Here is a 72,089-nt window from a genome sequence, read left to right as displayed (position 1 = left end):
CTGGTTGGAGTCATACCTGGCACATAGGAAGATGGTTGTGATTGGTGAAAGTCAGTCATCTCAGCTCCAAAACATCTGAAGTTCTTCAGGGTGGTGTCCCAGGTCCAATTGTCTTCAGCTGCTTCATCAATGATGTTACCTTCATCATAAGGTCAGAAATGGGATGTTCACCACTGATTGCGCAATGTTCAGTACTATTCATGACTCCTCAGATACTGAAACAATCCATGTCCAAATGCAGCATAACCTGGAGAATATACAGTTGACAAGTAGGAGGCTGGAAGAATACAGCAAGCCAGGCAGCATCAGGAGGTGGAGAAATCAAATTTTCGGGTGCAACCCTTCTTCAGGGAGTGGATGTAGTGGGAGCTACAGATAAAGAGGGTGGTGGCAGCAAGGATAGGTGAAGACAGGTAGAGGGTACGACCTGGTTGGTCAATGGGAGGAATGAATCTGGTAGGTGGCTGGGAGAACTGGAAGGGAGGAGTAGGGACTGGAAAGGTAGTCGGGGGAAGGGAAGCGAGGTTATTTGAAATTGGAGAACTCAATGTTTAGGTGTTTAGATTAGATTCCCTACAGTGTGGAAACAGGCCCTTCGGCCCAACAAGTCCACACCAACCCTCCAAAGAGTAACCCACCCAGACCCTCTGACTAATGCACCTAACACTATGGGTAATTTAGTATGGCCAATTCACCTGACCTGCACATCTTTGGACTGTGGGAGGAAACGAAGACATGGGGAGAATGTGCAAACTCCACACAGACAATCGACCAAGGCTGGAATCGAACCTGGGACCCTGGTGCTCTGAGGCAGCAGTGCTAACCGTTGAGCCACCGTGCTGCCCGTGTTGTTCCTCCAATTTGTGGGTTTGGTTCATTGTGGCACTGGAGGAGGCCAAGGATGGTCATGTCAGAAAGGGAGTGGGAAGGGGAATAAAAATGGGCGGTGACTGGGAGATCTGGTCGACCCCTGTGGGCCCGGCTGAGATGCTCGGCAAACTGTTCCCTAAATTTACGTTTAGTCTCCCAGCTGTAGAGAAGATCACATCGAGAGCACCTGATGCAGTAAACTAGGTTGGAAGAGAGGCAGGTGAACCTCTGTCTCACCTGGAAGGAATGTTTGGGGCCCTGGATGGAGGTGAGGTGATGTACCGGCAGGTTTTGCATCCTTTCCAGTTGCAGGGGAAGGTACTTGAGGGTTTGGGGGTGTTGTTGAGGATAGTGGCAGAAACCAAGGACTGTTGAAGGGAATGGTCCTTGCAGAAAGCAGAGAGGGGTGGGGAGGGGAAGATGTTCTTGGTGGTGGAGTCTAGTTGCAGTTGGCAGAAGTGTTTAAAAATGATGCATTGGATGCGGAGTTTTGTGGGGTGGTAAGTGAGGACTGGGGGACTCTGTCTTTATTGCGTTTGGAGGCGAGGGTGGTTTAGAGCAGTGGAACAGGGAATGGAGGTGGTGTAGTGGAGGGCTGTCCGGATGACAGAGCGGGGATAGCACATTGTTAAAAACAGGTGGTCATCTGGGATGCTTGGGAGGGGATGTCTCCTTGTCCGAGCAGATGCGGCAGAGGTGGAGGAGTTGGGAGATTGGATGGAGTTCTTGCAGGATACTGGGTGGGAGGAGGTGTAGTCCAGGTAATTGTGAGAGTCTGTGGGTTTATAGTAAACGTTTGTCTGGAGACGGTCTTTGGAGATGGAAATGGAGAGGTCAAGAAAGGGAGGAAACTGTTTGAGATGGACCAAGTGAATTTGAAGGTGAGGTGGAAGTTGTGGACGAAGTCGATTTACTGCTCCAGTTCAGCCTGGGTGCAGGATGCTGTATCAATGCAGTCATTGATGTAACGGCGGAAGAGTTGGGGCACAGTGCCTGTGCAGGTACTGAAGAGGGACTGTTCGACATAGCTGACAAAGAGGCAGATGTAGCTGGGCCCCATCTGGGTACCCAAAGCCACACACTGGATTTGGAGGAAATGGAAGGAATTAAAGGAAATGTTATTAAGGGTGAGGACCAGTCCAGAGAGATGGAGGGGAACTGGATGGGTCTGTTGGAGTGGAAGAAGCAGAGGGCCTGGAGGCCATCCTTGTGCGGTATGGGCATGTATAAGGACTGCACATCCATAGTGAAGATAAAGCACTGGGGAACTGAAAGTTGCTGAAGAGATGGAGCATGTGGTTGGTGATGCAGATGTAGGTGGGAAGTGCCTGAACCAAAGAGGAGAGGATGGAGTGGAGGTAGGACGAGATGAGTTCTGAGCAATATACAGGCTTGGGCTGAAAAGAGGCAAATGATGTTCATGCCACACAAATGCCAGACAATAGCCACCTTCAATAAGAGACAATCTAACTACCACCCCTTGACATTCAATGGCTTTAGCACCATTAATTCCTGCACTATCAACATACTGGGGATAACATTGACTAGAAACTGACTGGACTCAACATATAAATACATTGGCTACACGAGGAGATCAGAGGCTACGAATATTGCAGTGAATAACCTGCTTCCTGACTCCTCAGAGCATGTCTACCATTTAGGCACAAGTCAGGAGTGTGATAGAATACTCCCCACTTGCCTGAATGGATGCAGCTCCAATAACACTCGTGAAGCTTGACATCAACCAAGTCAAAGGGACCTGCTTGATTGACACCACATCGACAAACATCCACTCCACCTGCAGATTCTCCTCTAAGCCACTCACCATCCAGACTTAGAAATATATCAGTGCTCATTCAATATCATTGGGTTAGAATTCTGAAATTCTCGTCCCTCAAGGCATTGTGGGTATAATACATGGACTGCAACAGTTCAAGAAGACAACTCACCACCACCTTCTCAAGGATAACTAGCCAGCCAGTGATGCCCATATCCTATGAGTGAATTAAAAATGAGGGGCCTTGCAGGATGAAAGGATCAGTTTTTTGAAGCGTGGAAAAGATAATCCAGAAAAGATCTGAAAAATTCTTGAGGACCAGCTCAAAGTGGAAATCAACTTTGGGCTAAACAGACTACAACTTATGTTGTGCAAACATCAAGATTTTGTTGACGAGTTTGTCATCAGATGCTGCAGCAAAAATCATGAGCGTGATTTTCCTGAATAAGAAATTGCAGACAGTAAAGCCTCTACTCTAATCTTCTGGAAAGATCTTCTAAGCAAGAAAAACATCACATCTGCAAAGTAGATGGCATCAAAGGACATTGAGCATGCATGTACAGAAAAAGATGGTACAACGCCATATCATTGGCAACATGGAAAGTTATTCAAACATACACAAACATATAAAGTTAACAAATCAAAAAGCAACCTTTAGAAGATGACTAAGCCTTTTATAATGTCAACCTCATGCACCATGTTGATAGCAAAGATGAGTTGAAGGTTTTACAACCATCATCATTGTAGGTTGTCAAAGGCAGTTGAACACATCTTGAAAGCCAAAATTTATCGAGAAGTGAATGCCAACATACTAACATCATGCATCCTAAAAAACATATATCCCAACAGTGACGCTTCATGGTACAACCAATAAAAGACCGTCTTGCAGTATATAATAACTCCTTAGTTCCTTACAATGCCACATCACTGTAGTCCAATCTGCTTGTTCAGCCTGGATTACCAAAATCTTCTACCTGGTAGATACCAATGGTTCAGCAGTGGCAAGACTGCCTGTATGATTCAAAGCAAACCATGATGGTAATAATGAAAGAGATACTGGACTTGTCTCTTCAAGTATCGAAGAGGCATGGTGGCTCTGGTTAGCACTGCTGCCTCATAGCGCCAGGGACCCAGGTTTGATTCCAACCTCGGGCGACTGTCTGTCTGGAGTTTGTACACTCTCCCCGTGTCTGCGTGGGTTTCCTCCGGGTACTCTGGTTTTGTCCCACAGTCCAAAAATGTACAGGTCAGGTGAATTGACCATGCTAAATTGCCCATAGTGTCAGGTGCATTAGCCAGAGGGGAAATGGGTCTTGGTGGGTTACTCTTTGGAGGGTGGGTGTGGACTTGTTGGGCCAAAGGTCCTGTTTCCACACTGTAGGGGAATCTAATCATGAGAATAAAACTGGTGCACCACCAGCTACCACAACTATGCTTTGGACAGAGAATGTTTGTAAGAAATCCAGTTACAAATATTTGGATAACAGCAAAGGTTTCTAAGATATGCAACCAACCTGGCTCACAAGTAGTCATTCTTAGTCATGGTACTACATTGCAGAGGAACAGAAGCCAGCTCAGACCAATATACAACACACTACTCTTGCACACAGAGAATCAGGAAGAAACTTCCATCAACAATAATTGCTCAATGATGCTGAGTGATTGCAACCAGTAACAAGACAATCAAATTGTCAGCCAAAAATAATTGAGAATAATACACCCTTCTCCAGATGGGTGTATGATCATTGGATCAAGACAAATGTCAAAAATCCAAACCATTATATTGAAGTTTGAACTATTAATCTTTTAAGTCTGTTTTTGCATTTCTATATAATTGTTGAATTGAAAACAAATGGTACGATCCTGGCAGTGTTGCTGAAGAAAGAAACCATGGAGTGCCGGTTCACGTTCCTTGAAAGTAGAGTCGCAGGTGGATAGGATGGTGAAGGAGGCGTTTGGTATGCTTTCCTTTATTGGTTAGAGCATTAAGTACAGGAGTTGGGAGATCATGTTGTGGCAGTATAAGAATTGGTTAGGCCACTTTTGGAATACTGAGTGCAATTTTGGTCTCCCTCCTATTGGAAGGATGTTGCAAAACTTAAAAGAGTTCAGAAAAGATTTACAAGAATGTTGCCAGGTTTGGAGGGTTTGAGCTACAAGGAGAGGCTGAATAGGCTGGGGCTGTTTTCTCTGGAGCATTGGAGGCTGAGGGGTGACCTTATAGAGGTTTATAAAATCATGAGGGGCATGAATAGGGTAAATAGACAAGATCTTTTCCCTAGGGTGGGGGTGGGGGTGGGGGGGGGTCCACAACTAGAGGGCAAAGATTGAGGATGAGAGGGGAAAAATTTAAAAGGAACATAAGGGGCAACATTTTTTTTCATGTAGAGGGTGGTATATGTATGGATTGAGCCACCAGAGGAAGTGATGGAGGCTGGTACAATTACGATATTTAAAAGGCATCTGAATGGCTATATGAATAGGAAGGGTTTCGAGGGATATGGGCTAACTGCTGGCAAATGGGACTTAGGTTAATTTAGGATATCTAGTCAGCATGGACGAGTTGGACGAAAGGGTCCGTTTCTGTGCTATATATCTCTATGACTCTATGTGCCCATGCACTACAATGTGTACCTGTTTCAGATTTTGTTTTGGAAAAAAAGTGGGATTTTGTGTTATGTCTCACAACAGATATGCAATATATCTTCAAGGAAATGCTTATGATGTCATCACTATATTATGACATGTGATCTAATTGTATAAGTTCCCAGTGTCCACCTTAATTAAATACTGCCTTCTTGCTGCATGACATGCGACCAATTCATCAGAATTGCTTTACTTGCGTCCAGACATACATATACCTGTGATTGTCATGTACATATGTAAATATCAGCATCTGTAATATTAACTGAATGTTACATAATTAACATTAATTAATTGAATTAATCTGTAACATTAATCTGTAAACATTAATTGAATACTTCAGTACTGCATGACTCATATCTCATCCTCATGTTCCAGGAGTTAACATAAGCATCACTTTGTGATAGTTACAGATCATCAGTACATTACTCCTTATATCACATTAACAGCACACCTTGTAGATTTCTGAAATCTTAATCAATATTAAAAATATCAAATACTGCTAACACCATAGCAATCACCAGAGAAATCAACCAACAAAAAGCCTATAAGCAATTGCTGATCTCTTTAAAAACCTTTGGGGGACTTGGCAAGATGGCGGCGATTCAGAAGGATTGCTGTGGACGGCTCTGCCTAACAGCCAAGGCATATTGGTGTTTTTTACCATCCCTGACCAACTTATGTGGAGGAATTGTTAATTTAAAAACTTGAAGAACACATATTCGTTGACAGTTTGGAGTGGGAAGGATGGCAAAAGGAAAAGGAGAGAGAGCAAACAGCAACAAGGAGGACACACAGCCTCTCCCGAACCCCTGGGGGACCTGACGGACTCACAGGAATTGGCAACGGTGATGGCGAGACTTACTGTGAAGGTTGAGGGCTGCGATTGAGGAGACCCGTGCCCAGGCCCAATCCATTGTGTCCATGCTCCAGAAGCACGAACAGGAGCTCCAGGGTGTCGGGGAGCGGCTGGAGGAGGTGGAGGATTGAATCAAGGCCTTGGAAGCAGCGATTGAGTCCTCGTCTAGATGGATCCAGGTGCTGGAGCAGCAAGTGTGGGCCTTGCAAGATTAGGTCGACAACCTCGAAAATCAAGGTCAGAGGACAAATCTTCGGATTGCCGGGCTCCCTGAGGGTGAAGAAGGTGGGCAGCCAGTCAGATTCTTTGAAAACTGGCTCCACAGTTCCTGGGCCTTCAAATCAAGTCAGGCCCGTTGTACACCGAAAGGGCCTATCAGGTGGTGGTGCACAGGTCTGGGCCAGTACAGCACTCCCGCCTGGTCCTAGAGCACTTCCTCACATACAGGGACAAGCAAAGAGTTATTGGAGCCTCCAGATCACTGGGGACAGATCCACAGGCACTGCTGCACAAGGGGTCAAAAATCATGTTTTTCCATGATTTCTCGGCAGCTGTAATTTGAAAGAGGAAGTCCTTCGGTGAAGTTAACAAGAGGCTGAGGAACCCGGGCATCCAGTACTCCATGAGGTACCCCACAGTTCTCCGTTTCAGCCACGAGGACTCAGTTTATACGTTTGACTCAGCGGATAAAGCCAAGAACTTTGCAGACACTTTAAAATAGATAGATTGGTCTCAAGACTATGGTTAACATTCATCCTCTTTTCCTTATTTCCCTGTGTTTTCCCTTTTCCCTTTTTTCCCCATATTATTAAAAAAATAGAAATCTTGGAATATGTTGGTGATATTATATTTTTATAACTGGATTTTATTATGGGAAATGTTGTGGGTGCCCTTTGTTGTTTTTCCCTTTTTAAATTCTTTTTCTCTTTTAGTCACAAGTAGGGTTGAAACGGAGCTGGGGATGGGCGGAGTGCTTATCTTGACTTTGTCTTCTTTTGTTGACTTGAGGATCATCTCCTTGTTTATTTACTTTTATTTGCCTAAGGCTGGGGCACAGTCTGGGCCTGAAGGAGCTGTGGTGGAGGTGGTGGGTAGGGTGAATGACTTTATGAGCGGGGGGAGAGTCTCCCGTTCAAGGTTTTGCAATTGATTTTCTTTGTAGTTTTTTGGTAGCAATAGTTGTTTGTATTTATGATAGAGTAGTTTTTGTGTACACAATTCTGTGACTCTATGAGTCTCCATTTACTTACAAGCAGGGGTTTCCCTCCCAGGGGTTCAAGGGTCTCTGAAAGGGGATATGGCTAAGTGTCTTGTTAAATGGTGCACCTGGAACATCAAGGGAAGTCATTCACCTGTTAAAAGGAAAAACGTACTTTCTAGCCTTAAAAGGGAAGGATTGATATCGGCCTGTTGCAGGAAACCCATCTTGACGATGGGAAATACTTGAAGCTACAACAGGGGGATTATGATCTTCCTTTCACATTATTTGAGCAGGTGAAAGATGAACAAGGGCAGTTTATGATACTTGGGGAGGAATATGGTATTTTAAATGTCTACTGTCCCCCAGCACATTCCCTCAAATTTTTGATTAATGCCTTTTCTAAGTTGAGTGCCTTTGGAACACAGCACAATATTATAGGGGGATTTCAATTGCCTTTTGGATCTGACAGTGGACAGGATGCCTTGTGGGCTCCCAACTATTTATTCGCAGGCCAAGCAGGTGGCTGACTTATGCGAGAAGTTGGGGCTGGTGGACATTTGGAGATGTCTTCACCATACTGGCAGGGACTTCACCTTTTTTTGAAACCCACATAAATATCACACGAGGATTGATCTTTTTCTGGCTCCCTTGACCCTTTTGAATTTGATTATGGGTTGTAAAATCGGGAACATAGCTATCTCTGATCACCCAGCAGTATATTTGGAGGTTAAGGCCAAGAGTGATGGGCTAGGTTTGTGGCACTGGCACCGGGATCCTTTTCTCCTTAAGGATTACAAATTTGTAGAATATATTTTAAGGGGGTTTCAAGAGTCCTTGACTATCAACTCAGGCACGGCTGGTAGTCTGTCAATGCTATGGGAGACCACTAAGGCCTTTGCTAGGGGATTAGCTATTTCCTATTCGGCTAGCTGGAAACAACAGAAGGGGGAACAGCAACGTCTACTTGAGACGCAGCTGAAAGCTGGTGAGGTGGCACATTTTGCAAGGCCTTTGGTGACCAAGCTATAGCACATCACGGCCCTTCAGGCTGCCTTGAATTCAATACTTACACTAACTGCAAAGAAAGAACTTGCTTTTGCTAGACAAAGGCTGTTCAAGTATGGGGATAGGCCAGGAAAGTATTTAGTGTATCTGACTAGGAAAAAGCGTACTCCCCAATCCATTACTGCAGTTAGAAACAGTGCACGGGTCCTTACATACGATGCCAAAAGGATTAATGAGGCTTTTCGGAGTTTTTCCTCTGAATTATATCAGTCTGAAGGTTGCGAGAATGGGAGGGCCAAGATGAAAACCTTTTTTAAGAGCCTGGACCTCCCAGGGGTAACCTTGGAACAGGCCTCTGTCCTTAATGCCCCCTTGACAGTTCAGGAAATACAGGAAGCAGATAGACAACTTCAGAGTGGGAAAGCGCCTCGCTTTCTAAAATGATTTGGATGAGAATATAGAAGGCATGGTTAGTAAGTTTGCAGATGACACCAAAATTGGTGGCTTTGTAGACATTGAAGAAGGTTTTCTAAGATTACAAAGGAATCTTGATCAAATGGGTCAATGAACTGAAAAATAGCAGAGGGCTTCAATCTGGATAAATGTGAGGTATTGCATTTTGGTGCAAAACAAACAAGGGTAAGGCTTGTACAATTGAGGGTAGGGCCTTGGGTAGTGTTTTGGAAAAGAGGGACCTAGGAATACAGGTAGATAATTCTTTGAAGTTTGTGTCACATACAGACAGGGTGGTTAAAAAGGCATTTGGCACACTTGCCTTCATTACTCAGTCCTTTGAGTATAGGAGTTGGGAAGTCATGTTGAGGTTGTACACAACATTGGTGAGGCCACTTCTGGAATACTGTGTCCAATTCTGGTTGTCCAGTTAGAGGACGGATATTATCAAACTGGAGAAGACTCAGAAGAGATTTACCAGGATGTTGCCAGGATGAAAGGTTTGAGTTATAAAGAAAGGCTTGATAGGCTTTTTTCACTGGAGCTTAGGTGGTTGAGAGGCACTCTGATAGAAGTTTATAAAATAATGAGAGGTACAGATAGGGTAGTTGTCTTTTCCCTAGGATGGGGGATTTCAAGACTAGAGCACATATTTTTAAGGTGAGAGGAGAGAGACTTAAAAAAGACATGAGGCAAATGTCTTACACAGAAGGTAATTCGCACGTGGAATGAACTTGTGGTGGACGTGGATACAATTACAATATTTAAAACATTTGGATAGATACATGAATAGGGAAGGTTTGGAGGGATATGGGCCAGGAGCAGGCAGGTGAGACTAGTTTAATTTGGGTTACGTTCGGCATGGACTGGTTGGACCGAAGGACCTGTTTCTGTGCTGCATAACTCTATGACTATGAGATTGCTTCGAGAGGTGAGGGGATTGCCTTGAGATTAAGCAGTTTTGTGCCAATATTCTCAAGAGTCTAGAAGTATGAAAGGGGATCAAATTGAGTCATATAAGAGGCTAAGGGGGGTTTATAAAGTAGAGAGGATGTTTCATCTTGTTGCGCACGCTGTAACAAGAAGTCACAGTTTTAGTATAAAGGCAGCAGATTTAAAATAGGGATGATGACAAGAAACTACCTCTCTCCAGGAATTGTGAATCTGTTGAATCCACTACTCAGAGTGCGGTGGATACTGAATAAATTTAAGAGGAGACTGGCAGATTTTTAATTATTAATGGGTTGAAAGGTTATGGACAGTGAGTAGGAAATTGAGTTAAGGTCTTGGTGAGATCAGTCACGATTGTACTGAAGTCAGAGCAGGCTCGAGGGGCTGAATTGCCTGCTCCTGCTGCGAGTTCTTGTAAGTTGCACCTCAAAGACTGCTGGCTAATCCACAGGCTGGCAGCACTTCATTTCAAGCATCACTGGAAGTGGTCACCCTTGTTTATACTGCAGGCGGTCCCAGAGCAGTCAGAATGAACAGGACCTGGACTGCAGGTACATTCGTTATGCTCACCGGGACCAACCTGGTAGGTGCTGATCAGGTAAGTGGAGTGGGATAATTGTGGATGCTTCGGTGGGGATCTTTCACCATGGGGAGCCCTTACTACCAGTGGGGGAGGTGTGGTGGGGCAGGGTGGGGATGAAATGCTTCTGTGTTGCACAGGATGCCCAGTTCGGAAGACCCCACTGTGCCTGCAGGAAGATTGCCAGATTCTACTGGGCAGCCTCTTAATTGAGCACTTAAGGGTTTAAATTGATCCCAGGGTGGAAAGGCTATCTTCAACATTCTCTCCCCAACTTCATCAGGAAAAATCAGGAAAGCAACCTTCACCTTCCCTCCTGACTTTACAGCCACCCAGCCATCCATTCTGCTCTTGATGAAGATGAGGAGGGACATGGAGAATTAAATTCCTCCCTTTGAGTGTTCTCAATACTTCAAAATGGCAAATTGGCAAAGACAAACACTTTTGGGTGAAGCACACCAACACCATTTTGGTGATGGTAATAACCTGTGCGCAATGGAGCAATCAGCTCATGTTGCCTTTTTGGGGATCAAGACTCCAGCCAATCCTCTTTTTCAATCTTGCACATCTGAACATGAATTCAACAGCGCAAAGGATCTCCCCTGATGCTTTTGTTCTTGTAAATACACTTATTAGCAAAAAAACTTTTTTTTGACTTTATAAAAATGTAAAGTTATTGAAATATAATAAAATACCAATATAAATTTTAAAAAACAATGTTCGGTACTGTATACTAACTAATATCCTACTGTATCATACAAGACAAAATCATCACTGTGCAAAACAACACCAATAAATAAGTAAGTGACGAATAAAACAAAAAAAACAACAAAAGAACACAAAAAACAATGCTCGGTACGAAGCTCCCAAACAAAAAACGGGAGAGTTGTATATACAGCCGTATTCTCTCAGGAGACCCTCTTCCAGGGCCCAGGGCTTTTCAAATAATACTTCCTCTCCCAGTGACCTTTCTTTCTGGGCTGAGGAATAGTTACTGGGGGATTCCTAGTCCTCCCTTTTCATTCTATTTAGTTCTTTTTCACCTGTCCACCAGATAGTTGGACTGAAGGCCCAAGTGTTTTCATTGTGTTGAGAACAATGTAAAACACTTTACTTTATATTTTGGTGTGATAAGAAGGGAAAGACAACAAGGTTAATCATTTTTAAAATTTCATGTGAGAGTTTGGGGCTTTGATATTGAGGACTCTTGTCACGACAACAGAGGAACCCTAAAGTAGTTACGCACATATTGAACTTTTAAGAAAAGCTTTTAAAAATGGAATTCTAATATGGAAGTGAAGACTTCACAAACCTACAGAAGAGGAATGGTTGGTGTCTCACAAGATAGTTGGCATTTGTTTAACCAGCATGGTTAGGATTGCAATATGTGCGTAACTACTTTAGGCTACGATATCCAGCCATATTGAGCCTGGATCGTTACCTGTCCAATTGCACACAAAGGACAGCAGGGAACTCAGTTGATACCTCCTGATGTCTGGGAAATCAACTCCTCCCCATCCTTGAGGCAACTGCAATTTAGTAAGTTTGATGAGGGGCTGCCAACGATGCCAGACAAAGGAACTAAACCAACCCATAAGTTTCCGCAACGTTGACAAACAAAAGAGGACACAGAACCGATCCCTGTGGAACACCACTGGTCACAGGCCTCCAGTCCAAAAGCAACCAATACTCTCTGTCTCCTGCTGTTAAGCAAATTATGTATCCAATTGACACCCTGAATACCATGTGACCTAACTTTACTAATTAGTCTACATACGGAACCTTGTCAAAGGCTTTATTAAAATCCAAATAAACATCATCTACTGCTCTGCCATCTTCAATCTTTTCCTCAAAAACTTAATCAAATTTATGAGACACCGTTTTCCTCACACAAAACCATGCTGACTACCCTTAATCAATTTTTGCCTCTCTAAATGTCCATAAACCTTATCTTTCATATCACCTACAACAATTTACCCACAATCGAAGTAGGCTCACAGGTCTATTGTTCCCTAGTTTCTCCTTACAACCTTTCTTAAACAAACGTACAACATTAGCCACTATCCAGTCATCAGGCACCTCACCCATAATTATAGATGATGCAAATATTTCTGCAAAGGGTCTCGTAATTTCCTTTTTTAGTTCCCACAATGTTCTGGGATGCATTACATCAGGACCCAGAGATTGAGCCACCTTTATACTCTCTAAGACCTCCCAAAATTCCTCTTCTATAATGTGAATTGTTTTTAAAACATCAAAATTTGTTTCTCTGCATTCTCTAGACTCCACTTCTTTCTCCACAGTAAAAACTGATGCAAAACATTTATTTATTATCTCTCCTATCTCTTAGAGTTCAACACAAAAACAATTTCCTTGATTCTTAAGAAGTCCTACCCGCTTTTTAGTTACCCTCTTGCTGTTTATGTATTTGTAGGATCTCTTTGGATTATCCTTATCCTTATCTGCAAATGCTATCTCATATTCCCTTTTTGCCTTCCTGATTTTTGTTAAGAATACCCCCAACACTCTTTATATTGAAGAGATTCAATTGAACCAAGTTGTCTATGTCTAAAATAAGATTCACTTTTATTCTTGACTGGAACCTCAATATCTTTATTCATCCATTATTCCTTAGTCTTACTAGCCTTGCACTTCACTCTAACAGGAATGAAATGCCTCTGAACTCTCATCATCACACTCTTGAACGCCTCCCACTTGTCAGACCCCCTCTTACTTGCGAACAGTCTACTCCAATCAACTTTTAAAACATACCATTAAATTTTGCCTTACTCCAATTAAAACTTTAACTTTTATGGAAGGTTTATCATTTTCCATAACCATTTTGTAATTAATATAATTAAAATTGACATGTTCTTCTCACATTCAGAACCTTCCCCATCAATCTTCCATTGCAATTACATCCCTCCTCAAGTAAAGCGACCAAAGTAGTACACAATACTCCAGGTGCGGTCTCAGCTCATACAGTTGCAGTGACACTTCCCAGCTTTATGTTCTATTCCTTTAGCAGTAAATGCCAAATCCCATTTGTTTTCTTATTTACCTGCTGTATGTACATGCTACTTTTCCATGATCCCTGCATGAAGGAGCCTAGATCTCTCTGCACTGAATAACTCTAAAGTTTCTCTCCAGCTGGATAATAAATTGCTTTTCTGTACTTTCGACCAGAATGGATAATCTCACACTTATCCATATTAAACTCCACCTACCAAATTTTGGTCCACTCACCTAATCTATCTTATTTCTTTATTGCAAATTAGTTTTCCACCTATTTTGTTATCATCTGCAAATTGGCCTATAGTACCTTCTAAGCTTGGCAGCACTTTAATCACAGCAGCATCATTGTAAGTGGTCCCCCATCTTTATACTGCAGCATACTCCAGAGAGTCATTACTATAATTGGGCTTCAGAACTGAACCCTGTGACACCCCATTAGTTGCATTTTGCCAACCAGAAAAATGGCTCATTTATCCCGATTCTCTGCTGTCGGTTAGCTAAGCCTCTATCCAAGCTAATAAGTGACTACTAACCTCATGTGATCACAGCCTGTATATTAACCTTTTGTGAGGCACCTTATCAAATACCTCTGGAAGTCTATATATATATCCACAGGATTCCCATTATTCACTTTGCCTGTTACATCTTCGAAGAATTCCAGCAAATTAGTCAAAAACAATTTATTCTTCATAAAACCACACTGACTCTGATGGATTGAGTTTCGATTTTCTAAATGTCCTGTCATTATGGAGTCATAGAGTCATAGAAATGTACAGCATGGGAACAGACCCTTTGGTCCAATTCGTCCATGCTGACCAAATACCCTAACCTGATCTAGTCCCACTTGCCAGCACTTGGCCCATATGAGTCATCGAGTTGTACAGTACATAAACAGATCATTTGGTACAACTTGGCCATGCTAACCAGATATCCTAAATTAATCTAGTCCCATTTGCCAGAATTTGGTCCATTTCCCTCTAACCCCTTCCTATTCATGTACCCATCCAGATGCCTTAAAATGTTGTAATTGTACCAGCCTTCACCACTTCCTCTGGCAGCTCATTCTGTACACACACCACCCTCTACATGAAAGTGTTGCCCCTTAAAACCTTTTTATGTAGAATCATACAGTCATAGAGTCATACAGCATAGAGAAAGACCCTTTGGCCCAACTAGTCCATGCCAAACATAATCCCAAACTACACTAGTCCCAGATGCCTGCTCCTAACCCATATTCCTCCAAACCTTTCCTATTCATGTACTTATTCTTTTAACCATTGTAATTGTACCCACATCCTCTGCTTCCTCAGGAAGTTCATTCTACACGCAAACCACCCTCTATGTAAAAAAAAAGTCCCTCATGTCTTTTTAAAATTTCTCTCCTCTCACCTTAAAATTGTGCTCCTTAGCTTGGTCTTGAAATCCCCCATCTGAGGGGAAAAAACAACTATGTTTAACTCTATCAATACCATTCATTATTTTATAAACTTTTATAAGGTCGCTTCTCAACCTCTTACACTCCAGTGAAGAAAGTCACATGACATCCCAGCTTCTGTACTCAATGGATTGACCATACCAAGCACCTTCTTCACGACCTTGTCTACCTGTGACTCCACCTTCAAGGAACTATGAAGTTGTACCCCAAGGTCTCTTTGTTCAGCAAAACACCCCAGGACCCTACCATTAAGTATATAAGTCTTATCCTGATTTGCCTTACCAAAATGCAACACCTCACATTTATCTAAATTAAACTCCATCTGTCGTTGCTCAGCCAATTTGTCTATCTGTACTCTAAGATAATCTTCCTCACTATCCAGTACACCACCAATGTTTACGTCATCTGCAAATTTACTAACCATTCCTCCAATATTCACATCTAAATCATTAAAATAATTAAGAAAATATAGTGGACCCAACACCTGCAGCACACTGATGGTCACAGGCCTCCAGTCCAAAAAACAACCCTCTATCACCATCCTCTGTCTCCTACCTTCAAGCCAATTTTGTATCTAATAGGTTAGCGCCCGCCCTGCCCGGATTCCATGTGATCTAACCTTGTTAAGCAGTCTACCACACGGAACCTTGGTGAAGTCCACATAGACCTCTCTGCCTTCAACAATCATCTTTGCCACCTCTTCAAAAAACTAAAATCAAGTTAGCCAGGCACGATTTCCCATGCACAAAGCCATGCTGACTATCCCTAATCAGTCATGGCCTTTCCAAATACATGTAGATCCTGTCCCTCAGAATCCCCTCTACCACCTTATCCACCACTGACATCAGGCTCACCGGTCTATGGTTCCCTGGCTTTTCTTTACCACCTTTTTTAAATAAGGGCATCACATTAACCGCCCCCCAATCTTCTGGCAACTCGCCCATGGCAATCGGTGATACAAATATCTCAGCAAGGGCCCAGCAATCATTTCGCTAACTTTCCACAAAGTTCTGGGATATACCTGATCAGCTCCTGGGGATTTAATCACTTTTATGTGTGTTAAGACATCCAGCATCTCCTCTGAAATCTGGATGCTTTTCACGATATCACTGTTTATTACTTCAAATTGTCTAGCTTCCATTTCTCTCTCCACAATAAATACTGATACAAAATATTTGTTTAGTATCTTACCAATCTCCTATGGTTCCGCACGTAGACAGCCTTGTTGATCTTTGAGGGGCTGTATTCTTTCTCTAGTTACCCTTTTGCCCCTAATGTATTTGTAGAATCTCTTTGGATTTTCCCTAACTCTATTTTCCAAAGCTATCTCATGTCCCCTTTTTGCCCTCCTGATTTCCCTCTCAAGTATACTCGTACTGCTCTTAAACTCCTTCAGAGATTCACTCGTCTGTCTATACCTGCCATATGCCTCCTCTTTTTTCTTGACTAGAAAGTTCAGTCCATATTCCTTATATATTGCGCATAGAATAATAGAATTCTCACAGTGTGGGAGCTGGCCATTTGGCCCGTCGAGTTCACACTAACCCTCCAAAGAACATCCCACCTAGACCCATCTCACCCCACCCTATCCCCAGATCCCCAAATTTCCCATGGCTAACTCACCTAGCCTGCACATCCCTGGACACTATGGGCAATTTAGCATGGCCAATCTACCTAACCTATACATCTTTGCACTGTGGGAGGAAATGGAGTACTTGGAGGAAACCCACACAGACTGTCACCCAAGGGTGGATTCAAATACTGGTCCCTGGTACTGTGAGGCAGCAGTGCTAACCACTGAGCTACCATGCCACCCTCATGAGCAGCTGTTTTCTGGAATACATTATTCTGGCTCAGTTTATCAAAGGTCAGAATCCAAAATGATCATTTAAAGAGAAAGTTCAAGCTCCAAATAATTTACAATTTATTCAGAGATTGTCCTTCCAGTATCCTGCTCCTGGCACTGCAACATGTTTATAATTTTTGCAGCAGAAATGTTTCAAAATAAATTACCCCAATTAATTCATAATCCATTAAAGCACCAGTTTTCAATATATTTTTCATGTTGATTGCACAATAACAATATGTAGATCTGTTGACAATCAGAAACATTGTTCAACCCATCAAACTTCAAAACAAAGATCCAATCAACTTCAAATATTGTAAGTACATATCATAAGGCATGTTTCTTATTATGCAACAATGACTGCAACATATTTGCAACACTTCTGGCAAATAGTTAATGTTAAATATTAACTGTATTGTAGAAATCATTAGTAACATTGTGTTACTCAACCATGATATTGTGGCCAGTTGTTGGTGGAAGCATTTCATGGGAACCTAGGAATATTGTTGAAAAGCTGTGAAATAACTCCACAAAAGCTGGTATCCTGTCACCAAGTAACCCCTTATTTACATGTGCATAGTACATGACACTGACCCAGCTAGCACAAAGCCAGCTCCCAGAATGTTTATTTTTTAAATTTTCTTTTTCCTTTTTCTCTTCTTTCTGAATCTCCTGTTTATATGTCAGCCAGGGCTCCCTGATTGGACAAGGTTAACAGCCTCAATCAGGAAAATCGTATTCAAAGAGATCCACCTCGCGGACCTCGTTCTACATGCCTGCCCCTCTAAGTCCTGGAACATAGGCCTGTTGTTTTTCCTATAGCTTCCCTTGGGACTTTTCACACCATAGAACATAGAACATTGAACATTACAGCTCAGTACAGGACCTTCAACCCACAATATTGTATTGAGTACTGATCTTAATCTAAGATCAACCTAATCTACATACCCCTCAATTAACTGCCGTCCATGTGCTTTTCAGGTTCTACTCTGCCTCAGAAATGATCATGTACCGGACCATAGACTGCCTCTTGCGCCCAGAGTGACATGGCCAAAACTCACCTTCTTCTTCAGATGGTAAAGCATTGAGGCTGCAACATCTGCCATGCCCATCTTGTCTTCAGAGGTTTCTTCAACACTAGGTAGAGGGGGAGATCCCATGGGAACTGCCTTTTTGGATGTTTTGAGGAACCAGGTTTGTTTTGCTCCTGCTCCGTGTGCAAGGTTGCAGCTTTCATGTGGTCCACTTGCGTGTTCTGGACCACTTCTCCTACCCGAACATTGGATATCACAGGACCTGACCTCACATCGACCATGCCTCTTACTCATTCAGGGCCATCCCAGTGGTTCCTACACCAAACTTCATGTCCTTCCACTCTCACCTATCGGAGCCTTCTGTCAGACATTTGCATTCCTGATGCTGTTTCACCGTCACCCAAGGAGTGAGAAGATCAGATTTAACCTGGTGTGGACTCTTCTCCCCATTAGCAATTCTGCTGGAGCTATCCCTATGGTTGCAGGAGGGGTGATCCTATAACCAAACAGGAGCTGGGAAAATTTGGTATCGAGTGAAGCTGAAGGCTGTTTCTTTAAGCCAGTCTTCAAAGTTTGGACAGTTCTTTCCACCAGATCATTGGATGATGGATGGTATGGAGCTGTCCTGACATCCAATTGCCATTTGACTTTAGGAAATACTCAAGTTCCTTGCTGGTAAATGATGGCCTGTTGCCTGTGACTAACTCCTCCGGGAGTACGTGTATTGCAAATGATGCTCGCAGCTTTTCTATCGTGGTCCCTGTATTTGACAAATGAACTCTGTGCATGTCCAACCACTTTGAATGGGTGTCCACAATGGCTAAGAACATTGAAGTCATTAAACAGACCTGCATAGTCGACATGTAACTGGGTCCAGGGTTTACTCGACCATTCCCAATAATGTGGGGCAGCTGCTAGTGGTAATTTTTGCCTTTGTTGGCACTCTGGGCATTGCCCCAACAATGTGGCTATGTCGACATCCAATCCTGGTCACCAGATATGATGTCTCACCAACATCTTCATTTTGGAAACTCCTAGATGACCCTGATGGATTTCAACCAGTATCTGACAGTGACCTTTGCTCAGGACAATCACTCTTGCACCCCATAATAACATGCCACCCTGAATGGTGATCTGGACTTGCCAAATCCAGAAAGGTTTCAATTCCATTTGTGTTGGCCCTTTTGTTTCCCCAATCACAACCAACTGTTTTAGGTTTGTCAGGATGGAATCTTTATGTGTCCACATTCTGCTATTGTTAGCGGTGACCAAAAGGGTATCCAGAAAGTTTACAACCAGAGCGGACCCTTCCAATGGCAGCACCACCAGTGGTGTATCCGCCAGTGGGAGGCAGCTCAAGGCATCCATATTTGCTGCTTGACCTCCCGGACAGTGTTCAAACTTGTAATGGTGCACACTCAGAGTAGGTTGAATCCAACCTGAAGCTATGGGCAGCACAGCTTTGTCCTCTTTAAGTAACCCTAACAGGGGTTTGTGGTGTATTGCTATCGCAAATTTACATCGTTAAAGGAATTGGTGGAACTTTCTCACACCGAAGATGACCGCCAAACCTTTCTTCCCTATCTGGGCGTACCTTCACTTGGCATCAGCCAAAGTCTGGAAAGTACCTGTCTATGCTATCAGGCATTCCTCTCCACTGGGCCACCAGTCAGCCAATACTGTACTGCACAGTGAAGCATCACATGTAAGCAGCACATCTCATTTGGGATCATAGTGGGTCAACACCTTAGATGATGATAGCTGCTTCTCCACTTCCCTAATGGCTTCATCTTGTCTACAAGACCATATCCACGACTGACCCTTTTTCAATAGTAAATGTAAGGATGGAGGCCAGGTTATGTATGATTTCTCTGTGATAATTCATCAATCCAAGGAAAGACCTAAGCTCTGGAACAGACGTGGGAACCAGGGCACATTTGATTGTTCTCACTTTATCTTCCAATGGATGTAACCCAGTCTTGTCAACTCTGTAACCCAGATAGGTCACTTTGGATGCCTGGAACACACATTTTTCCCTCCTAAGGCATACCCCTGCCTTTAAGCACTATATCTAATTTCTCTAAATGCTCTTTATTGGTCATCCGAGTTATTAGCACATCATCCAGATAAATGGCAACCGAGAGTAGACCTTGTTAAATTTTGTCTATCATCTGCTGGAAGATGGCACAGGCTGATGATACCCCAAAAGGCAGTCTCGTATATTGGTGTAAATCCTTATGGGTGTTAATTGTAGCATACTTCTGGGAATTCTGATCTAATTGCAATTGCAAATAAGCATGGCTCCTGTCCAGCCTCATGAAGGATAGTACCCCCTCCCTACCAGTGTGGCCTGAAATTCCTCTATGTGAGGGATTGGGTATTTATCCAGCTGTGAAAAGTAGTTCACCATTTGTTTGAAATCCCCACAAAGGTGAACCAACCCATCAGACTTCACATTTGGTATGACCAGTGCTGCCCATTCCGCAAACTGGACTGGTTTGATGATTCCCTCATTTTCCAGCCCCCTGATTTCTGTATCTACTTTTGTCCATAAGGCAAATAGCACTGGGCTGGCCTTGCAGAATCATGAAATTGCTTCTTGGTCAATATACAAGGTGGCCTTGGCCCCTTTGATAGTCCCTAGACCTTCCTGAAAAACATCTGGATATCTAATTAGGACTTCACTCAGGCAGCTATTTTTTAATTGAAAAATGTTGAGCCAATCAAGATGAATCTTTCTCAACCACTTCTGCCCCATTAATCTTGGACCTAAGCCTTTTATTCCAATCAGTAGTAATTGAACCAATTGCTTCTCATAAGAGACCAGAAACAAAGTTGTTTCCTTAATCTGTAGGGGTTGCCCAGTATTGGTTCTCAGCTCAGCTTAGGTCTTACACAAACTTAAGGGTTGGAAACCAGAGCAAATTTTGGTAAAGACTGGTTCTGCAATCACTGATACAGCCACACAAGTATCGACATTCATTAGAACTAGGCGATCTATTTAACCAATTATTTTGATTGGTTCTGATTTGGATATTGCTAATCAATTTACCTGTTCCAAACTAGTTGTAGGTGAACTTTCCAGGTTGTGCACTCTCCTGGATACAGGTCTCTTAATTCTCTTACTCGATTCAAACCTAGTGGGACTCTTTTGCTGTCTCAAATCCGCATACCATAACAATTACATGGCCTGCTGGCCTGGATCCTTGAGAAAATTTTAATCTTTAGCTGAGGCATGGCTTTATTTTGGGGTTTTGCTGTTCAGGAGATGTCCTGAGTGATGCGATGCAATTGCCTTCACTCAGGGGATGTTCCCCAAGCTCAGTTGGACTGACAAGGGTGTCCACGTCAAACTACATATCCTGTAGCTCATAAGCTCTACTTGCTGCACTTTCTAATGTCAAAGCCAGTTGTAGTGCCTACTGAAGTCCTACTGGGCTTCAACTGTTAGGCGCTTTTGCATAGTCGCATCATTAATCCCACATACCAAACAATCTCTCAGCCTCTCACTTCGGATTAAACCAAAATCATGTGCCTCTGCCAGTCGTCTTAATCCTGTCAAAAATTCCAATTTGATTCTCCTGGTTCTTGAACTATCGAGTAAAATCAATAGCGTCTCAAAATTCGAGAAGTCGAAATATTCCTTTGCTGAACTGGTCAACTCTTCAAACGTTTTAGTTACTGGTGCCTCTGGGAAAGTTAGGCTCCTAATAACTGAAAAAGCTGCAGGTCCACACGCTGTCACGAGAATTAGGCATTGTTTTTCATCTGCCTTAATGCCCAGAAAAAAACACATTCTTTCCATATACTGGGCCCAGTCTTCAACAGCAGAATCAAATGAGTCAAGCTTCCCAAATAGCAGCATTATGCCAGAAATGCTTACCCCCCTCAAAGACAACTTGCAAAGGAATTTTTTCAGGGCGTATTTTCCTCTTGAATGCTAAACTCTTCAATTGAGCATAAAAAGTGTTGTCTCGGCATTAGTTAGCACCTCAGTGCCACCACAACTAGCGACAAAAGCTGTTAGCAATGCCACAACTGCACAGAAAATTGCAGACAATCCATGTTGTACTGTTTAATCATACAGTTATAGTTTAATTGATATATACAATTCACAAATGTCTACTACAAAGTATTTATTTTTTCTTTCAGAAGTAACTATTTAGACAGAACATGACTTTAGTTCTGTCTAGTTTACTGTATTCACTGTTCACAGTGTGGTCTCCTCTACATTAGGGAGACTGGGTGACTGCTTTACAGAACACCTATATTCTCTCTACAAAAATGACCTCAAGCTTCTAGTTGCCTGCCACTTCAACAGACCATTGTGTTCCCTAGCCAATGTTTCTGTCACAGGCCTTCTGGAGTGTTCCAGCAAACCTCAGCAAAAGCTCAAAGATCCACACCTCATTTTCTGCTTGGCGACCTGACAGTCTCCAGGATTCAACATCAAGTTGAATAACTTTAGAGCCTGAATCCATCCTTCCATGTCTTTTACCTACCGCACACCCAGTACTGTTATGACATGGGTTGCTTTTAGCAGAGTCACTCATTCTCATATACTCCTCGATCTATTATCACATTATATGGGATGCTTTCAGTACAGCTTGTCCATTCTCTTCTGGTCTTAGCACTTTTTATCACTTGTACAGCTTTTCTTCTATCCTGGCCTGCTATCCATTATCTCCTTGTTTACCTACCTCTTTCACAGCTCTCTATGGACGCCATCTCCACCTATTTGCTCACTTATCTCCTTTCCCCAATCTCCAACCTCACTTTCAGGTAGCATGGTGGTTCAATGGTTATCACTGCTGCCTTACAGTGCCATGGACCCAGATTTGATTCCACCCTCGGGTGATTGTCTGTGTGGAAACATTCTCATGTCTGCTTGGGTTTCCTCTGAGTGTTCCGGTTTTATCTCACAGTCTAAAGATGTGCAGGTTAGATGGTTTGGCCATGCTTAATTGCCCATAGCGTGTAGGCCAGGTGGATTAGCCATGGGAAATATAGGGTTACAGGGACAAAGTAGGGGGAGTGGGTCTGGGTGGATGTTCTTTGGAGGGTTGGTGTGGTCTCAATCAGCCAAAGGACCTTTTTCCATACTAAAGGGATTCTATGATTCAAAGTAAATACTACATTTTCCTAGTTGCTAATACTTCTGATGAAGAGTCACTGGACTCAAAACATTAACTCTGATTTCTTCCCACAGAGGCTGCCAGACCTCTGAGTTTCACCAGCAATTTTTATTTTTGTTTCAGGTCTCCAATATCTGCAGTTCTTTGTTTTATGTTACATTAAATGATTTTAATAAGGAGAGAATAGGGCCCCTTAAAGATCAAAAGGCCATCACAGGAGATGGGTAGGATACGAAATGAATATTTTACATTGTATTTACTATGGATAACGACCTGGAAGCTAGGGGTCTTGGGAAAATAAATTGTGAAGTCTTGAAATTGTCCATATTCCAGAAGAGGAAGCGCTGGAAGTCTTAAAATGCATAAAGGTACATAAATCCCTGAAACCTGATTTGGACTATCCCAGAATTTTGTGGGAAGCTAGGGAAGAGATTGCTTTGCCCCTTGCTGAGATATTTGTATCAATAGCCATGGGTGAGGTTTCCAGAAGACTGGATGGTGGCTAACATGGTGCCATTATTTAAGGAACGTAGTAAGGGAAGGCCAGGGAGCTATAGTCTGGTGAGTCTGACATCAGTTGTGCGTATGTTGTTAGAGGGGATTCTGAGAGACAGGATTTACATGCATTTGGAAAGGCAAGGACTGATTAGGGATAGTCAGTATGGCTTCGTGCTTGGGAAATCAAGCCTCACTAACATATTAGTTTTTTGAAGAGGTGACAAAGATGATTAATGAAGGCAAATGGTAGACATTGTCTGCATGGACTTCAGCAAGGCATTCAACAAGGTTCCATATGGTAGACTGTTAGCAAGATTAGATCACATGGAATCCCGTAGGAGCTAGCCGATTGGATACAAAATTGGCTTGAAGATAGGACTCAGAAGGGATGGTAGTGGGTTGTTTTTTGGACTGGAGGCCTGTGACCAGCAGTGTGCTGCAAGGATCAGTCGTGGGTCCACTGCTTTTTGTTATTTATGTAAATGATTTGGATGTGAATAGAGGAGGTATGGTTAGTAAGTTTGCAGATGATACAATTATAGTCAGTATTGCGTAAAGTGAAGAAGGTTATCTCAAAAGTACAATACAACCTTGATTAGATGGGCCAATGGGCCAAGGAGTGGCAGGTGGAATTTAATTTAGATAAATGTGAGGCATACTATATTTGTAAGGCAAACTTATTTGTAAGGAAGGACTTATTCAATTAATGGTAGGGTCCTGGGGAGTGTTACTGAACAAAGGGACCTAGGCATGCAAGTACATAGTTCCTTGAAAGTGAAGTTGCAAATAGACAGGGTGGTGAAGAAGACATTTGGCGCACTTGCCTTTATTGGTCAGTGCATTGAGTATAGGAGTTGGGATGTCATGTTGCTGCTGTATAGGACATCAGTGAGGCTACTTTTATAATACAGCATTAAATTCTGGTCCCACTGCTATAGGAAGGACATTATTAAACTCGAAAGGGTTCAGAAAAAATTTGCAAGAATGTTACGGGGATTGGAGGGCTTGAGCAATAGGGAGAGGCTGAATAGCTGGGATTTTTTTCCCTGGTGCATCGGAGGTTGAGGGGTGATATAGGGGTTTATAAAATCATGAGGGGCATAGATAGGATGAATAGCCAAGGTCTCTTTCCTAGCATAGGGGAGTTCAAAAATAGAGGGCATATGTATAAGGTTAGCGCAGTAAGATTTATAAGGGATGAGAGTGGTATGTGTATGGAACAAGCTGCCAAAGTGTTGGAGGCAGAAGGTATCTGGTTGGGTACATAATTGGGTACATAAATGGGAAGGATTTAGAGGGATATAGGCCAAATGCTGACAAATGGGACTAAATCAGTTTAGGATATCTGATTGGCATGGACAAGTTGGACTGAAGGGTCTGTTTCCATGCTGTATAACTCTGTGACTCTATAATTGCCATCTGAACAAAATATCACACTCACCCCCTGAAATACATGAACTAATTCACTTAAACCACATTAGTATATATTTTCCTGGTTGTATGCAAATGTGGAATAGGTAAAAATTTACATTGATGTAATTGTTGCATTTTATTTAATTGTTTCCTTCAATATTGCATGCAGATTATCAATAATGAGGAAGTAATGCTAATTCTTATCACTAGCTTCAATATAAATTGAAAGTAAAAGATAGCAGATCATTAATGGTCAGTTATGACTTGGTTTAACAAATGTACACATTATCTGGCCACCTGCAGTGGAACCTAGAAATTCTATCATAATGATGTTGTCACTGACAGACTGAACTACTCAATTGAACTGGTATACACAGTGATCTATAGGATGAAACAAGAAACTTTTTAGCTAAGTTGTGAAACATAAATATCATTTTCTTTCATCAGTCATAAGAACAAAGAAAAATGCTTCCGGTATTTACAAAAACCACAATTAAAATTCTTTTTCATAACATTATAAGTAATATATAACAAAAACTGAAGAGAAAATTTATACATTGCATTCGTGCTTCAATATGGTGTGAAATCATCAATTGCAATCAGATAGTAATTTTTCATTTGAGAACAATGATCCAAATAACAAATATTACTCTTTATCATATTCTCTTTTGTTAAATTCTGCAAGTTTCTTGCTATTGCAAATTTACAGAAAGGCATCTGTCTGTTGCCATTGTGCTATACATTAAAGATCCACAGTAAAATTTATGAAACATGGGCATATATTTTGATCACTCATTGGCAACTAATGCAATGTTCACTTTCAAACTGTTAATTAATTCGACCCTGAAATTATGAGCATGATTCTTTTCCATGAAAAGCTCACAAGCATGATGTTTGAATTCTCTAAATAGTTTTGGAAATGAAACAATCCTATTTGTCTGCAGATAGAAGTGCCATTGCTCGGTGCAATGGGACCAAGCTGTGCCTAAGATAGCATTTCTTTAAAATAAATCTGCAGTAACAATGTTCACAATCAATAACATTAGCTGCACAGCTCTTTTAATGTGCATAATTTGGCCTGTGCAGTGATTACCACAAGGTCAGCCAGGTGGACCTCATAGAATATGAATTCCCTATTAGGGCTGGTAACCTGGTCCAATCAGGGAGTTCTTGCTGACAGATATAAACAGGAGTGTCAGAGATTCTGTTCACTCTGAGGAAGCTGGACCAGTGTCAAGTACGATGCATGTGTAATTGAAGGGGACTTGGTAACGGGGGATACTGGTCTCAGTGGAGTTATCTTAGCCTGAATGTTTAGGATTCAGTTGAAGAATGATTTGATTCATTCAGAGATCATTCTTTGAATTGTCAAGATTGCATTGCTCAACTGAAGAGATGGTCACAATTGTATTGTTGTTTTTAAAATGTCCATCTGATTCTGTGCTGCCTTCCAGAGATGGTAGCTGCCTCTTGTGCCTCAACAAGATATTTAACAATACAGTTCGCATGTCTTTACTTCTTAGGGCATAAATGATGGGATTTACTGTAGAATTTAACAAACAAAGCATACTACAAAAAGCAAATACCTTTTTGGTGCCTTTGTTTACCTTGGCAAATACATCATATATCATCAGAGACAATACTGGAGACCAACAAGCAATCAGCACTATTAATATGAGACCCAATGTTTTGGCAAGTTTAATGTCCATACGTGTGTGGCCCATTTTTACTTGTCCTTTCCTTCCCTCTTTCTGTTTCTCCATGTAGATTGAATGAACGTGGGCTTTCCACAGAATATGTATATAGGCATAAATTATTAATACTAATAGGAAAGTTATAAACATAGTCCAGCAAGCTAAATAGCTTTCATCTACAAGAGGAAATAGCTCAGAGCATTGACATTGTAACTTAATGCAATTCCATCCCATCAAAGGAAGAAAAGCAATAAAAACAGCAACTGGCCACATGAATAGAAGGAAGGTCACTGCTTTTCGTCTCGTTAAAATTGTCCTGTATTCAGACGGCTTATGAATGCATATGTACCTGTCAATGGCAGTGAGCAGCAAACTGCCCACAGAAGCTGAGAAAGATGCAATGACACACCCAAGCTTAAATAAGAAAACATAATTTTCATCCTTGTGTTTGAAAACATGGAAGTCGACAAAACTGTACACAAAAATAATGCTTGCACAGAGGTCAGCAGATGCAAGGCTAGTTATAAACAAATAAGAAGGTCGATTTCGAAGTTGTGGAGTAAAGAATATGACACATAAAACTAAAATGTTCTCTATAATAGTAAAAGGCCCCACTGTCAAACATAATGCAGCAATAACCTTTCTTTGTTCTTCTGTCAGAATCATGAAGCATTCCATATCCATGAAATTTTGTTCACATTCCTTTTCAAGCGTTGCATTAAAAGAAGTAGTTGAAATTGTAGTTGCATCACTCTCATTCATTTTTGAAGCAGAATATCTTTAAAGTGTTAATTCTTAAAGATCTTCTTTATTTCTTATGGTAATTGATATGGTTAAGAATCATTCACGATGAATGTAAGAGCTGAATTTTCGAAGTTCCTTACTCTGTTCAGTGAATTCCGACTTTGTACCTAAAAGAGAAAGATAATATTTTGACTGATAATTGACAATTTTTATAATATCTGATTTTTGTAATTATTAAAAATACATATTGAGGGAGTAGAATCTTTTCTATTACTGTTTTGATATCTAATATTTAGCAAAATGAATGAATGATCATTTTAGTCCTAGAAACTTGAAATATTTCTAAGAAATCATTGACATTTAGGTTCACTGACTATTTCATGGCATTCCGATGCAGTTTTTAAATAGCTTTTAGGAAAAGTATAAATGTCACAAGGATGTATGTTGTGAAATCTTAACACATCTTGGTAGCGACATCTTTTGCCATTTTTATAATAATTCATGTACTGTAGTGTGTTTGTCTTTTTTTGAAGTCAATGAACAATAATATTACATCTGAAACTTTCATTAATATATCATCTCATAATTTCAATATGGTTCTTTATTCAAAGGGGAACAAAACAAATTAACATTAAGAAAGGGTAAGGAAGGCAGGCAGAGAATTCCTAAAAAAGTTCTTTACTTTTATAAGAATAACTTATAAAATGTTTTTTGGCAAGTTTGGCAAGCAGTGAATTAGGCTTCACTGAAGATATCAATAATAACTCTCATTCACAGCTGTCTTGTTGCAGTAACACTTGGTTCTGCAAATCCCAATTCCTGTGCACAGCCTTCAGCCTCCTTTATGTTTCTATCTGATGTTCTATCCTCCGCATAAATTCCAACTTACAACTATTTACCAGTGTACTTACAACTACAAAGAAGTAGGAACAAATTTAATATGTAAAATTGTTGATTCAGATGTATTGCTTCAGAATCGTGTTAATTGATATTTTCAGATGTTGTCCACTAAAAGAATCAGACTGTTTAAGGCTATGTAGTAACATTACTGTGAATGGGAATAACATCTGAGCAAAATTTTTACTTTGGTAATAAACTAAAGCCTCACAAGAACTAAGGCTTTTTAGTTGCCTCCTTAGGTGGCGCTATGTAATGCAACAAGAGAACTGAATGTTGAATGGTCAGAGATGGAAATTATTTCTAAATTGAAAATAAATCTATTCGATGAAATGTGATTCAAATAAATTAAAACTATATTTTGGGTCTTATCAATTATTGATCAACCTCATTGTGGATTTTTTTTAAAACCTCTTATTCCCAAACAGTTTCCTTTGTGGACATTTTTGAATCAATGTGTCCAGACATGGCATTACGTACCTCTGGAACAGGTGGGACTTAAATTCAGGCTTTATGGCTCAGGGTTATGGACATTCCTAATGGGGCACAACAGCATTAGTTTTCTCTGAATACTTTCATGGGAAACTTTCACGCAAGTGCCTTGAACAAGGGAAACACAGCAACGTTTAAAGGTTTACAAATAATAAGCTATTTTTTGAGACAAATTATAATTCTGATAGAGGTCATTCTACCGTAATGCGTGTTTCCTCAACATGAATTTGCTTTAACGCAATTGATGAATTGGGGGCGCTATTTGTAAAGTGTGAATGCAATTACACCGCCAACACTTTAAGTGCTATTTCTAAAGCATGATTTTTTTATACAGCAGGGTTGCAAAAAAACGCAACCATTGCATTACAGAAGAACTGACGATATTTTCTATTTGCTTGATTTAATTAAATAATTTGAGTAAACCAAGAAACAGTGCTCAATTCTTCAGTTGAAATTAGAATGAATAATAAGGAAAAAGGAAAGGTGTGTTAAAGAGCTGAAAAATAATGGTCATAACATTCCTGGCTACATGCAGGTTGATTTGTAGACAGGATTGAGAGTAAGATTTGAAAATGGCACATCAGTTGGCACTTTCTTGTCTTTCAGTGATCTTTCCTAAGGATTAGTCAATGTGGCACCAGTTACCAAATTAGTAGTAGCGTGAGCAAATTAGACCATTTAGGGGCTAATGCCATGACTGAGGCAGAATGCAGCCAAACGTTTCCTGGCATCGGACAGGCTCCTTGCTGACATTGAAGACTAATCAATTCTTGAAGGCAGCGACCAGCAGCAGGCTGAAGGGGGCCAAGGGCACCTCCCCTCCAAGCTTCCACCACAAAAAAGATCAAAAGACTAAAGCTACAACCAAGGCAGTCCTCTGAGGGATTAACTCCACACAATGATGGCCTGATTACTGCAGGTAATCTTAATGTTTAAACTTGCAGAGATACCCTCACAGGTTCGTGGGTATATCAGCAAGTATTGAATTCTCCCATTAAGGGCTGCCAGCTTCAGTGCCTCTGATTGGGCCTCTATATTAGGACACCTCCATTGTTCTGAATGAATGGCAAACATCAGACATTCTTAATCATTGTACTCTAAAAGATGACAACACTGTGCAATAAGCTGACACCAAAATAGTTAGGATGCACTTTATATCCATAAGCAGAATAGATCCAGAGGTGTTAAGATCCTGCCAATGTATTAAATTAGAAGGTTGCAAAATTATTTCTCCCTGTTCTGTCAAGTAAACTACTGAAATATATTTCATTTGTATATTTCGAAGTCTAACTCTATTATCTTTCCAAACTGAATACTCCACTGCCAACTTTTAGTCTCCCAATATGTGAATTTATCATGCTAGTGTGAATTATGCATGCAGATTCTTGACACTGACTTGGTTGTCTAGTTTCACTGGTTTTGATTGAAATGCTAATTTCAGTACAGCCAGTTTAGTATATTCCATATGGGTTCCCTAGACTTGCTGCAATCTGTGGTCAGGTGATCACAACAGCTATTTTAGGTTAGCATTTGCCTGCATTAAAAATCACCTTTGTCATGAAGTCTCCGATATTAAAAGGAAGGGAGTCCCAAACTATAGGAACCATAATTGTAATGTTTGATTGATAATTTATTTGTTCATTCAGAATTCAGTTTTCATGCTCTGTATGATAGAAGACAAATCAAAGGTGAGACAACATTTTCATCAAGGAAAGACAAGATAATCGATAATGTATCGATAAATTACAAAACTTAATTAAAGCAGTGAAAGAATTACATGGCATGTTACAAGTTTGCTTCCAGGGTTTCAGATTAGTAACATCTTTGCTGCCTCCATTTGGACTTCTGACCATAACATGCAAAACCTTTATCTCTATTAGTCACAGAGAAACAATATCCCTTTTCTATGGCACTGCCTGTGTAGAGGAGATGGTGGCATAGTGGTATTGTCACTGGGCTTGTAATCCAAAGACCTGGGCTAATGTTCCAGGGCTTAGAGTTAAAATCCAACTGATAGTACCTAGTGGATGTTAAACTCAATTAATTAACACATCTGGAATTGAAAGCTAATCACAGAGATAGTGACCTTGACGTTATCATCAATTGTTGTAAAAGCTCATCAGTTTCACAATGTCCTTTAGTGAAGGAAACAGACTGTCCTTACCTGGTCTGGCCTACATCTGGCTCAATATTTATCATTTTATGTATCTTTTATTTACATATATAACTCAAATTATTTTCTTCAATTGAGATAATTCCAGTTTAGAAAATATGTAATTAAAGGTTAAGAATGTCAATCTGGATTCAATACTTCATAAGTTACCAATTCTACCTTGGCCGAAGAAGAGATAATGAGAGATAGCTGAATATATTTATTCACAAACAATGGCAGACAGAGGTGATAAAGATCCAAGCATTGTGGTCTAAAGGACAGGAAGCAAACTTTTTGGTGACTTCTCAAATTATGAAATAGTATATTCTGGACATGGATCTCTGAACTCTGACCCATATAAACATGCATCTTGTGTGAGTTTTGTTAGCATAATAGTCAATTCTAAATGAGAGCTGTCTCACCAAAATACTACAAATATAGTTAAGTTAAACATTCTAATCAAATGGTAACTGGAATAGGACATATCTGCACTGATGCCATTTCTGGTTTTTCTGTCTACATTAGCACATGTAACGTATACCACAGAGAGTTAAGCAGACGTGCTCATGACAGGCAGGATCGACTAGGATTCACAGTGCTGCTGGTACCATATTTAAAGTGCAGTATTGCACCAGGTCAACACTGTCAGTCCTGAGCTGCTTTGCATGATTCCTTCTTCTCAACCATTGTCCTGGACATGGAGAGCAGAGGAAATTTGGCACCCTGCTTTGCCAACAGGTAGCTGGAGGTCCTGGTGGACAGAATTGGGGAGACCATGCCAGCAGACCTCACCATCTGGTTTCAGGTTTCCACTCGGGTCACTGTTGTTTCCACAGTCTTGGAGGAAGGTACAGCAGTGCCACAAGAAAGTCAATGATGCTCTGCACTCCATAAGGGTAAGTGCCACCATCTTCCCACTGCTACCTCACACTCTGCTTCTGCTACTGCACCAACCTTCCACCAAGCTTATGGTTTAGTGCTGTCACTACTGCTTACAACATCTTCCCTCACATATTAATAACAACCCAATGCTTCAGACTACTAACCCTGCATGATTTCTGCACTTTCTACCCGCTCTTTCAGGGCATCTCACCATCTTACCCCAACCTGCACCAGCACAACTGCTCTGTCAGTCACTTTCATCTCATTCAATCCTTCCCTGTTTCATTCCAGCAGAAAATAGGCCACAATATGGCAGAGAGAGCCAAGACAGGTGGTGGGGTATCTGACATTTGTCTCCTCACCACTTATAAGGAGAGGATCCTTGCCCTAGTTGAAGAGGACCAGAGGCCATTTCTGTGGGGATGCTGAAATCTCCATGTCCCACTGAACAAGAATCACTGTTTATTGTTGTGCTGCTCTCCCATTACCACCACTGTGGATATACACTTAACATACCCTAAATTCTACCCCTTTTTTTGCTACACATTCTTTTGTCTCGTATAGGTTCTGGTGAAATCTATGTTGTCAAGAGGGCAGTGTGCATGACATCTCCTGCTCCTAACTCTTGGATAAAAAGCAACAAATCCCTGCAAGGCTGCCTCTGGCACCCCACAATAGCTCAGATACTGACACCTCAGTGGATACTTAGCTAGATTAGAGTTGGGAATGCATGCTGGTGAGTATATCACTGCCATATCCCCGCAATTGTCTGAAGAAGAATCGCCCAGTTGAAAGACTGCTGGAGACCAGACTCCTGCTCAGCCCAGGCAGGACAAAGCACCACAGAGTCAGCAAATAACAACTTCACAGAAATGGACAAGTGAACACAGGAGCAGCAAAGAGTTTGTTCAAGACACTGGGCAAGCTGACTCAAACATTAGAGAATGCATTAACAATGTGTATACTGTGTTGCCTGTGGCATACAAGCACCTAGCTTGTACTATACATGAATGCACAAAGCATTAGAAATAAGATGGATGAGCTTGAGGCTCTTTTGGAAACTGGCAGATACGATATTGTGGGGATAACGGAGACGTGGCCTGGGAAATGAATATTCAAGGCTACACGTGCTATAGTAAGGACAGACTGACGGGCAGAGAGGGTGGGGTGGCCATGTTGGTAAGGGATGATATTCAATCCCTTGTGCGGGGGGACCTAGAATCAGGGGATGTAGAGTCAGTATGGATAGAGCTGAGAAATTCTAAGGGTAAAAAGACCCTCGTGGGAGTTATCTACAGGTCCCCAAACAATAGTCTGGATGTCGGATGTAAGTTGAATCAGGAGCTGAAATTGGCCTGTTGCAAAGATGTTACTACAGTTGTTATGGGGATTTCAACATGCAGGTAGAATGGGAGATGGTATTGGACCTCAAGAAAGAGACTTTGTGGAGTGCCTCCGAGATGGATTCTTAGAACAGCTGGTGCTGGAGCCTACCAGGGAGAAGGCAATTCTGGATCTGGTATTGTGCAACAAACCAGAATTGATCAGGGACCTCGAAGTGAAGGAGCCATTGGGAAGTAGTGACCATAACACAATAAGCTTCAATCTGCAATTTGAGAGGGAGAGGGTACAATCGGAAGTGACAATATTTCTGTTGAATAATGGGAACTATGGAGCTATGAAGGAGGAGCTGGCCAAAGTTCAATGGTGCAGGGATGACAATGGAGGAACAATGGCAGATATTTCTGTGTATAATCCAGAAGATGCAGGATCAGTTCATTCCAAAAAGGAAGAAAGATCCTAGGTGGAGGCATGGGTGGCCGTGGCTGACAAGGGAAGTTAAGAAACATATAAAGTTAAAAGAGAAAAAGTATAACATAGCAAAGATAAGTGGGAAAACGGAGGACTGGGAAGCTTTTAAAGAACAACAGAGGATTACTAAGAAGGAAATACACAGAGAAAAAAATGAGGTACTAAGGTAAACTGGCCAAAAATATAAAGGAGGATAGTAAAAGCTTTTTTAGGTATGTGAAAGGCAAAAAATGGTTAAGACTAAAATTGGGCCCTTGAAGACAGAAACAGGGGAATATATTACGGGGAACAAAGAAATGGCAGAAGAACTGAATTGGTACTTCAGATCTGTGTTCACTGGGGAAGACACAAGCAATCTCCCTGAGGTAATAGTGGCTGAAGGACCTGAACTTAACGGAATTTATATTTGCCAGGAATTTGTGTTGGAGAGACTGTTAGGTCTGAAGGTTGATAAATCCCCAGGGCCTGATGGTCTACATCCCAGGGTACTGAAGGAGGTGGCTCGAGAAATCGTGGATGCGTTGGTGATTATTTTCCAGAGTTCAATAGATTCGGAATCAGTTCCTGCGGATTGGAGGGTGGCTAATGTTGTACCACTTTTTAAGAAAGGTGGGAGAGAGAAAGCAGGAAATTATTGACCAGTTAGTCTTACCTCAGTGGTGGGAAAGATGCTGGAGTCTATTATAAAGGATGAAATTATGACACATCTGGATAGTAGTAACAGGATAGGTCAGAGTCAGCATGGATTTATGAAGGGAAAATCATGCTTGACTAATCTTCTGGAATGTTTTGAGGATGTAACTCTGAAGATGGACGAGGGAGATCCAGTAGATGTAGTGTACCTGGACTTTCAGAAAGTTTTTGATAAAGTCCCACATAGGAGGTTAGTGAGCAAAATTAAGGCGCATTGTATTGGGGGCAAAGTACTAACTGGGATTGAAAATTGGTTGGCTGACAGGAAACAAAGAGTAGTGATAAACGGCTCCATTTTGGAATGGCAGGCAGTGACCAGTGGGGTACCACAGGGATCAGTGCTGGGACGGCAGCTTTTTACAATTTATATTAATGATATGGAAGATGGTATTAGTAATAACATTAGCAAATTTGCTGATGATACTAAACTGGGTGGCAGGGTGAAATGTGAGGAGGATGTTAGGAGATTACAGGGTGATCTGGACAGGTTAGGTGAGTGGTCAGATGCATGGCAGATGCAGGTTAATGTGGATAAATGTGTGGTTATCCACTTTGGTGACAAGAACAGGAAGGCAGATTACTACCTAAATGGAATCAATTTAGGTAAAGGGGCAGTACAAAGAGATCTGGGTGTTCTTGTACACCAGTCAATGAAGGTAAGCACGCAGGTACAGCAGGTAGTGAAGAAGGCTAATAGCATGCTGGCCTTCATAACAAGAGGGATTGAGTACAGAAGCAAAGAGGTTCTTCTGCAGCTGTACAGAGCCCTGGTGAGACCACACCTGGAGTACTGTGTGTAGTTCTGGTCTCCAAATTTGAGGAAAGACATTCTGGCTATTGAGGGAGTGCAGCGTAGGTTCACAAGATCAATTCCTGGAATGGCAGGAATACCTTACGCTGAAAAACTGGAGCGACTGGGCTTGTATACCCTTGAGTTTAGAAGACTGAGAGAGGATCTGATTGAGACATATAAGATTATTAAAGGATTGGACACTCTGGAGGCAGGAAACATGTTTCCGCTGATGGGTGAGTGCCGAACCAGAGGACACAGCTTAAAAATACCAGGTAGACCATTTAGGACAGAGATGAGGAGAAACTTCTTCACCCAGAGAGTGGTGGCTGTGTGGAATGCTCTTCCCCAGAGGGCAGTGGAGGTCCAGTTTCTGGATTCATTTAAGAAAGAGTTGGATAGAGCTCTCAAGGATAGTGGAATCAAGGGTTATGGAGATAAGGCAGGAACAGGATTCTGATTAAGGATGATCAGCCATGATCATATTGAATGGTGGTGCAGGCTCGAAGGGCAGAATGGCCTACTCCTGCACCTATTGTCTATTGTCTATTGTCTTGGAAAGGTAGACGCGACCATAGATTCAGGTGTTTACCTTGGAGTCTGCTGGATATGCATTGCAATTTGCATTGTGGGTCTTCCTACAGCACATGGACTTCAGTGGTTCACAAAGGCAGCTCATCACCAACTTCTCAAGGGCAACTAGGGATGGGCAATACATGCTGGCTAGCCAGCGGCACCCACATCCATGAATGAATAAGAATTTGAAAACGACATGCTGACTTGCACGTCATCTCTCTGACTATCGGTGCTCAGCAATATATTTGAACTTGCAGGGGTCAGTTTCAGCATGAATGCATGTTGTCCTTTTTTTTTGGGAATTATCATCTGGATGGAGGTAGAGGCTTCACCTTTTTGGATGATATCCATGTGATGTTTAAAGTTTATTGCACGTACTGGCTAATTGAGGTTTTTAAGCTGTAATGTTGTAGGTACCACTTAGACTTTGCAGTCATGCTGTGTGCCATGGATACAAGTTTGAAGTCTTCTTTTGCATTGTTCCATGTTTGGTTCTTTTTCACATGCAGCTGTGAGGAAGTGTGTTACACTTTGGGTTTTCTTGACAACTCGATTATTACACATTTCAACGTATTTTAGAACATCAGTTGCATATATCACAACATGATGGACATTGTCTTGGTGGGAAAGACACGTCAAATCTGATGCAAGGTTTGGATGTTCCACTGAACTTGTTAATGGATACAATAGTTCTTCCACAGTCAAAGACTTGCAGATGTTAGCAATCTGCTTAAAAGCTCAACTGCTTTGTTTAGCGAATTATCAATGGTATATTCCTTAGGTTTGTACAGAAATACTTTTTGGAAGAAACTGATAATGTAAAGAGGTAATGTCCAGTTTCATGAGCCTTTCATCTAAGTTAGCTTCAGTGAGATCACATTCCACACCTTTGCTTCAACACCTGTCTACAAATTGCCTGATCTTCTAACCTGGCTGTCATTGGTGTGATATGAACTCAAACCTGGGTATCCTGAAGTTGACTTGAACTTTAAGTTGATCTTCTAAAATCAGAATTAGTGTCATCAAAAATATCAGAAAGCATTATTGTTCTTAATCCTTCAGTGCCCAAAATCAGAATAGGTTTGACTGTCTGCCTTTATCAATTATTTGTTGATCTGTAAGTTAAAGATTGATGCTTTCTTGACATAACTTATGTTCTAACAGTTTGTTAATGAAATGCCAATCAATGGTTATGCTTTTTTCCTTGTCTTTTTGCTCTTTAAAATGTCAGTAGAAGGATCTGGAATGCTGCATTGTTCTTTGTTGCATTTTGGAGGCTTCAGTTTTTAGTTTATGCTGTTGATTCCTTAGAAATTACAGGCATGTTGTAGCAGGTTGTTATTCGTCAGTTGCATTGATGTTAAAAACGAATAATGATATCATGAATGCATTTTCTTATTTTCACACCGATTGCTGGTGCAGTCGATTGATATCTGGAAACAGGTATAGCTCTTTAGTATACAGAACATATTTTTCAGTACTTTAAAGCTGCACTTTCTTCTTGCGGTATCTTGGAGTTGTCCTTCCAGAACCACTTTAAATTCCTGTTTTTTTAATTAAAGGATCAAAAGACTTTTATGCTTTTTTAAGAGGGAGGCAGAACACTTACTGTGTTTCAGGAGACGATTGTAACCTTTAGCTTTGGCTGCAGTAATTTAGTCTTCATTATAAATTGCCCGTAGTGTTAGGTAAGGGGTAAATGTAGGGGTATGGGTGGGTTGCGCTTCGGCGGGTCGGTGTGGACTTGTTGGGCCGAAGGGCCTGTTTCCACACTGTAATGTAATGTAATAATTGTAATTCTAGCTCTGAGCTTGGATGGATGATGAGGAATGATGACTGTTATTAAAAGCATTTTTACAAACATCATGGTGCCTTTATCTTCATGCCATTTCTGGTTTTCTATCTACGTTAGCCCATGTAAGATGTGCCAAAGATAGCCACATTCTTTTGAGTCAGATATCTTGTTGTTTATCTACAACACTACATATTTACAAAGCTACAATATTACAAACATACAGGTATTGTCTGGGTTCTGTCTTACCAATGTCACTTGTACATTACAGACACAGAACTGATTGACCACACTGACTTTATTACACAGAGAAAGTGATTGAAGATGAGGCAATAAATACTTTGATACTGGAACATTACATGTCATGATATCATATAACCGTCTGAAAGGTATAGAATTGTTTGGTTTGGAATCTATGTGATAATGCATCACAGGCTGCAACTGCACACCTGATTTATGTAACAATGCTGCTCAGCCAATTCCAAAAGATCATGATCAAATATGATGAAGGAATTGCTAAGTCTGAGCCCAAACAGGAAGAAAATGAGCACTAGTAAGTGAAGGAACACAGCTACTGAACAGTCAGGGAATAAACTCTACAAGTTAAGGCAACATTACCTGTGCTCCAGCAGTGCTTGAGACCAAGGCTGATTATTGCTGATTGCTGCTGTCTTTGTTAAATATAGTTTTACTTTCTTTAATAAATGTTGGTTGTTTCACAAATTATCAGTTGTCCTACCTTATTGGATTGAAATCTTGTTTAAAATTCTGTCGTAGTTTCTGTTCTTTGATATTTGTATGCTGCAGTAAATCTTCAAAGAATTCAGAAATTCTGGTTACATTTTCCAAATATATTCTTATCATTCATGGTCTTGTATAGAATGAGGTTTCAGATTGAAAGAACAATGTTTTAAAAGATTATTGCCACTTTGGTATAATTCCAGAAGGAATTACTTCATTGCAAAGGATCAACATCTGAAATAATTTGGTAGACAGGTAGACAGAGACAATAGGCTAATTTAAACATGGATAGCAATGTTACTGGATTAATAATCTGCAGAATGTGAGTTCAAACTCAAGCATACGCCATTTGAAAATTTGTGTTTAGTTTAAAAATAATCTGGTAATAATAATTATTGACAGTAATGATTGACGCAAGAGTAATAAAATTCTAATTCATTTTTAGGAAAGAAAGCCTGACATGTCTATTGAGCCTGGCCTACACATAATGGTCCCAAATAAGTATGAACAATTCTTAACTACCATCTGAAGTGTCCTGGCAAGGCTCTCAGTTGCATTAAAATAGTAGCAAAAGAAATAAAAACTGTGTATAGGTGCACTATTTCTGAGCACTAGATGTTAAAGCAGTACATGTGGGCGGCATGGTGGCACAGTGGTTAGCACTGCTGCCTCACAGCGCCTGAGACGCGGGTTCAATTCCCGCCTCAGGCGACTGACTGTGTGGAGTTTGCACATTCTCCCCATGTCTGCGTGGGTTTCCTCCGGGTGCTCCGGTTTCCTCCCACAGTCCAAAGATGTGCAGGTCAGGTGAATTGGCCATGCTAAATTGCCCGTAGTGTTAGGTAAGGGGTAAATGTAGGGGTATGGGTGGGTTGCGCTTCGGCGGGTCGGTGTGGACTTGTTGGGCCGAAGGGCCTGTTTCCACACTGTAATGTAATCTAATCTAATCTACATTGCAAAGTTGTACCTAACTAATTCAGACTTTAAAATTCATTAAAATCTGGAGATGGTTGTCAAAGTTTGGAAAACTGAGGATTAGGGTGGATGTAAATCAGTAGGTTTGTCTAGCAACAACCTGAAATGATCAGACTTACAGAATCATGCCAATCATCAATGTCAGCATCTTCCATCATTGTTCTGTCTGTTTTGTCTCACTCACAGGGCAGATTAGTAAGAGGTGGGGAAACAATTTATACATTGCAAGCCAGCAATCTATGAATACTATAACATTCAGGAACCATAGTAAGTCCTAGGGGTTGCTATTTTTGACTGTTCCAAAATATTATTAAATCTATACTGCCAATGGACAAAAGTGGGCTTGTTGCAAGGTTTTCAAGAGATTCTATAAAGCACTTGCATAATTTATTGAAAAACGTACAAGGTAATCAGAAGGTTAGATAGGATGGACAATGAGAGCCTTTTTCCTCGGTCGGTGATGGCATAGCTTTAAATTGGACATAGCTTTAAATTGAGGGGTGATCGATATAGGACAGATGTCAGAGAGTAATAGGGGTGTGGAACGCACTGCCTGCAACAGTAGTAGACTTGCCAACTTTAAGGGCATTTAAATGGTCATTGGATAGACATATGGTTGAAAATGGAATAGTGTGGGATAGATGGGCTTCAGAATGGTTCCACTGGTCGGCATAACATCGAGGGCCAAAGGGCCTGTACTGTGCTGTAATGTTCTGTGTTCTATGTACCTTTGGGAAGCAGTGACTCTGGGAGCCCTCCACATTGACACTGGGCCAAATGAAGTTGCATAGCTTCAGGTCAAACATTGACAAAAAATATGATCTACCACTTTGCCTCAGTTATTTCTCTCGGTTGAACATCACGCTTTGAGGAAATAATGAGGGTTGTAATGATATAGGATATCTTAGACATCTTAGCTTAGGCAATTCAATCCCCATCTCCTAGGCTAGCTCTGAAGCATTACCATTGATGGAGTTGACTAAGCTCTGAAGTACTTTGCTGACAGGTAGGAAGAAGTCCAACACTACAGAATATTACACCTCATCTCAAATTTATCCACTGCAGATACAACATCTCATGGTAAAATATTTAGGAAAAAACCCCTGAAGTTCAACTTCCAACTTCACATTAAGGATTATATCATTCAACATTACCATTAGGCGAAGTGTGACATATTGAGAATAGTTCATGTACCTCAAAAATAGGCAAGCATGAGGTGTCATGGTCATTACCAAGAGCACATTTGTCAATCACTGCAATCTGTACACTCATATCTGGCATATCCCTCACACTTCTACCCAAACTAAGCCAGAGAATCAACACTGTTTCAAAGAGGCATATAGAAAAGTGTACCAGGATACCATTACATGCATCTGGAAATTACATGTTAATCTGGTGAAACCTCAACACCAAGTCACATATCTGGTAATACGGATTACTACAGACAGAACTATTTGATCCGACAACCACTGACTTATGATAAAACCACACAATTGTGACACGTTCCATCATTTTTGGTGGCCAACACATACAAATCTAATGAACAATGAAAGAGTACCCATTTATATCTATCTCCAATCTTCAGCAATGGTGGGGCCCAACATGTGACTGCAAAAGACAAGGCTGAGGTGTTTGCAATCATATTCAACTAAAGTACAAAGTAACGATCTTTCTTAGTCCTCTCCTAAAGTCTACAATATCACAGACAATCTGATTCACTCCATATAACATTCGGAAATAGTTGTGTGCACTATATAATGTAATTGCATTTTCCTCATCAACATCTGAGCTGCAGTACTTAAACTTGCTGCACTGGAAGTAGCCACCCATTTAAGCAATTGTTTCAGCACAGCCTAATCATTTATTTGACAATCTGGAAAATTGTCCTTGTATGGCTTGCCCACAAGATACAGAAAAGATCATTCTCAGTTGTTAATGAAGTGGTAGAGTCGCAATTTTGTTGTCAAATGGCACTTTCTAGCCTATGACCTTTTCACTAATGCTTGACTTAGGTTCTGCCAGGATCACTCAGCTCTAGATCACTTTACAGTCTTAGTCTGGATGTAGAGCTGAAAATGTGTTGCTGGAAAAGCGCAGCAGGTCAGGCAGCATCCAGGGAACAGGAGAATCGACGTTTCGGGCATAAGCCCTTCTTCAGGAATGAGGAAAGTTTGTCCAGCAGGCTAAGATAAATGGTAGGGAGGAGGGACTTGGGGGAGGGGCGTCGGAAATGTGATAGGTGGAAAGAGGTCAAGGTGAGGGTGATAGGTCAGACTGGGGTGGGGGCGGAGAGGTCGGGAAGAAGATTGCAGTTTAGGAAGGCGGTGCTGAATTCGATGGATTTGACTGAGACAGGGTGGGGGGAGGGGAAATGAGGAAACTGGTGAAATCCGAGTTCATCCCTTGTGGTTGGAGGGTTCCTAGGCGGAAGATGAGGCGTTCTTCCTCCAACCGTCGTTTTGTTGTGGTCTGACGATGGAGGAGTCCAAAGACCTGCACATCCTTGGTGGAGTGGGAGGGGGAATTGAAATGTTGAGCCACAGGGTGGTTGGGTTGGTTGGTCCGGGTGTTCCCAGAGGTGTTCTCTGAAATGCTCCGCAAGTAGCCGGCCTGTCTCCCCAATATAGAGGAGGCCACACCGGGTGCAGAGGATGCAATAGATAATGTGTGTGGAGGTGCAGGTGAATCTGTGGCGGATATGGAAGTTTCCTTTGGGGCCTTGGAGGGAGGTGAGGGGGGAGGTGTGGGCGCAAGTCTTGCACCTCCTGCGGTTGCAGGGGAAGGTGCCGGGAGTGGAGGGTGGGTTGGTGGGGGGTGTGGATCTGACGAGGGAGTCACGGAGGGAGTGGTCTTTACGGAATGCTGATAGGGGAGGGGAGGGAAATATATCCTTGGTGGTGGGGTCCGTTTGGAGGTGGCGGAAATGACGGCGGATGATGCGCTGTACATGGAGATTCGTGGGGTGGTAGGTGAGGACCAGTGGGGTTCTGTCCTGGTCGCGGTTGGAGGGGCGGGGTTCAAGGGCGGAGGAGCGGGTAGTGGAAGAGATGCGGTGGAGGGCATCGTCGACCACGTCGGGGGGGGGGGAGATTGCGGTCCTTGAAGAAGGAAGCCATCTGGGTTGTGCGTTTTTGGAACTGGTCCTCCTGGGAGCAGATGCGGCGGAGTCGAAGGAATTGGGAGAATGGGATGGCGTTTTTACAAGGGGCAGGATGGGAGGAGGTGTAGTCCAGGTAGCTGTGGGAGTCGGTCGGTTTGTAGTCGGTTAGTCTGGATGTAGACATAGCATCTGAGTTCTAAAAGTAAGATGTGTTTGACTGTCCTTGACATGAAGGCAACATTTGACTAAGTGTGGCACCAAAAACCTAGTTAATAAAGGGCAAAGTATTCCAGGAAAAAACTCACTCATGCATTGGGACACATCTGACATAAAGAATGATGGTATGGCTGTGGGAGAACAATAATTCCATTTCATGAGCGTCAAGACTAACTGTCTTCAGCTGCTTCATCAACGACATGCCCTCGATCTTGCAGTTGACTATTTGAATCGATCTAGATAATGATATCAGATAATGAAGCAATGCAGGAAAATCTGCCAAAGATCCATATTTGGGTTGGTAAGTGGCAATTAACATTCAAAAATGCCAGAATATGACTATTTTCAAGAAGACAGACAGCATAATCACACCCCCTTGATGGTCAATGCACGTACAATTGCTGAGTCTCCAACATTAACATTCTGGGAATCATTATTAACCAGACGCTCAATTAGATTAACTGTATAAATGCTATGGTGACCATATCAGATTAGAGGATGGCCATTCTATAACAAGTGGTTCACCTCTGCAACATTTCTCCACTTCCACATTCAACAGTGTGATAAAATAATCTATATTCACCTGAATTGGTTAACTTACAACAATATTCAAGAGGCTCAGCAACATCCAGGAAAATAAAAATCCACTTGTAAAATATCTAACCTGTCAGTTTAAAAATCTATCAGAGAGAGCTCTTCTGTTGCCCTCCCATAACGTAAACTAAGTGACCACAATTAGAACATTAAAAATACTTTTTCCACATCTTAAGTACCCTTCTGGAGACTAATTTTTTCACCTAACTTACATATGGCAAATTCCAGACATATGATCAAAATGGGAGCACTCATCATATAGAACTCCACTCTCACCCACATCACAGCTAGCATCCAAACCACTGGACTATTGCTAGAAATAGGAGGCCAGAGCAATGATAAAATAAAGCTGGCAACTTAATATAAAAATGAGTTCTCTCTCAAGGCACTTCACAAACAATCCTGCCACATCTCCTGACCCATCATTTGCAACTGTGAGACGTCATGGTATGGCATGGTGACCAAACATTCCCAACGCCATCATCTGAACCGACGTTCCAAGCACACATTAAGACCAGAACAGAGTCACAGATTAAACACAAGAGATTGTTGCAAGCAGATGGCGTAAGCTCTGCTCTCCTTGTCATTGATTTCACAAGATTCCAAGGTAAAGTCATCACTAATCCATCTCCTTCTTTCAGTTCAAACTACATTGGGATCTGTGAACCTTTTCTATTGCCATGTCACACTATCAATCAGATGTCATCTGCAGATGGTGAACAAAGAACACCAACGTCTTCTGGTTTCTTCTTTACACAATCAGCGCCAAGTTCCAGCAGGACAGCATGGGTGTCCCTAATGTTGAAACTTTATTTCCATTTTGCTTTGTCTTTCAAATTTTGAAGTTGCAAAGTAACTTTCTTTGATTTGAAGCAGCCGTCCAAATTTCGTCCAAAAGATGAAAGAAGACTCAGACAGGGAACCAGGATGTGAGCCAACAGGAGTTTTTCATTATCTTCATGAAACACATCTGCCATGGAAATGGTGAAGTTGTAAATTGCTGGCAATTCTAAAATGAAGTTGTCACTTGGGAACATATTTAAGTAAGACTTTAGCATGTGTATATGAAATAACTCCAGAGAGGCCGGTATCCTGGCACCACATTACCCTTTATTTACAGATGGAGAGTCCTTGACACTGATCCAACTTCCTCGGAGCCAGCTCTCAGAATGAACTAGAACCTCTGCCACTCCTGTTTACATTTCTCAGCCTGGGCACCCTGATTGGATCAGTCTAATGGCCCCAATAAGGGAACTCATATTCTATGAGGTCTACCTGGCTGACCTCATTACAATCATTACATCCCTCTTCCTCTGGGTCTGAGGATGTAGGCTGGTTCTTTGTTTTGTGGCTCCTTCTGGGATATTTCAGCACCGTGTCAGGTTCCTCCAGCTCTGCCTCTGATATGGGTGGTACGTAATGCACAGTAGCTTGTCTTCTGCACCGAGAGCATCTCAGAAGAAATTCATTGTCCTCTTAATGGGACAAAGGTGTCGAGGTGGTGACACTTACCATGTCTATCTCAGATTCCAAGGTATCTTCAACCCCAGATGGACAGTGAGAACACATGGGTTCTGAAACAACTGGGAAGGCAGGCAAGGAGCCAGGCACATTTTGCTGCAGCATCATTTGCAATTTGCAGCTTTCATATGGTCCACATGCTTGTTCAGGACCGTTGCACCTACCCAAACTTATACATCACTAGACCCGACCTCATGTCGACCATGCTTCTTACTAATGCAGGGCCATTCCCATACTCCCTTGACCAAACTGACCCCTAAGGTAAATGATCTCTCCTGCTTAGCAAAGTTTTGTGTTCCAGCATTGGTGTTCCTGATCCCATTTCACCCTTCCCCCCCAGGCCCAGGAAGATTTAACCTGGTCTGGAGTTTGCTCTCCATTAGCAACTTTGGTGAAACTAGCTATGTCGTTGTATGACGGATAGGAATCAAAACATTTTGGTAAGTAGTGAAGCTGTAGGCTGTTTCATTCAACATGCCTTCAAAGTTTGGACTGCCTTTTCTGCCAGACCATGGAATGATGGATGCTATCGATCTGTCTGTTTATGATGAATACCATTGGACTTTAAGAAATACTTAAATTCCTGCAGATAAACAATGGCCTGTCATCAGTGACTAACACTTCTGGTAGTCTTTGTATTGCAAAATATGCACACAGCTTTTCTATTGCCATCCCAGTGTTTGACAAATGAACTCTGTGCATGTCCAGCCACTTTGAATGGGCATCTACAATGACTAAGAACACTGAGCCCACGAAAAGACCTACATAACTGACATGTAACTGAGTCCAGGGTTTAATCAGCATTCGCACAAATGTCGGGGAGCTGCTGGCGGTAATCTTTGTCCTTGTTAGCACAATGGGCACTGCCCCACCTATGAAGCCATGTCTGTATCCAATCCTGACCACCAGATATCGATTCTCGTCAACACCTTCATTTTGGACACCCTTCAATGACCCTAGTGGAGTTCAGCCAGTATCTGGTGGTGACCTTTGCTTGGGCCAATTACTCTTGCTCCCCATCATAACATGCCATTCTTTACCATGATCTGGTCACACTGGTTTCAAAAAGGTTTCAATTCTGGTTGTGACGGCCCTTCAGCTCCCCCCGTCACCACCAGCTGTTTCAGTTTGCCAGGACCGGATCTTTCTACATCCAATGTCTGATATTGTCAGCCGTGACTGCATGTGTGTCCAGAAAATGTGAAACCATTACAAACTGTTCCAGTGGCAGGACCACTGGTGGTGTATCTGCCAGTGAGAGGCGGCTAAGTCATCTGCATTTGCTACTTGGTCTCTTGGTGTTCCAACTTATAATTATACGCACTTAGTATTAGACCCCACCACTGAATTCAGCCTGAAGCTATGGGTGGCACTGCCTAGGGACTCTTTAAATAAGAGAAAATGAGGTCTGCAGATGCTGGAGATCAGAGATGGAAATGTGTTGCTGGAGAAGCGCAGCAGGTCAGGCAGCATCTAGGGAACAGGAGAATCGACGTTTCGGGCATTAGCCCTTCTTCAGGAATGAGGAAAGTTTGTCCAGCAGGCTAAGATAAAAGATAGGGAGGAGGGACTTGGGGGAGGGGCGTCGGAAATGTGATAGGTGGAAAAAGGTCAAGGTGAGGGTGATAGGACAGATTGGGGTGGGGGCGGAGAGGTCGGGAAGAAGATTGCAGGTTAGGGAGGCGGTGCTGAATTTGATGGATTTGACTGAGACAGGCTGGGGGGAGGGGAAATGAGGAAACTGGTGAAATCCGAGTTCATCCCTTGTGGTTGGAGGGTTCCTAGCCGGAAGATGAGGCGTTCTTCCTCCAACCGTCGTTTCGCTGTGGTCTGACGATGGAGGAGTCCAAAGACCTGCATATCCTTGGTGGAGTGGGAGGGGGAATTGAAATGTTGAGCTACAGGGTGGTTGGGTTGGTTGGTCCGGGTGTCCCAGAGGTGTTCTCTGAAACGCTCCGCAAGTAGGTGGCCTGTCTCCCCAATATAGAGGAGGCCACATCGGGTACAGTGGATGCAATAGATGATATGTGTGGAGGTACAGGTGAATCTGTGGCGGATATGGAAGTTTCCTTTGGGGCCTTGGAGGGAGGTGAGAGGGGAGGTGTGGGCGCAAGTCTTGCACCTCCTGCGGTTGCAGGGGAAGGTGCCGGGAGTGGAGGTTGGGTTGGTGGGGGATGTGGATCTGACGAGGGAGTCACGGAGGGAGTGGTCTTTACGGAATGCTGATAGGGGAGGGGAGGGAAATATATCCTTGGTGGTGGGGTCCGTTTGGAGGTGGCGGAAATGACGGCGGATGATGCGCTGTACATGGAGGTTAGTGGGGTGGTAGGTGAGGACCAGTGGGGTTCTGTCCTGGTGGTGGTTGGAGGGGCGGGGTTCAAGGGCGGAGGATCGGGAAGTGGAAGAGATGCGGTGGAGGGCATCGTCGATCACGTCGGGGGGGAAATTGCGGTCCTTGAAGAAGCTACCTGGAAACCGACTGACTCCCACAGCTACCTGGATCTACTACAAACCGACCGACTCCCACAGCTACCTGGATCTACTACAAACCGACCGACTCCCACAGCTACCTGGACTACACCTCCTCCCATCCTGCCCCCTGCAAAAACCCCATCCCATTCTCCCAATTCCTTCGACTCCGCCGCATCTGCTCCCAGGAGGACCAGTTCCAAAAACGCACAACCCAGATGGCCTCCTTCTTCAAGGACCGCAATTGTCCCCCCGACGTGGTCGACGATGCCCTCCACCGCATCTCTTCCACTTCCCGCTCCTCCGCCCTTGAACCCCGCCCCTCCAACCGCCACCAGGACAGAACCCCACTGGTCCTCACCTACCACCCCACTAACCTCCATGTACAGCGCATCATCCGCCGTCATTTCCGCCACCTCCAAACGGACCCCACCACCAAGGATATATTTCCCTCCCCTCCCCTATCAGCATTCCGTAAAGACCACTCCCTCCGTGACTCCCTCGTCAGATCCACACCCCCCACCAACCCAACCTCCACTCCCGGCACCTTCCCCTGCAACCGCAGGAGGTGCAAGACTTGCGCCCACACCTACCCTCTCACCTCCCTCCAAGGCCCCAAAGGAAACTTCCATATCCGCCACAGATTCACCTGTACCTCCACACATATCATCTATTGCATCCTCTGTACCCGATGTGGCCTCCTCTATATTGGGGAGACAGGCCGCCTACTTGCGGAGCGTTTCAGAGAACACCTCTGGGACACCCGGACCAACCAACCCAACCACCCTGTAGCTCAACATTTCAATTCCCCCTCCCACTCCACCAAGGATATGCAGGTCTTTGGACTCCTCCATCGTCAGACCACAGCGAAACGACGGTTGGAGGAAGAACGCCTCATCTTCCGGCTAGGAACCCTCCAACCACAAGGGATGAACTCGGATTTCACCAGTTTCCTCATTTCCCCTCCCCCCAGCCTGTCTCAGTCAAATCCATCAAATTCAGCACCGCCTCCCTAACCTGCAATCTTCTTCCCGACCTCTCCGCCCCCACCCCAATCTGTCCTATCACCCTCACCTTGACCTTTTTCCACCTATCACATTTCCGACGCCCCTCCCCCAAGTCCCTCCTCCCTATCTTTTATCTTAGCCTGCTAGACAAACTTTCCTCATTCCTGAAGAAGGGCTAATGCCCGAAACGTCGATTCTCCTGTTCCCTAGATGCTGCCTGACCTGCTGCGCTTCTCCAGCAACACATTTCCGACTCTTTAAATAAACCGATCAGGGATTTGTGGTCTGTTAATATTACAAATTTATGTATATAAAGATACTGTGTAATGTTCTGGCTCCAAATTATGACCGCCAAATCTCTTTGTCTATCTGGATGTATTTAAGCTCTGCAATAGCCAAAATCATGGATGTCTACGTGATTGGGCTTTCCTCTCCATTGAGTCACCTCTGAGCTAATACTACTCCGATGCTGTATGTGGAGACACCATATGTCAATACCAGATCATGCTGGGAATCATAGTGTGCCAACACGTCAGAGGGTGATAGCTGCTTCTTCCCTTCCCTGAAAGCTATAGCTTGGCTATGCAACCACTTTGACCCTTTTTAAAGAGTTGATGCAAAAGTGCCAGGATGGAGGCCAGGTTGTGTTTGAACTTTCCATAATAGTTCACCAGCCCAAGGAAAGACCTAAGCTCCGATATAGACATGGGAGCTGGGCACATTGATCATCCTCACCTTATCTTCCAATGGATATAACCTGACCCTGTTGACTCTGTAGTCCAAGCAGGTGACTTAGGCTGCCTAGAACACACATTTTTCCATTCTGAAGCATACGCCCACCTACGGGAAACATCTAAGGATGACGTCCAAGTTCTCAAAGTGCTCCTTATTGGTCTCCCCTGTTATCTCAGATAATTGGTGACCTGGGGTAGACCTTGTAAAATGTTTCTCATCGTCCACTGAAAAATTACACAGGCTGACGATACCTCAAATGGCAGCGTTGTAAAATAGTGCAAACCCTTATGGGTATTAATTGTAGCATACATCTGGGAATCCTCATTTAACCACAATTGCAAGTACACATAGGTCATGTCCAACTTCATGGAGGACCACCCCACTGCCAGCTTTGCAAATAAATCTTTTATGCAAGGGATTCGGTATTTATTCAGCTGTGAAAAGCAGTTTAAAGTTTGCTTAAAATCCCTACAAAAACAAGTCGACCTGTCAGGCTTCACAATTGGTATGAAAATTGCACCCATTCTGCAAACTGGACTGGTTATGATTCCTTTGCTTTCCACTTTCTGATTTCTGACTCTACTTTTGCCCGTGAGGCAAATGGCATTGAGTGGGCCTTGCAGGAGCATGTAGTGGTTTCTTGGTCAACATGCAAGGTGGCCTTGGCCCTTTGATAGTCCCTAGACCTTCCTGAAATGCCTCCTGGTATTTCATCAGGACTTCATTCAGGCAGCCATTTTCTAACTGAAAAATGTTGAGCCAATTGAGCTGAATCTTTCTTAACCAATTTCACCCTATCAGGCTTGAACCCAAGCCTTTTACTACAGCAGTGGTAACTGAACCAACTGCTTCTCGTAAGAGACCTGAACTGTAAAGGTTCTCTGTTATAGCTTTTCAATCTAGCCATGGTCTTATGCAAGCTAAGAGTTGGAGTCAAGAGTGAATTTTGTTAAAGACTTGTCTGCAATCACTGAGATGACCATGCCAGTATCCATCTAGATGACAATTTATTTTGATTGGTTCTAATTTGAATGTTGCTAAGCAAGTTAATTGTTCCAATCCAGTTGTAGTTGGACTTTTCAGGGGATGCACTATCCTGGATACTGCCCCATGAATTCTCTTACTCCATTTAGGTCTAGTGGGACTGTATTGCTGTCTTGAGTCCACATACCAGCAGCATATGCAATGGCTTGCCAGCCCTGATCCTGAAGTAAACATTAACCATTTAGCTGAGGCTTGGCTTTGTTTTGTCATTTTGCTGTAGACTGACCTACAGACCCTCTGTTCAGGATATGTCTTCAATCGTCTTCACTCAAAGTGATGTTCCCCAAGCTCAGTCAGCTTGGTGAGGGCGTCCACTTCCACCAGAGTATCTCGGCATCAATAACTCACACATTTTCCAACGATAAAGCCAGTTGTAGTACCTGTTTGAAGTCTAGTTAGGCTTTAGCTGATAGGAGTCTTTGCATGGTTACATCATTAATCCCGATCTCATCACCACAGAAATAACTCCACAGATGCCAGTATCCTGTCACCAAGTCACCCTTTACTTACACGTGGAACTTCCTTGATACTGATCCAGCTCCCTCAGAGCCAACAGAACATTGGCCCACCTGTTTATACCTGCCAGCCAGGGCTCCCTGATTGGGCCAGACAAACATCCAAGTTTTGAGGTCCATCTGGTTCACAATCACTACAGTATACATACAATATGATAAAAGGATTTGCAGACATAAAAATAATGCATGTCTTCTGCACAGCTTTATCGCGCTAATATATGTCAATAATTTGCAATAATCTCAGTCAAAGCTTCTTTCAGCCGTGTTATTTCAGTCAAACCGTATCAATATCGAACGTGCCCATCCTGGGTCGCTATCTGTAACAGAGCTTACCCGCACAATGCCATAGAGTGAGCTTCATTACTGTGTTGAAACTGTTGTTACATTATTCACAAGAAGCACTACGCTCGATACGCTGCTAATCTGCTCTCGGCAAGTTGGTTCCTACCAGCAGCTACAATATGGAACTAAAGGACAAAGTCCTTTCATAGAGCCAGAACAGGCACGACTGGCCGAATGATCTTATTTCACGCTGAGATTCTATCAGTTTTCCATTTCTCAAACCTACATCGCTTTCCACTTCCGGCTGCATCAGCACAATCACCAATTCCATCTCCTTTCACCCAAATCAAGAAACGAATATTCGGCAAATCGTGTGAAATTAGAAAAAAAAAACTGACGTAACTTGCTCTGTCTCCAGCTGATTATTCCGAATGGAGACAAACCTACGGTCGGAACTGTTCTCGCCCCGGGATGGTTTAAGAATTGCAACTCGATAAAAACGGCGCCTTTCAGGGAGCTGAGAGCAAAGAAATCTCCTTACCCGAAGAATTCCAGTGTCTTCTGTGGGAATGAAGCAGGCATTCAGCCCTCGAATCTCTGACCTTCAGGCATCACATTCTTCACGTCCAACCATCCGCTGGACTCCTGCACAAGTGACGGACACTCAACTTTTCAACTTTTAAAACATTGTTACAAACTCTGTCCCGGAGATTAATATCGGGAATTGTAACTTCCTCTCAATCTGTAAATTAATCAGGGGCAGGGGATTTCAGACAAGGTTCTACGCAGTAACTAAATCCGCCTCATTGTATCAGCGCAAAACACTCCTTATTAATGAATCTGCTAAAGCAAAACCCTAAAGATATCAAGGGATAGACAAATTAAAACTTTTATCAGACGAAATATTGATTTCTAACAGCGGGTTATCTGCCTGAACAGTTCCAGGGGAGAGTTAATCCTGGATTTGCGTTACCTTGTGTCTTCCAATTCTCTCAGACAGTGGGAGCCCTGGTTTTTGGGTTAGCCCCGAATGCTCTGGATCTCAGATGCTGGTCTCCTTCAGTGTGTTTGGTTCCTCGGTCCCGTGCCGTCGCTGTCTCTGAAGCCGCTCCCCTGTCACTGCACGCTGCCTTTTTGTTCGCCTCCGAGTGTTTCATCACAGGGTCACAGGTCCAGCCTGATCACTGGCTCTCACGCTGCCACAGGCTTTGCCTCACACCCTGCTTCCCCCTGACTTTACCAGATAAAGGGCAGAGGCGAGGAATTCCTTGACAACACATAGAAACTCACGATCCAAGCGCCACTTTTGTGACCCGTCCCTCTTTCTCCAAGAGAAATCTGGACCACGAAATCACAGCGACAGGTTTAGCGCACCGTTCGTTCCGACGGTGATTTAATAACGTTGCATAGACCCTCTCACAATACAGCCAGTCACCGTACCTTGGGGTCAGGAGGACGGGAGGCGGTGTGGGGTTTGTAACTCGCAGACAGCAATCCTTCTTTAACAATTAATACTGAAATCTGTTGTCACTGGGAAGCTGGAAGGAGAATAACGGGCATCTTGTGGGGAGGCAGTTACAAGCGGTTAATTTTTAATAAGGGATTAAGTTAATGTGAGAAGCAGCAAGGCGCCCGGAATAGCTTGTGGGCATCAGCTGTAACCCCACAAGGTATTTTAATCATTCATTAGTGGTGCAATCTTAACCTTTTTTCGCCATTTTAACCTGTAACACATGCTAGCTCCTGCCACACTGTTTAAGGAAGCCGACCCACCACAGCAGCGATAACAAAAAGTAGTCAGTTGGAGGGGTGGCATGGGTTACAGATTTTATCTGTCCAGGACTGAAATAAAACAGACAAAATCACTGTTAGAAAGTCGAACCAGATGTGAAAATGCTCCACTCAATGTCAACAGAGTAGGTTACCTTCTTAGGGCGTTTTGTTTTTCGTTGTTACTGATTAGGCCAGTGTTCACTTCTCATGCCTAACTGCCCTTGAGAAGGCGGTACTGAGCCGCCTTCATGAGCAATCGCAGTCAACTTGCTGTGGGGAAACATCAATAGTGCTGTTTGGAGTGAGCTCCAAGATTTTGAGCCACCCACAGTGAAGGAATGGTAATGTCATCCCAGTTTAGGATGGTATGTGGTTTGGGGGCTGTGGGGAAGTTACAAGTGGTGGTTTTCTCATGCATTTGCCAACCTTGTCCTTCTCAGTAGCAGTGGTCTCCACTTTGGAAGGTGGTGTGGAAGGAGCCTCAGTGAGGTGCTGCAGTGCACCTTTGGAGATGGCCACCCTGCGACTACTACTGTGTGCGATGGTGGAATCTAGTGTTAGAATATTAATTGAGTGGAATATTTTCTCTTGACTGATACTGAGCCTCTTTCAGTATTAATGAAGCTACACTTATCCAGACTAGTGCACAGCATTCTATCATCCTCCTGACTTGTGCCTTTGACGTGTCAGGGGGTACGTTACTCAACACAAAATTATCAACTTCTAACCTGCTGTAGTTAGTGTTTAAATGGCTGGTCAGTTCAGTTTCTGATCAATGATAATTCCCAGTATATTGATGTTGATGATTAATTAATTGTAATGCCATTGAAAGTCAGGGAGAAATGGTGAGATCATCTCTTGTTGGGAGATGATCACTGGTTTTCTTCTGTGATATTGATGCCCCTTGCTATTTATCAGCTCAAGGTGCAGGTCTTTTGCTGTATCTGACACCTGGTGATTAAGTATCTAAGGAGTTGCAAATGGTACTGATCTTTGTATACTCATCAGCAAACATCCCTACTTCTGACCTTATGTAATAGGGATGGTCATTGAAAAATCAATTGAATGTGATTAGATATAGAACACTATACTGACAAAGTCCCGTGGCAGTAGCTCAAGGCTGAGATGATTGATCTGTGATAAACACTGCAAGTTTTCTGTGAGCTAGGTATGATTCCAAACAGTGGAGAATTTCCTCCAAGTCCCATTGGTTTCAATTTTGATACGTCTCCTGATGCCAAATTTGGCCAACTGCTGTTAGGTCAGAATGGTTGCACCCAACTGTGATTCAATTATTTTATTCAGATTTTGCACTAAGTCCTGGAGGTTTGGAGCTAAGTGACATTGGTGGAACTGAAATTGAGCAAACTATTGCCAAGTAAATATTGCTTGGTAGCACTGTTGACTACTCTTTTCATTATTGATGGAGAAGTAACTAACTTGGTTGAATTTCTCCTGCTTTTTGTGAACAGAATGTACCTGGATAATTTTCCAAGTTATTGGTCGATGTTTTGAATAACTTAACTGAAGTTAAGGCTACTTCTATAGCATAAGCTTTCATCTGGGAACTTGACAGTGCCCACAGTATTTATTTTATCCCATACCTCCAGCCACTTCTTCATATCACAAGGAGTGAATCGAATTAGCAGCTAATGACAGTGGGAAATGCAGGAGGAGCTGTAACAGACCATCCACTCGGAGCTTCTTGTAGCAGATGACTGCAAATATTTTCAACTTTGTCTTTTGAGCATTAAAACCCAATCAATGAGCACCAGAATTCAGTGCATTTCTGCTGATCACCTTACAATCTTTATTCAATTGACACTGAGTTAAAATTTATAAGAAACCTACCAAGTCAGCAGGGTACTGTGAACAGAATTCATCATACTTGTCTATAGAAAAAGAGACAATAGTACCATCAACAATACTATGGATTTGATCCCATGGCTTCCTACAAATGTCATGATAGATGCACATTGAAAGGATAATAAATGATTAAAAATGCTTTACTAAACTAGCTGGGGAGTTTAATAATATGCTGTTCAGCAATGGAGGAGGCTAACACTAACCCCCAAGTAACATAATGCTTTGAATTAATCTTCAAATGTGTTTGAGTTAGTGAAATTTCAAGTTATGATATTATGTATTTTAGCATAAAATATAAAATTTACAATGTAATGAATAAGTCAGTATTGGAACATATTGGATAGAAAACAAATTGTCAAAAATTGGCTGTCAACTGATGTGGAATTGAAATAAGTGGCTAGCTCTGTAATTCCCTACAATAACGTCTCTGGTTGTGTTTCTTTTTGACCTTGCAATTTACATTTGCTGTTTCAACATTGACCTAAAGGGATAGCTGGATGAGGTGACAAATTTTTGTTCCTGTCCCAACGTCTTCTATTTGAAACAACCCAGATATTTTGACATTTTTAGCAATTAGTGTTTCAAATATAAAGTATTAATCAAAACAGCATAAAAGTTGCTGCTTCATTTCTTATTCCCAAAGTTCTTTACATATATTAGCATTTTTTTGACAAAACAGTATGAATAAGTACTTATTTATATAAAACTGTAAAAGTATAGCAGACAGTAAGTGAGTTAAGTATCACAAGGAGGTAAATATTATAAGGAGAGGGACACTACCCCTTTAAGTTTGACGTGCAGACTTCAGTTTAAGGAAGATAGTATAAGTGGGCCTTATTAATTAACCTTTCAAAAGAGGTTAGAAGTCTGAGACTATTGAAGTTTTGTCCTGCATCAGTTAAAATTTGAATCTTTAATTACAAGCCAAGCATATCTTTTCTTAAGTGAAAGACAACATTTATTGATTAGTGTAGAAAAATCAATAATGCAACCTATTATCACTCAGCATAGTACATACTAATATGTTGTCCACTCCAAGGTTTATACACACACATACATATATATGTATCTGCACTATGTGATCCACCATTATTGTGGATCACTAATTTTAACAACTTATTAGATTGACAAACTTAACATGGGCCCAGAAGTGTTAATGTAAATAGCTATTACTGTACAAAGATCATGAATATTGGCAGAACCCAAAGAATTATGTTTTTAAAAACAATTAACATTACTGCATATAAAGTGTTTGAGATTTTGGAGAAGTTGAAAGTAACTTGTATAAAGTTTACAGACACATTGTTGATTAAAAACACTAACTGGGCCTTTTTTGTATTTTCATAGTTTTGATCGGTGACATAATTTAAAAGAGAATTAGTCCCTGACAGCACAAAGTACCTCTTATAACATTTTTAAATTTATTGCTGACAAATAATTAAAGCATTGCATAAATGATGAAAACTAAAGTCTGTGACAATAGTCTGTTAATACAGCTTTGTGACACATACGTGATATCATTGATTGAGGGTGCTGTACCTGTATTGAATAGCTTAACTGAGTTTGCTACTTTTTGGTTATGAATACTGTAAAACTTAATAGTGGCTTTTGACAATCAAATCAAACTATTAAGTTGTTAGATGTGCAAATGCAAGTGCAATGAAAATATTGCTTTTTGCTATTCTTTATATTCATTTTACAAAATGAATAGTAACACTGAATTATTCTTTTAAAATAACCACTACACCAACTGGGAAAGTGCGATGATACCCATGTTCGCTTAAAAAAAATGCAGAATTGCTGGTGTTCATTCATTCAGACTTGAAGAGCTTTCATTTGTTTGTGCAAATTGCAAGTAACCTGCAGAACCACAGTTTCCCCTTTTATCTGAATATTTTGAAATTTGAGATATCCTGTATGTAATGTAGTTCTCATTGCATAAAGGATATTGCTTTATAAGCAGTGGCTACTATATAATAATGAGAGAAACTCTCAACTTTTCTCAAGAAAAACATTTTAACAGTGGAAGCTGTATGAATTATTTATTATGAATTGATAAAGAGCAGATGAAGGTCACGGTATGTGTCAGTTACCCCATCACTTCATGGAAGGGTCTTTTCCTGGCCTTTACTTTGATTATATATATATTCACTGTTTCCATGTATAAAATCTAGAATCACACCTCGTAAAAGAATAGTCTGTTAAAGTGTGGGGATTGGAGGCAGCATGCTATAATGCAGTTAATTGTAATGGGGAGGGACATTCAATATATGGTAGGAAATGATATTGTATTGGAGGATGTGATTACATGGTACGGGATGGTCAACAACAGTCACTATCAGCTGCCTTTGAGTGGATGGAGGGACAATGCAGTATGATTCAAACCCTAACCTATCTGAATCCCTAAGTTTAAACCAACTACAAGATGAAAAGACCTGGGGAAGTCCTGGAACAACAGGAAAAGGTACCTTAACACTGGGCCTTTTCACCTATTGCCTTTTTTTACATACTGCCACCTCATTCAGAGCTTACAATTCACATTACTTCTATCTCGCTTTGCCTTTTAGTGCAGAAGTAAAGCCGGATCACCTTGGTATGTTTGTCAGCAGTGATCAGTCAAGGAGATGGACATGTTGCTGTATGACACTGTGCTATGCTAATGTCATGCCTACAACAAATGCCAGGAGTTAATGCAGCAAACAAACTGTATATGCATCAACCAAATGGCCATATCTCATTGTCTATAAGGAGTACAACTCAGTCATGTCAAGGGCCGCTGTTGTAAATCAGGAAGCCCAGCCACAGTCAAAGGCAGTGTCCAAGAGGAATTCAGGGGCTTGGGTATGGTCAGTTAATAAATTTGGGCAAATAGGGATTCTATATCATTACAGTCCACAGATCATTCCTGCTTGTCCAGTGTAATCATTCTATTGCTAGGTCTATCAAGCAGCTGTATAGAGATCAGTCATGGGTCTTGACACACATCAGTCAGGGCTGTCTTCAAAATTGGTCAGAGGAGGGGGCATGGGCCATAGTCAGTCCTGGATGCCTGTTCAGTAAAAGTCATGATGTGGTGGTGTTGGTGACGGACTGGGGAGGACAAAATCTGAAGTCACATAACTCCAGGTTATAGTCCAACAGGTTTATTTAAAATCACAAGCTTTCAGAAGGTAGTACCTTCACCTGACGAAGGGCCTTCACTCCAAAAGCTTGTGATTTCAAATAAACCTGTTGGACTATAATCTCTTGTCATGTGACTTCTGACTAAAGGTCAAGGCAGGCGATTAAGGGCCATTGCTGTGGTGGACAAGTTTGGGAAGTTAATAGTGGGGATTGAAGGCAGTGTGCTACAATACAGGGTCACAATAATTTGACAGGGAGGCAATTCAACAAAGAAGGATGAGAGAATATTTTATGTTGGATGACATGCATTACGGTGGGAGGGGAATGGTCATCAACAGTCACCACCCTGTCCCTGAGAGGAATGTGGCTGGGAAAATAGTGCAGTTTGTTGGTTGGCATGACGAAGATGTAGTTCCAGGGCTCAGGGGGTATTTTTGAGAGATGGAGATTTAAACGAAAGACTGAGTGGCAATGTGTGGAAGCTCAGAACTAATGGGCTGACAGGGAGTGCAAGGAAGAAAGGAGCATAAAGTGTTGAAGGTGACCTAAATTAACAGCTAGGTGCAGGAAACCTAGTTTAATTTTGGTAAAATTCAGTCATATGTCTCCTGATTGTCAATGATGTAAATTTTTCTATTCCTCCAAATTTAGAAGAATCTTGCCATGTATAATATAATTACGATGAAAGTTCTTTTCCCTCACCCCTTAAAATATCTTAAGGTGTTTTCTGCGTTGAACTGCACCAGCCACCTGTTTATTAATCTATATTCTCCTTTTCCCATTCTTCCACATTTCTTAGTTTGCTGCCAACAAAATATAACATCATTTCTCGTTCTTATATTGGAATCATTTATATTAATGAAGAACAAAGAGATTCCAGCACAGATCCCTGTGGCACAACATCAATAAACTGAATTAGACTGGAGGTATGTCCTGAATGTGCTAACAGTGTCATTGTAGAGATTACTAAAAGTAGAACAAGTTTTCCAAAAGCAGACCACTTAGGAACTGCTTCAATCTGGATAAAACAAAATGTGTGAATTGAGCAGTTAAAGTGAAATCTTTTGTACATGTTGCCACTCTATTAGAAGAGACAGCAAGGTGATCCTGTCTGTAACAATTTCTGAAACTGTGGATGCTTTTGCCTTTGCTCATTATGTTGACATTTTTATTAAATTAATTTTTTAAGCACTTCCTCTTCCAGACATGCTGATTTGCAGTTAATATGACAAGGTCTGATAGTGGATCTAGGGATCTCTCCAGTTTCCTGCACTACCTTGACAGTTTCCCTGTCCCTTTCTGACGTCAGTAAGAAAAATGATGGAGGAGAGAATTGAAAGCAAAATACTGTGGTTAAAACTGAAATAAAAGCAGAAAGAGCTGGAGAAAGGCCTGGTAGCACCTGTGGAGAGAGAAACAGAGTTAACATTTCAAGTCCAGTATAACTGTTTGGAAAGAAATGTTGCCTGTGCCACCCATGCCTCTGCAATTTACTACTGGATGCAGATAGCATTACACTAACCCTCTATCAGACATTTCACCAATAGTTTGGTAAGTAATTAGACATCCATAAATGTGTTGCATATTACCACATCCCAGGGATCATGGATTATTTCAGTCTTGTTGCACTCACACCAAACTGGCTGATGCCCACTTATGAAGAGGAGCACGGCTGCACGTGTGGAAAGACCAAATTTTACATCTATGCCACTACCAGGAACAAAAAAGCTAACAACAATGTTTTATTATTGTTGAGGGCAAAGCTCATTGATATAAATAGTTGAAAATATATAATACTGTGAGTTCCATGAGCAGAATGTTTTCTGAGATTTGAAGCAGTGGCAGATTTCCAGTTCTATTCTCATTTTCATCCTCATTCTGGGCGAGCAAGAACAGAAAAGTAGTGATGATTAGGAGATGGTGGGAAGGGAATCGACTGCTTCTTTCCCTTCTTCTTGAACTGGATCTCCATTCTCAATATTGAACGGAGATTGTCAATATATGATTCACTCCTCCAATGCACTTTCTTTCTATCTGTACTAATATTCATTTTGTGATATAAAATGTACAGTAATGTACACATTATATCTATTGTTTTGAAGCATAATACCAGAGGTAACAAGGACAGAACTAGTCATAGTCTTCTTGTGTTAGAAACAGTTGTCATCTGAGTTAAACAGCACTTTCCTGAATATGGAAGAGACACTAACATCAGATTTAAGGGAGAGATAGCTGAAATAGACAGATTCTTGATTAGTAAAGGGACGAAGGGTAATGTGGAGAAGGCAGGAGGGTGGGGCTACAAAACATATCAGATTTGATCAAATGATGGAGCTGACTCGATGGGTCGAATTCTGCTCATATATCTAATGGTTTTATAAATTAGAATACACATCAGATGAACATTAGATACCCCAGGACAGCCAATATGTTATAGAAGCAAAAGCTGTACTTGGACAAGGTAGAGATAATCCAATCATATCTTCTATGGCAAAATCCTCCTGAAATGATACAAATATAGTGTTAATTCCAATTGGATAGAGTTAATCAGGAAACTGTAATGAAATATTTGCTGAAAAGTAATTATGCTACTTTCGTAAAAACAAAATCTGCAATTGTTTTCTGAGTTCATGAAACTGGAATATTGGAGAGTTCCCTAGATGCAGTCTAATTTCATATGAGTAATCAGTACACTAAGCCCTGATAGCTTAAAGTACTCTGCTTTATTTTGTAAATGTAAACTAGCACAATAGAGAGGTGTTACAAAAATTTGATCAGCTTGATAAACAATAAAACATTGGAAATTTAATCAAAAGTCAAATCAAGAAAGTGTAATGAGCAGCCATGGGATTTGTGCAATATACTCCAAGAAGGCTGACTTGATAATTCAAAATTAACAAAATGACAAAAATAGGATACAATATGTTTCATTACTTGTGCTGTAATTAATATTTTGTTTAAACTCACAAAAAAGAAATGTCAAACAAAAACCAAGTTTAAATGGGAACTATATTGTTATGTGGGTTGTGACATTCATCTATTGAAGTCCAGGTGATACAATTATCTAGTAACATTTATTCTGATTCCATTTGTGCCAAGTGGGGAGTAGGTAAATAGTGCAGAACAGTGTAGTATTGTTTAAGGATTAGTTTTGGGCCTACCAAACTGTTTCCTTTTAAACAATCTGTGAATTACAACAAGAAACTCTGAGTATATTATCATGCCCTTTGTGCGAATAATGGCCACCAGTCTATAAAATATGTTGTATAAAGTGAATCAACTTGAAATGAAGAGAGAAACTCAAAGGAAATATTTAGAAAGAGGGATTTTATGTATCGAGGTGTTTTTGATTTCAAAGTACACAACAACACAGCTGGTATGGTTGGCCCAAGCAATGATAATGCATATCCATACAAGATATTCATTTTTGTTGCTTTGAAGTTAATAATACACAAAACTCACCATAGTATTGGCTTTTGTTTGAAAATAATATCATGTGGTCAGCATTCATGTTATTCTTAATATTGCTGAAACTATAAAATAGAAAATCGCAATAGAGTAAATATCAATTTATTTTTTAGAAAGTAAGTGACAAAGAAGAATTAGAAATAGAATTAATAAAAGCATATTTGCATTAATCCTTAATCCATAAATATTTTGATGCTGAGTGTTTGATCAACAATACAATTGACCAGAAGCTGATCTGGATATAAATACTGTGGCTATAAGAGCAGGTCATAGGCGAGGAATCCTGCAGTGAGTAACACCTCCTAACTCCCAAAAAGCTGTCTGCTAATGCACAAGTCAAGAGAGTGGTGGGTTTACTTCACCTGATTGAATGAATACAGTTCCAAGAACACTTAAGAAGGTTGACACCATCCAGGACAAACTAGCCAACATCCACAGACCATCACTTTATTCATCACTAAAAGTCAGTAGCAGCAGTATGCATCATTTACACGAAGCGCTGTAGAAATTCGCCAATGCTCCTTAGACAGCATCTTCCAAACACACTCAGCCAGCATTATCTAAAAGGACAAGGGCAGCAAGTCCATAAAAACACCATAACCTACAAGTCTGTCTCCAAGCCACTCACTATCCTGACCGAGAACATAGAATGTAAAACATAGAACTGCACAGCACAGGACCTGGCCCTTCAGCTCATGACATTGTGTTGAATATCAAATAAAACTAATCCCTCCTGTCTGCCCTTGGTCCATACCTATTCATTCCTTGCATTTTCATGAGCTTATCTAAAAGTCTTTTAAACTCCCATATTGTATCTGTCTCAACCACCACCCCATGCAGTGCATTCCAGACACCTGCTACTCTCTGTGTAAAAAACTTGCCCCTCACACCTCCTTTGAACGTTACCACCTTACCCTGCCCCCATCTTAAATGCATGCCCCCTAGTTTTAGACATTTCAACTCTGGAAATGATTCTGACCATCAACCCTGTGTATGTGTCTCATAATTTTATAGACTTCTATCAAGTCTCCCCTCAGCTTCCAAAGAAAACAGCCCAAGTTTTTCTAGCTTCTCTGCTTGTAGCTCATGCCATTTAATCCAGGCAGCATTCTGGTATTGAAAAACACTTTTCCACCACTACACTGTGCCTTCTATGGACAAGCCAATTCTGAAGCCAAGTCACCGTGGATCCCATGCATCTTAATCTTCTGGATGAGCCTACCATGAGGGACCTTGTCAAAAGCTTTATAAAAATCCACATAGACAATATCCACTCACCTTTGTCATCTCCTCTAAAAATTCAATCAAGTTAGTAAAACATGACATGCCCTGCATAAAGTCATGCTGACTGTCCCAGGGCGCAGGGGATATTTTTGAGAGATGGAGATTTTCACTGTATCTCAGTCCATGTGACAATAATAAATCAAATCAAATCAAATACATCAAGTACTCACTGCATCTTTCGCTTAACCAGACTTTATGACTGAAGTATTTGTTGTACCAATTATTTAATTTTGAAAACCTTCAAAGTAAAGAGAGAAGAAATCTTAATATGCGTCAAATCCTAAACCATAGAAATTTTTAATTGTTTCAGTCCTGAATTGGAATTTTTAACTACAAATCCATTTACAAATAAATTAGAACCTCTCACAGCAATGTCTGGTATGGAAAATGAGTTTTTTTTCCATTTGGTTAAGATTAAAGTCTGCAGCATGAAGTACAAAAAGAGAACTTACAGAATAAATAGAGTTCATTTTCAGTCATTTTCACGAAGTCTTAAATTACTTGTATATTAAATAGTTTTGGTTCTCATTAAAAAGCATTGTTATCATACTTTATGCTTTTTTTTCATGTCAATAAGCTTTTTGGAATATTTCAGAAAATTGTTTTAGTTAAGTCTCTAAATATACTTGGCCTCTTCAGGGTAGGTATCTGCAAATCAAGGTGCAATAGTTTTATTTCCCATACTGGACCCGAAGGCCTCATAGCAATTTCAGAGTTGTTACAAACACATTTGGCGCTCAACAAATTACTCAGTACAGAGTCACACAGAGAGATTTTAGTGCCATAACAGATGTCTTAACAGAATGCATACTTTTTCCGTGAAAGACTGAACATTCTCTATTTGCTTCTCACGTCCTCTAACTAAGCATGGATCACTAAACTGGTTTGAACTGAGTAGGCAGGAATACATTATTCATCCTCCTTGATGTGTTTTATTTTGGAAAGTTGCCTACAAAACACAAATACAATTTGAATGCCAAAACAACTGACATTCAGCAGCTGTTGCAATAAAGAACTCAAAGACCCAATGATAGACTTGCTTTGGCAATTGCGAAGCTACTGTCCATGTCTCAGTTGTTTTCAGCTCTGTAAAAAGAATATATCACTGAAAAAGGAACCCTTCCAGTTGCACTAGGCATATTCCACATCACCTGATATGGAGCTCTGTGTTCAACAGGAATCATGAAACAAAGGGGACAGTATCCTATAGGAATAGCTGAAGTCAATCATTTATATTTCTTTGGAACTATTGCAGGTTGAAACTTCACAAAATCTTCCATAAAGAATAGATCATTTTAAACCTTAATTATTTCATTAATCCTACAAAGTAATTTCCCTAATGGAAATAAACATTTTGTAACATACAATTTTACAACATTGTATGCATCAATGTTGCCATATAAGTGGCACATTCCCCATTTGCCTATTTGAAGTTTTAAGTCTTTCATCAACGCTTCTATTGTAAAAGCAGAGGGAAGAATTTGGTCTCAGCATTTTAAATGTTCATGTAACAACAATTTCTAGAGTTGGTTTAAATAACAAACGCTTTAATGTTATTAGAGTAGCAAGGGTTAAATTTTGACAACTGATGTTGGTAACTTGAGTTGGAAACTTTCCTGGACCCATCTTAGTAAATAGGAGCCTGAACTGTGAGATTTTTGTTCAGTTGGGGAATGGGATGCAGAACAATGGCAGCAATGGGAATAAGCAAGTATTGGGGTAGACTGATTAGAGTGGCCATCTTTGGGAGCTGAGTCTAGTTGATTTACATGAATGTAGACCTTCCTGTCCTCACCTCTCACTCCACCCAATGTCCTACCCAACCTCTCCCACCCCATAGGCCTTATCCTATATGCCAACTTAATAGCCATTGTCCCAATATCTACCATGGACAGACCTCATAAGCATGTAGAAATAAAATAAACTTTTAAAAATCTGTTGCAGCTTATCTTATACAAGTCTTGATAGCAAAATAAACTTTCCGTTCAAAATCCAGTAACAAAGCTATTAAATCTCAACTGGTTCTTTTCTTTTAAAAACAAAGAAGCCTCTGTTGACACCCTAATCCTTTAACAGCCTCTTTAAGCTGCCAATCAAACTGTACCTCAAATTGCTCTGCTGAAGGCTTTTAGCTTTCAAAATTCAATTAAGCATTCATTCTGAATAGTACTGAGGAAATATTAGCAAAGAGTATTGAAAATACCCAAAAAGGTACATTTGTTGACATATAAGACAAAGCAGTCCAGCATAGGCTTGTTTTAAGCAATCACTTTGATTTACAACCAGTTTTTTAAAAATAGTTTACAGGGGAATCTTCAAAAGTTCCAGATCAAGTTCAGTAAATATGCCTCATCAATCCTTCAAGGACACATATGTCTGATTCATAAATTCATAGATTCCCACACAATTGGTTAAGATTCTTTCAACAGTTAAAATGATGTTTGTTTGAATGCAGGAATGAACTCAAATGATATTGCTGAGTTTGATTTTCACTCCTGAGTGATTCACGTCAGCCCACCCAACCCCTTCCCCTAACAACAAAATATTGAATCAGATGGGACATTTGCATCTAGGTCCTACATACCAGCTCTAAAGGTCTGTGACTGCACAAAAATGTAACCTTGAATATCAGATAGCTCTATTATAAAACAACATGACCACAGATGATGCTACAAAATGGAACAAACAGTAAATGTTTCTGTATGATTGTCTGTCATTTAATAATTCTCTACTTTTAAAATAAAGTAGATGCTTGCTTGTAGATAATTAAAAACAAATGAGACATACTTGAGTCACTTATAACTGTGTTCTGAGCTGCCCAACCGTATAATAGTCTATGTAAATTAAAATCAATATTTCAAACATCTATTCTCTTAAACAGTTAACAGATGTGCAGAAGTCTATTGCAAAGCTGAAACACAAAAGAAAAAGCTGTTTTAAAAATAGCATGTGAAAAGGGAAAGACAGTATAAAACACAAACTCTTCTCAGATGAACTCCTTCTTACTTCTGAAACAGAGATAGAAATTGCTGGAGAAACCCAGTAAGTCTGGCAGCATCTGTGCAGAGAAAACAGAGCCAATGCTTTGAGTCCAATGATCCTCCTTCAGAATTGACTTTAGCTAGTGGCATATATCTTGAAGACAGGTACGGGTGGTGGTGGGGGGGGGGGGGGGGGGGGGGAATGATATGTGAAGATGGTACCCAGAGAGAGAACAGCAGTCGATCAGATAAAAGAATGGATAATGGTGAACCAGGGATAAAGAAAAGCTGATAATGAGGACCACTAGTGAGTGAGAATGAGTTGGCTATGATGAAAGCAGTTCATGTGATGATAAGGCCAAGGTGTTGGGTGGGTAAGGAAGGTATTCAGGCCCTTGATATTCAGTCCTACAGGCTCCAGTGTCCCCAAGCGGAAGATGAGATGCTGTTTTTTCAGCTTGCATTGAGCCTCACTGCACCAGGTTTGAGTCAGATATGGTGGTCAGGGAACAAGGTAGCGTGTTGAAATGACAGGCAACGGGAAGCTCAGGGTAATTTTTGCAGATGGAACATAAGTGTTCCACAAAGTGGCCTCCCAATCCACGTTTCATTCCCCCAATATATAAAGGAGACCACATTGTGAGCAGTGAATACAGTAGACTAGATTGAATGATGTTCAGGTGAATTGTTGCTTCACCTGGAAAGTATATCTGGGGTCTTGAAAAGTGAAGTAGGAGGAAGTAAACAGGCAGGTGTTACACCTTCTGTGATTGCATGGGAAGCTACCAGGTGTGTGGAGAGGTGTTGGGAACGGAGGATGTATGGACCATGATATTCCAGAAGAAAGGCTCCATGCAGAATACTAATGTGGGAGGGGAGATGAATATGTATCTGATGATGGCATCCCATAAGAGGTGGTGCAAATGGCATATAAAGATGCTGGTGGAGTGGAAAGTGAGGACCAGGGGATCATGTCACTGTTGTGGGAGGGAAGAAAAGGGGGAAAGGCAGCAGTGCAGGAAATGGTTGGACACAGCTAAGTGCCCTGTTTACCATGGTAGCGGGGAATCCTTGGTTGAGGAGAAATGGGGACATTTCTGATACCCACCATGCAGAAATTGGCATCATCAGAACAGATGCAATTGTCTTAGAGAAATTGAGAGACTGAACTGGAATCCTGACAGGAAACAAAATGTGAGGATGTATTGTGCAGATAACTGTGGGAGTTGATGGGTTTGTAGTATATGTTGGTGGCCAGCCTATCCCCAAAAATGGAAACTGATGTTAAGGAAGGGTAGGAGGAGACAAAGATGGAGCAGGTGAAAGTGAGGGCAGGGTGGAAATTGAAAGCAAAATTGATAATTTTTTCCAGTTCCAAATGAGAGAGAGAAGCAGTGCTGATGATGTCATTGATGTAATGGAGAAAACGTTGTGGGTTGGGGCCCAAGTAGGACTGGAGCAAGGAATGCTTTACATATCCCGCAAAAAGACAGGTATAACTGGGGCCAATGGGTATCTATGGCCATGCCTTTGATATGAAGGAAGTGAGAGTGTTTAAAGGAGAAGTTGTTCAAAGTCAAGATGAGCTCGTCCAGATGGAGGAGGACATTGGTGGATGGAGACGATTCAGGCCTTTTTTCCAGGAAATTGTGGAGAGGCCTGAGACCATCCTGATGGGGGATAGATGCGTAAAGGGATTGCACAACCATGGTCACGAGGAGATGGTGGAGCCCACAAACTTGAAGTTCTGAAATCGCAGGTAGATAGGTTAGTGAAGAAGGTATCTGGTATGCCTTCCTTTATTAGTCAGAGTATTGAGTACAGGAGTTAAGAAGTCATGTTGCGGCTGTACAGGACATTGGTTAGGCCACTGTTGGAATATTGCATGCAATTCTGGTCTCCTTCCTATTAGAAGGATGTCGTAAAACTTGAAAGGGTTCAGAAAAGATTTACAAGGATGTTGCCAGGGTTGGAGGATTTGAGCTTTAAGGAGAGGTTGAATAGGCTAGGGCTGTTTTCTCTGGAGCATCGGAGGCTGAGGGGTGACCTTACAGAGGTTTATAAAATTATGAGGGGCATGGATAGGATAAATAGACAAAGTCTTTTCCCTGGGGTGGGGAGTCCAGAACTAGAGGGCATAGGTTTAGGGTGAGAGGGGAAAGATATAAAAGAGAACCTAAGAGGCAACTTTTTCACTCAGAGGGTGGTAGGTGTATGGAATGGGCTGCCAGAAGAAGTGATGGTGACTGGTACAATTGCAACATTTAAGTGGCATGTGGATGGGTATATGAATGGGAAGGGTTTGGAGGAATATGGGCCAAATGCTGGCAAATGGGACCTAGATTGGGTTGGAATATCTGGTCGGCGTGGATGGGTTGGACGGAAGAGTCTGTTTCCATGCTGTACATCTCTATGACTCTATGATGTAAAGTGTCAGAAGAATTATGTGGGAAGGGAGTGAACAAGGAAAGAAAAAAATCAAGTTGCGTAGGAAGGGATGAGTTCCATTGGGCAGGAGCAGGCAGAAATAATGCGTATGCCTGAGCAGCGCAGTTTGTGGATTTTGGGAAGATGGTAGAAACGAGCTGTGCAGTGTTGTGGGACCATGGGTTTGTAAGCAGTTGGGGGGAGATCATCAAATAAGATGAGACTACCAACCATCGTGGACTCAGAGCCTGATGTTCAATGGTAGCATCATGCTCCAGCATTCCTTAATTTTATTGAGTTCCTTTAAAACAAAATTTTACAAAGAATAATTTTGTGTCAATGAATGTTTATATTTATTTAGTACTATGGGCTGTTCCAAGTGAATGAGTGTGAACCTGGGCTGAAGTTTAACCAGAGATTGGCTAAGTGTCAAGTTTTCGAGGAGAAAGTGAGGACTGCAGAGATCAGAGCTGAAAATGTGTTGCTGGAAAAGCGCAGCAGGTCAGGCAGCATCCAAGGAGCAGGAGAATCAACGTTTCGGGCATAAGCCCTTCTTCAGGAATCAAGTGTCAAGTTTCTTGAGTTCATGGTGTGTTCTGGTCCATGAGTCCAAGCGAGTTTTCTTATGCTATCTTCTCAATTATGCTCCATTACCTATGCATGATGTCTCCATTCCATCCTGATTATGCATTCTCTCACTCATCACAGACCAAAGTAGTGACCGATCTGGACCTTCTGGGAGTCCTGCTGCTTGCATCATCTTTGAAGCACCACTGTTCACCTGGTCAAGTACTGGCAGCCCAGAGCTGTCCCGTACAGCTCCTGACAATTGTCCCAGATATTTCAAACTGAGGGTAATTGTCAACTGCCTTGCTGATGGCGACCTGAAGATTCTGGTGGACAGAGGTTCATGTAGCCCCTGCTGACAGAGTATGCCCTGAGATGTTTGTACCTGGTGTCCAAGATGGTAACTCAGAGGAGCAAGCAGCTAACTGGAGTACCAAGGTAACTGCTCTGACTTTTGTGTTGGGAATTCTTGCCATCTAGTTTCTATCCCATAGATGAGAGAATGGGAAACATGTGACAAAGAGACAAAATTATCTAATAAGAACATATTACTGCACGCTAGTGCATGTATATAGGCCTCTTGCGACTCACTGGTCAGAATTCTGTCTTGCCATTCAACACTTGGTTGTAAAATGGGATCTTTTGCTCTCAATGTCGAGGTACTCCCTGTTGACCATCTCATGTCACTTTCCCAAATCTCTTGCCAATGCCCATGTCATTCAGCACCAGAGAAGATTCTGCCCCTTTTTTTCATATAATGTTTTAATAACTGATCTTTAGCATGACTCCAACTGTTAGAAAACTAATGGTATTTCCAGGAAGTATAGTCAGTGGTCAGTTGACAAACCTGCGCCATAGCCATAATGTGCTACAGTAGACTAAATTGCTGCAGAGTAGGAGTTTCTGCTGCTCATTGGCAGGATGTCCCAACCTGTGGAGCTGCCAGCCAAAACAATTACCCAGTGACACAGAGGTCCTGGCACCACAATATGTCTATATTGTGTGTCGCTGAGATTGCAACAAGTGTCAAGAGGGAGGCCTTCATTGGAACCTGGGTTCCAGTTAATTAAGGGCCATTATCTGAATTGGGTTTTGTCACCTAAGGGAAGTGGGTGGTGGTGACAAAAAGGGTTACAGGGGTTTTTATAGATTCATACAGTGATGATGGGAGGGTTACCATCTATCCCTGCTTTGTCAGTTTTTGTGCTCAGTTCTTCATTCCCATTTACCATGCATTGAACCATGGAACCATAGAAAAATACAGCATAGAAAATGGCTATTCAGCCCATCGTATCTGCATCAGCTGGGTAAACTAGCCACTGACTTTACCGTTTACCAGCATCTAGACTATAATCTTGCATTTCAGATGCAGATGCTGGTTTCTTTTAAATGAGTTGAGGTTTCTGCCTCAACCATTAAACTCGGCAACAAATTCCAGACACTGACCGCCCTCTGGATGAAGAGGGTTTTCCTCAAATAACCTCTAATCCTTTCACCAATAGCCTTAAATCTGTGTGCCTGGATACTTGACTCTCCACTCGGAGAAATAAATCTTGCATGTCCACTCTATCCAAGTTCCTCTTTATTTTGTATACCACGATTAAACCTCAGCCTCCTCTGTTCTAAGCATAAAAATTCCAGCCTATCCAGCTTTTCTTCAGATCTGCAATTTTCCAGCCTTGGTAGCATTCTTATCAATCTCATCTACTCTGTCCAAAGCAATTATGCTCTCCATGTGCTGACCAGAACTATACACAAAACTGTAGCCTAACCCGTATCTTATATAGTTCCAACATTACATCCCTGTCTCTGCTGTGAGGTCTTCAATAATATTGGACAACAACTTGAAGAATTTGCTTGAAGGCACTCGTTAGGAAAACTATATGGGGTTAAATGGAAGTTCTAATTGGAGTACTTGGTAGAGTCTTTCTGTTTTTGGATTGCAAAGGAAATGTTGAACGTAATCCTGATATAAATTGTTCAAATTTGCAGAAAATATGAAATAGAGGGAGATCATGCTGGTTACAGACTTGAATTCATTGAATACATGATCTGAGAAAGCTCTTCGCAAGTGTAATCGACCCTAGGACGAAAGATGAGTTCAGTCAGGAACCCTGGACAATTTCAGATTACAATTTGTGTATCTGAACCCAAGAATACTGTTTAAGTTCAACTTTAGTGAATTTATAATCAGGGTTGATGCATTATTTCTCTCTTACCGCTCCCCACCTCTTCCTCCGCGGCACCACTCCCCACCTCTTCCTCCGCGGCACCACTCCCCACCTCTTCCGCCGCTACATTGATGACTGCATTGGCGCCACCTCATGCTCCCGCGAGGAGGTTGAGCAATTCATCAACTTCACCAACACATTCCACCCTGACCTTAAATTTACCTGGACCATCTCTGACATCTCCCTCCCCTTCCTGGACCTCTCCATCTCCATCAGTGACGACCGACTTGACAGTGACATTTTTTACAAACCCACCGACTCCCACAGCTACCTGGATTACACCTCTTCCCACCCTATCTCTTGCAAAAATGCCATCCCGTATTCCCAATTCCTCCGCCTCTGCCGTATCTGCTCCCAAGAGGACCAGTTCCACCATAGAACATACCAGATGGCCTCCTTCTTTAGAGACCGCAATTTCCCTTCCCACGTGGTTAAAGATGCCCTCCAACGCATCTCGTCTACATACCACATCTCCGCCCTCAGACCCCACCCCTCCAACCGTAACAAGGACAGAACGCCCCTGGTGCTCACCTTCCACCCTACAAACCTCCGCATAAACCAAATCATCTGCCGACATTTCTGCCACCTCCAAAAAACCCCACCACCAGGGATATATTTCCCTCCCCACCCCTTTCCGCCTTCCGCGAAGACCGTTCCCTCCGTGACTACCTGGTCAGGTCCACGCCCCCCTACGACCCACCCTCCCATCCTGGCACTTTCCCCTGCCACCGCAGGAACTGTAAAACCTGTGCCCACACCTCCTCCCTCACCTCTATCCAAGGCCCTAAAGGAGCCTTCCACATCCATCAAAGTTTTACCTGCACATCCACTAATATCATTTATTGTATCCGTTGCTCCCGATGCGGTCTCCTCTACATTGGGGAGTCTGGGCGCCTCCTAGCAGAACGTTTTAGGGAACATCTCCGGAACACCCGCACCAATCAACCACACCGCCCCGTGGCCCAACATTTCAACTCCCCCTCCCACTCTGCCGAGGACTTGGAGGTCCTGGGCCTCCTTCACCGCCGCTCCCTCACCACCAGACGCCTGGAGGAAGAACGCCTCATCTTCCGCCTCGGAACACTTCAACCCCAGGGCATCAATGTGAACTTCAACAGCTTCCTCATTTCCCCTTCCCCCACCTCATCCTAGTTTCAAACTTCCAGCTCTGCATTGTCCCCTTGACCTGTCCGGACTTGACCGATGTGCCTAGCCCCTTTTCCACCTATCCACTCCACCCTCTCCTCCCTGACCTATCACCTTCATCTGCTCCCCCACTCACCTATTGTACTCTATGCTACTTTCTCCCCACCCCCACCCTCCTCTAGCTTATCTCTCCACACTTCAGGCTCTCTGCCTTTATTCCTGATGAAGGGCTTTTGCCCGAAACGTCGATTTTGCTGCTCGTTGGATGCTGCCTGAATTGCTGTGCTCTTCCAGCACCACTGATCCAGAATCTGGTTTCCAGCATCTGCAGTCATTGTTTTTACCTCATTATTTCTCCCTGCCTAATGTCTGATCTTTCTTGCACTAATATAAGCTTGGGTGGAACTTTCTATTTCAGGAGCAGTGTGGGCAAATGTCAAAACATTGGGAAAAATCAGAAAGTCAGAATTTCGATAAAAGGAAAGTAATTTTTGGATTTTTCCCTTTAACTTTAAACAGCAACTTCAAGAACCCATTATTAAGTGGGAACTACCTTATTTCCATGCACCTGTATCTTATTATTACCCAACTCATTTCATCAATACATGACTTTCAATACTCCTTTCCAGAACCAAATTCCTGATGTGGAGATTATCTGGGAGTTGCACCTCACTGTTTGCTTGTTGTCCTGACTTTCATACAACACTGTCTTCACCGAAGCATCCCTATATGCCCCTTGAAAAACATCTTTCTGCGATGTTTGTCCATGCATCAGCAAACCATCA

The 72,089-nt window shown here is 41.9% G+C and overlaps 1 protein-coding gene across 3 annotated transcripts; it reads right to left on the bottom strand.

The window, feature by feature from the left end:
* Positions 1-21,740: 21,740 nt before the first annotated feature.
* cnr2 (cannabinoid receptor 2) lies at positions 21,741-51,836 on the bottom strand. Of its 3 annotated transcripts, none has more exons than XM_043717169.2 (3): positions 51,412-51,836; positions 50,980-51,180; positions 21,741-27,320 (listed from the first exon to the last, which is right to left on the bottom strand). In XM_043717169.2, the coding sequence occupies exon 3, from the start codon at positions 27,169-27,171 to the stop codon at positions 26,062-26,064; it is 1,110 nt and encodes a 369-aa protein (XP_043573104.1). In that variant the 5' UTR covers positions 27,172-27,320; positions 50,980-51,180; positions 51,412-51,836; the 3' UTR covers positions 21,741-26,061. The 3 variants fall into 3 exon arrangements, with proteins under 3 accessions (XP_043573104.1, XP_043573102.1, XP_087832996.1); XM_043717167.2 differs by having other exon boundaries at positions 50,980-51,083; XM_087976870.1 differs by lacking the exon at positions 50,980-51,180.
* Positions 51,837-72,089: the final 20,253 nt, after the last annotated feature.

The sequence above is a fragment of the Chiloscyllium plagiosum genome, unplaced genomic scaffold (genome assembly GCF_037043375.1).
Source record: "Chiloscyllium plagiosum isolate Xiang-an unplaced genomic scaffold, Cpla_swu_hap1 HiC_scaffold_30, whole genome shotgun sequence".
In the NCBI taxonomy this organism is placed as follows: Eukaryota; Metazoa; Chordata; class Chondrichthyes; order Orectolobiformes; family Hemiscylliidae; genus Chiloscyllium; species Chiloscyllium plagiosum.
Note: the sequence above shows the minus strand (reverse complement) of the source record. Positions and strands in the feature narration are given on the sequence as shown.

Bases quoted from the DNA above. Each gene is read 5' to 3' on its own strand.
- cnr2 (XM_043717169.2), bottom strand. From the start codon at position 27,171: ATGAATGAGAGTGATGCAACTACAATTTCAACTACTTCTTTTAATGCA.